Source organism: Lathyrus oleraceus, chromosome 7, assembly GCF_024323335.1.
Source record: "Lathyrus oleraceus cultivar Zhongwan6 chromosome 7, CAAS_Psat_ZW6_1.0, whole genome shotgun sequence".
In the NCBI taxonomy this organism is placed as follows: Eukaryota; Viridiplantae; Streptophyta; class Magnoliopsida; order Fabales; family Fabaceae; genus Lathyrus; species Lathyrus oleraceus.
In genome coordinates, this window is record NC_066585.1 from 520,265,827 (window position 1) to 520,337,915 (window position 72,089).

General features: G+C 34.0%; 1 protein-coding gene across 1 annotated transcript; it reads right to left on the minus strand.

Annotated features, from left to right (window-relative positions):
- Positions 1-2,457: 2,457 nt before the first annotated feature.
- On the minus strand, positions 2,458-10,958 carry LOC127101209 (Golgi SNAP receptor complex member 1-2). The gene is made up of 6 exons (XM_051038559.1): positions 10,636-10,958; positions 8,453-8,649; positions 3,607-3,696; positions 3,457-3,528; positions 2,859-2,988; positions 2,458-2,768 (listed from the first exon to the last, which is right to left on the minus strand). The coding sequence occupies exons 1-6, from the start codon at positions 10,766-10,768 to the stop codon at positions 2,671-2,673; spliced, it is 720 nt and encodes a 239-aa protein (XP_050894516.1). The 5' UTR covers positions 10,769-10,958; the 3' UTR covers positions 2,458-2,670.
- Positions 10,959-72,089: the final 61,131 nt, after the last annotated feature.

The window sequence follows — 72,089 nt, forward strand, 5'->3', positions numbered from 1 at the left end:
GACAACCTATGTTTGAAATTGTTGGCATGACGTCAGCTGAGTTGACATTTATGGTTACATTTGCCTATATGGAATCTGAGCAGGCAAAGAATTTTTGTTGGGTGTTGGATAAGTTGAAACAATTGTTTATTAAGGAAGAGTTGTATCCACATGTGATATTTATTGATAGAGATCTTACTTTGATGAAAGCAATTGAAGTTGTGTTTCCACGGACAATTAATTTGCTTGGTCAATTTTACATCAACAAAAATGTTGGTTCAAAATGTAAGTAATATGTTGTGAATGAAACGCAAACGAAGATAGAGACATTATGGATGAAAGTTGTATGGGCTAGTGATGAGATTGAGTATCATCAATGGTTGCAACAACTCGAGCAAGCATGTGTTAATTGTAGTGGATTTATTGATTATGTGAAAGATATATGGTTGACTCCTCATATGCATAAGTTTATTGGAGCATGGATCAATTGATTGTTACATTTAAGTAACATCAAAATTAATAGGTATTACCATTAGTATCTATAGTTTGTATTCTTTTGATGTGCTTGTACCATTATTATTATTAGTTGTATTTCAATTCTCTCCTCTTTTTCCAATAGTCAGAATATATTCGTGAATCTATCATTGTACAAAATTAATACTATAAATAAAAAAATTAATAAATAAAAATGATTAAACTAAATAAAAATAAATATATGTAACAGAGAAGCATATTTGTCGAGTTGCTTACAAGTAAACATGGAAGCAACTCCTAGATATTTGTAGAGTGTGATCAACGCGCATGCTCCCCACATATATCTCGTACGTCCATCCAAGTCCCTAAATAGTGGCAAATATGATGTATCGACAAGAGTAAAAGTCTTGTCAGCAAAAATATTGCAACTTACCAACATCATCATATAGGTTTTGGTAGCATAGTCCCATCTAGAAACAAATTGATGACTTGCAAATAACTCACATTCATTTCGGCTTATAATAAGCACCCCCTACAAGCACAACTATGTACTATTGCCTCCTCAAATGGCACTCCCAAAAAATCAACAACAAAATCAAATGGCATGTGAAATGATGATGTCTCTAGATGTCATCTCTCTATAAATGTTGATACCAAGTTTTGGTCTATTCTTGACAAACTGGTTCTCTCGAGTGAAGATAAACCAGAGTCACTCAACCACCTCTCAATCGCAGAACGTGGATATCATCCTATAAGTTTACTCTCGTGTCCAGCAACCTTGAGTTTTTTCGTGGACCTCTCTCTTGAAAATAATTTAAAATATATATTATAAAATAAAATTAAAATTAAAAATTATTTAAAATAAAGTGATTGTCATTTACTTATCTCGTTGAAACTTAAATGGCGAGCAACATGATACTCATACTTTATCAAAAAAGATGTATTATATAACACTTCTAGAAACTTTCACTGATTCAAACTTCAGATAACTAGAAATAAAGATTTTTGCTTTTATATCTTTATACGAGAATACTTGGAATGAAGAGTTGTGGAACATTACAATTTTCTTCCTCTTTTTGTTTTAAAAAATAGTATATTATAGAGGGAGGAGGATAAATGTTGGGGCTTGGGAGTAAAATCTTCTAAATTGAAGCTCTTACTCAAACTCTGACTAACAGATGAATAACGGTCATGTAGTTAAAACTGTCTCGCTGCCACTTGGAATTTGTAAAAAGAAAAGACTTCTCTCTTAAGAGAAAATGTTTGCTATGAAGAGTGTTGTGACTTTATATGGAAACGAATTAAAGATTACGTTGTAAACTAACTTCCAATTAAAATTCACTACTTTGGTGCGTTAAGGTTATCTTAAAATAAATATGCATAAAAAATGGTGGTCTTGTAAAATGTAAAATGTATGTAGACAATTATTTTGCATCGATAATGTTAGGTTGTTAAACTCATAAAAATGAGTCATGTTAGCCAAAGGTATATTTTCACTCTGAAGCCATATTGCCTCTTATTTATCTCGATGAAACACCAACTTGAACATCAAAATACATATAAGTTAACTGATATCACTACCCATCTTTGTTGCCATTTTATATCTTTTTTAACCATCAAACCTTAAAAACTTAACTTCATCAAAGGATATCTGCTATGAAGTTTTGCTTGCCATTAGAACACTAATTGCGGAGAAAAACTAAAATACCAGCAATGAAAAGCCTCTAACTTCTCGAGTATTTATTTATGTCATTTAATATTAACATTAACAAGGTCATATCAAATTAATTATATATGCTTCAACATGCTCTAAACATTTTTTCCAACTTCAAGAGGCAGCTCAGAAAGTATATTGAATAGAAACAAATAAGCTCAAATTCCAGCAGGTTTCAGAATTCTAGCCATGAACATCAGTTTGATTTAGGAATGTGCTTTACATTTTTACATGCTATGGAAACACTTCAAATAAAATCAGAAAAGTAGCATCGACTTGACAAAAACAGGAGAACCAAAGACTATCGATTTTTTATAAATTCAAGAGTCAAATAAATTATTTTACACAATCAACTAAACACAAATATGAAGCTCCTAGACAAATTTAAATTGTAAAAAAAATATCTTAATCTTCTCATCCCTAAATTATATAAAGACAAAGAGAGAAGCAGAAAAATTCAATGAATTAAAGTACCATAATTCATTATTTGCGGTACAATCTTGTTACTTAGAGAGCCAGTAAATGATGATAAACAACGTACAAGCAGCAATGACTGCTGAAAGAATAAGAGTATCCCTTGACTTACGCCTTTTTATCGAACCTGCAAGAACAATGTTAACATTGAGCCTACACATTTAAATTTGAAAATCAATGGCATATTAGAAAAGATAAAAACTACTGTCCAACATACCGAGTAAGCTCCGAATAATGGGGAATTTGTCTCCAAGAAGCCTTACTTTTCCTTGAACATCACCAAACAGGGCCCTCTGAGAACCCAAAACAGCTCTTGTGGCTTGAGCTTGACTAATCACATCATCTATCTGGAAAAATACAGGAAATGTGAATAGTAAATCCTCAAAAATCATGATATTAGAATAACAATTTAAAACAGCCGAAAAGAAGACTTTCTATAGGACCCATTTTTATGGCTTCATGTAAGCACTAACTGATAAATACTTAAAAGAACATGGCCATCGACATACAAGGAAAATAGATTCTCAACTATTTTCATTAGAGAGAATAAATTTTACTGGAACATATTGTTCTTGCATTTATTTATGCAGTACTGCAACTTTCAAAAAAAAAATTATAAACCCACTAATATGACAAATGTTAGCTACTTCAACATTTCACCTAGCTATATGACATTGATAATGAAAAAATGGTTCCATGAGTTATGAAAAATGGTTCCTCTCTGATGCATAACTTTCATGGGACTGATTATCAATTAGTAGTCACCATGGACCAATAAAGAAACCAATTAAGAATTTAAGCAGAAAAATACTTACATGAGACGTACTTCCATGGATGGCGGCTCTCTCGCGTAACAACTGCATCCTTGGTGACATACTACCAGATGTCTGCTAAAAGAAGTTAGGTCTAGTACACCCATAAGAAAATTTCTATATAATTTAACTCAGATCATGCTCAGGATTCACCTTAAAGTCGGAAATATCATCCCTAACAGAGCCTAGAAGCTCTGCATGTTCTCTCATTGAGTTTATGTTCCCCTTGATACGTCTAAATTCCTAAAGCAAACAACAAACAACAAACAAGGTACATATTTAAAGTAAACTTAATAGAGCAATAAAATAAATAAATAATTACTGTAGAAACCAATTCATTACAGTAACATAAGGAGTTATAAACAAAAATATTGCTAATTCCTACATAAGCTTTCTCAATATATCTAAAAATTGACATAACAGGTATGTAAAGGCTTAGCCACAAAGTATCATGTCAAAGCAGCAAGATAAAAAAATCATGGTACAATGGTAGGATTTGAAGCACGGCTAGTCCAATTTGACTAAGAGTGCTACACCAGGAATGGAATTTTAAAATCCTCCAATGGGATTTTCCCTGGATTTTTCTTCAGTTTTAATCTCCACCGTTAAATCTGCATCTCCACTTTATTTTAAATTTTAAAGTATCTTTCTCCTTTTTTATGGATGGCAGGGACTTCACTGGGTAAAATGTGAAATGAAGGAATACATTTTCATCCTACCCTTATTTGTGGCCAATATTATATGCATAAGATAAGCCTCATACATACCAATGGCTACAAGGAATATGATTAAAACAGAGCACTGAAAAAACAGTGTTAGTGGTGAAAATCCAAGCTTGTACCAATGTGAATATTAAGTTTTTATATTGGGCCTAACTCATCCTTACAAAACCGACGAATAAGATGATGATTGCTTCCACTTATAAATACATGTTCAAGCTTTATCTCATCCAATATGTGACTCTTAACAAACACCTCACATCCAAGAGTAAAAATCTAGAGCATGACCCGATAGCGGTGACATGAGAACATGCAGTACAATGGATCTTGAACCATACTCTAATACCGTATTAATCTTTTATGTAGTACCTAACTCGTCCTTACAAAACCGACTTATAAAATGATGATTTCCCCTATTTATAAACACATATTCAAGCCTTAACAGTGACAACAGATCCTGGGTTCTGAAGCTACAAAGAGAAAATGCAGGGAATAGAATAAACAAAATGACTAGGAAATTGGAGTGACCATCCAAACCCTGCCAAAATTCCAAGTCTAACACACACTTGGTACCTTCTCTACCGGTAACTCCCACACTATATATCCCCTTTTATGAAACACACACTTGGTACCTTCCCTACTTGTAACTCAGAAGTTAGTTACATAAGGAAAACTTTTCCATTTCTCTCTGCTGGTTTTAGAAATTCGGTCAAATCTAACTCAAACACCATAAAATCTAACTCAAACAACAAGTTGTAACCACTAACCAGGTCATATCATTGTCAGATGCGGGACACTCGACACATCTAGAACATGGCCTAGGTGGCATGATAACATGTCTATTATACTGTCATAGAATTTGGATCGTATCGTATCTAACTCAACTCCAAAATGTCGGTTTATAAGGTGAAGCTTTTTTTGGGTGCTCTTATAAGATAAAAACTGACTCCAACTTAAGACCACATCTTGACCATATCACTATCCAATATGGGATTACCAACACTCTTTGCCATAATTCCCTACATCACATGTCTTCTTTCTCCCTACCTACACCTTAGTTATTCTAAGGGCTGAATGTATGAACAAGAGCAAGCAAAATATCTTCCCCCAAAGATCCCACTGCTTGAAGCATATGAAGCAATATGTACATGAAGCATAGTAATTTACACCAGGATCCTAATATTAGGAGTATGTTGGCTGGAGGCCTCATTCCTTGATCCCAAACTTAATTTTAGAGTTATGCCTTTATCAATCTTTCCTCAACAGAACATTTATTCCAACCTTAATTTCATTTCTTAAGATTTTTGTATCACTTAGTTTTTGAAACATAGGAGCAACTTCATGATCCTACGTCTAATGCAAAGGTGCATACAGCCTATTGATGTTGTTTCCCTTCGAGCTTTATTGACTTGTACCTTCAAGCTCTCCAGCAAGGACCCATTGCCCAAGGCAAAATGACTAATGTCCTAATACTTTCAAGACAATGTCACTGCATCCCCCTTTTTGAATAGGAAAATATTGTGACATATATTGCTGCTAATTGACAATTGCAACACCCTTGTTTTCATAGCACCGCTTCTAAGGAAAATAACACAATAAACCAAGCACAATATCCTATGTTGCCAAATTCCACTTGAAACCATGAAAACCTTCAAACAATTCTTGCTATGTTTTGTTCAATTTTACAATATGTCAATGGATTTCTTCTCCCAGTTAGTCTGGGTCAAGAAGCGCTGAGCTCACAGCTATGAGATGTGGCCATAGCTGACCTACAGCCTTTTCTCCCTCTCCAAAACAGTTTAATCTCTTTGGAGGTCGCATCGATCATAACACCCTTCTCCACACTAAATCAATAGCTTTCCCGTCGTTGACCATTCCCATTTATTCTGTAATGAAAGTACCAACCACCATTGTTAGAGCTTGTTAGAATAATGGCCACTTCACCCAAAGCTTCCTTAAGGTCTAAAGTCCAAAATCTAACCCCAAAATCACAATAACTCTGGAGCTGTAGATCCATGAGTAAGCAGCACCTTATTGTGTTGTCCTTGATGTTGCCCAGGACTTTCCTCCCAAAATAGAGCATCTTATTTTATCATCCAATCACGAGTGGGTTCCTATTATTCTAGTTTTGAAAGGGAACATCTCAAATTAGGGTCAACCTCCATGTAATGGCCTCCCTATAGTGGTTGAAGTATTACAGGAGGAATGGCTGGGTTGCAGAAAGTAGAAGCCTCTGTTTTTGGGTATCCGTAACAGGGGGTGGATGCCCAAAGGGAGAGTCCATCCCAAAAGACCATTATGTTAGGTGGGAGAACCTATGGGATTATGATTTATGAGCCTCACTTCTTAGGTGAGACCCACCTATAAGAGATTCATAACAGAATGACTCTGGGTGTTTCCTCCCAATTTGACAAAATTAAAACGAGGGTCGCGAGTCTTGAAAAACTAGGTCTAACAGAATGTCAGCATGCTCACTAAAGTTGAGCAGCCCAACTGTTTAAATTGGTGTCCTGCTTGAACCCACTCATTTGAAGCTATATGAACCCACTCAAACAACCGACATGTCTTTTCTCCTCATGTACACCTTAGTTATAATAGAGATCCTATCAAAGCCTATATATTCAAATAGTCTCATCTGATTTTTATTTTTTTTTATTAGCGAGCAAATTTGATAAGATTTATAATAAAGATACGCATTCATTATCTAGATGTGACGATACCAAATAAAATAGAATAACATGAATTTTTTTAACTAAAACGACTATGTTTAATATCTACAAACTCTTCTTCTACCCTATCTAACAAGCAGCGCCTGCTTCACAGTTCACAACTCTTTCATGACATGTTTAAAGGAAAAGAAATATTCAGGTATGGGCAAGGAAAAGATATTGAACTAACCAAGAACTTATCCTGGTATGGGTGGGAAAAGATGTTGAACTAAGAGCATATTCTGGTATGGACAGGAAAAAGATATTGAACTAAGCTTTTTGTTATAATCACATTCACAAATATATAAACAGCAAAGCCTTTTCGCACTAAGTAGTGTTTTGTGATCATAAATTAGCTGTTGTAAATTGTGGTTAAATGTACAAATATGGTTACAACTTAATGAGAATGGTTACAGCTTAATGAGAATTAATCAATATATTCAATACAATATTACGTATCTGGGGAAAATACAAATTTTATTCATTTAAACATATCTAGGCCACATATATCCTGAATATCAAGAATCCACTATATCCCTAATTCCTATATCCATGTTGTATCATGCTTGTATCACATTTAAGCATCCCAGCTTCATAAATACCTTTAAAACATCTGATGATCAATTTTTTTTCCAATTTTTTACATAAGGAGATATTTTACACTTTACGACTTTATGATTAATTCAGTTATTATGTTGTCTACATAAATAAGAGTTCAAGCCATTCAGAAATTTAATTTAGTATTTGAACCCTATTCAACATAATTTGCTCAAAAAGGCTACAACAGGGAGAGGAAAATAATTACAGTCAAAAAACATATTTGTAATCTTAATTATTGTCAGTCAATTTATTCATTTCTACCACCTTAGGATAAGACAGTTTTCAGTAGTTCTCTCTGTTTTCAATTGTCGCATTTTCTTCATAACTGCATAAATTATGTGTATATGCAGGACAGGTCTTAAGAATCACAGGCCATCTGATTCCCCAGGGAACCAAAAGTTGAGCCTGTACGTTACAGGCTTGGCATAACACAACATGTTATAATTGGCATTTGATACTTCACTGAAATTAAGAGAAGTAATTGAATACTAGTAACAAGCAAACATCATTTTATTGAGAGGAAATGTTGAAGAACACTGCAACAGCTTCAGTAGGTCAAACATCCCCAACCAATGAAGTGAGAGTATGAAACTATTAAAGACAGCAATTTATTAGGCCCTTATAACTCTTTCTTTTTATTGTGGCATAAATTGGCCAAAATCCACATATCTTTCATTTAAAGAACATACATAGGCTCAAAATTACAACCTAGAATGGAAATAACAGGTGTTAGAAGCCTACATCCATACTCACAACTGTCACCGTACCCAAGTTCAAGCATTGCAAGAAGATGGAAAAATCTAAATGCACCGATACTTAGAATCAAACCCAATACAATGTTCATGCATCCACTAGACAAATTATATATCGGTTATGGTATTGGTATCTCATGTTAAAACAAACTAACTGTGCTTCTTAAGCAGTTGAAAATTGAAACTACATATGCAAAATAGAGATGCACTATAAGCATACCTGGGTAAACTCGTGAAGAATATCTCTGTGCCTAGCCAACTTTTGCGTTACAGAAGTAGCTGGTCCAGCAGATGCAGCACATCTACTCATGGAATCATTTATGTCCAATAGTTTCTCGAGCAAAGATTGGATTTCCATTTCCATGGATTTCCAAGACCTACTGGACCCAACAGGTGGTGAGCCAGCATCAACATAACCTAATAACAAGAGGTATGTATATTCTCATGATTCATAAACATAGAGAATTGTACTGCCTAACTAAATGCATTCATCTATAAAGACGCAATGTACTTCTAATAAAAGTGAAAACAAGATAGAATTTTCATCATTATTAGAGACATTTACTCAAACAGAACAGATCCCTAACTTAAAAACCTTTTGAGGTATGAAAAGTAAACATCATAGGCATATTAATAAAACAAAGTTGTAATAGAGAATTGTTATTCCTAACGCAATGACTTAACATTTGATTCTTCAAAAAAGTTCCGATCACTTATTCAATAAGTGAATAGGTAGTTTGGAGGGAGAAGCATAGGGGTTGGAGAGATAACGAGGTCATGGGTTCAACTCCGGACTTAACACTGATACAAACTAACATTTATCATACAAAAATAAATGTTATCGATAACCAAAAAGATTGAATATAGTAAGAAATGATTACTGTCCAAAAACAAAGTTGATGTAAAACTTATACTTATAGTAGTTTTTCATTAAAACACAAAAGTTACTTCATTACTCATTGTCAAACTGGTGTTTGGAGACAAACAATAATAAATCAAGTTTGCCTCATAGTAACCAAACACGTGTATTTTCATTAGAATCGTGTTTGGATGGCAAGAGGAAAAATTTGACAAACATAAAACCAAACACACTAAATGCATGTTTGTTTTACTTCCTATGGCCATTAGCTGTATCCCCAACCACTTCAATTGATGGGAGCCTCCACTTCTACTAATAGGAGCTTCTTAAAATTTACGGTCAGCAGCCACTGTAGCACTAGAAATGTTATCTCAATGCATTCATTACCCACGGATATGCATATGCTAAGTGTATGTTTAGTTATCCAATAGCAGAATATTGATGTGAATGAATTGGTTTCGTAAAATTGATTTTGTTAAAAGTGAGTTGAAGTAAGGGTATTTTTTCATGTTAGGATATATTCACCTAAAAATGAATTGAACACTAAATTTGAATCTAAAAATCAATTCAAGCAAAAGATTCAAATCTTAGTTTCAAAATAATCAATTTGGAGGGAAAAGCAATTCTACTAGAGAACACCCAAACATATTGTTTCGGACTAGCCCAAAGCTCATCTCAACTAGAACTTCACAAGGAAAGCCCAATCCACTCCGGAGTGATCCATAAACTCTTCAAGCCACAACACAATCAATTCAATGGTGATCCACCCTGCGTAGCGCTTTCCTCGCGCTTTGTTACGAGCCCAACAAATGCTCCCGTAAAAAGACCTTGACATCTATGTTAAACGGGTTCGTATCTCATCTCAAAAATTAGCTCATAACAATCCGAAAACATTGGCAGTGTAGAACTCCAATACAACTTCAATCCTCACCCTCACGCCCAGCATAGGTCCTAAGTCCAGTTAGCATCTTGAAATACTTAACCCCGCTTTGATCTCATGTTAAATGGACTTGGATCTCACTCTCAAAAACCAGCTTATAAGATAAGGGTGTTCAACCACATATGTACATCCAACCATTCGAAAACCTTGGTAATGTAGAACTCCAATACTACTTCAATAGCCTCAACTATAAAAGGTACACCATATTTCTCACCTTTCACCTTAACTCAATCAACAACAACAATAAGCCCTATCCCACTAACTGGAGTCAAGTCGACTACATAGATCAACTTTCGCCATAATTTTCAAAGTGAGTGCTTTCAACCACACCATCCTTGGCTGCGGCAAGCTAGCACCACCGACTCGCACCACAGAGCAAACGCTCCAGCCATCTCTCAGTCAACATCAGATCACATACTAAAACCATTCTTATCTCTCTCAAAATTGAATCCAAACAACCACTAATAACAAAAACCATTTAATTCAACACAGACACAATTCTCCTACAAATATTTCTTTGGTTTGACACAATGCATTTACGATTATTCAATGGAAAACGAATTGCGAAAAATGAATGCAACAAAGAAACGAAAAGGAACGGAACCTCCTTGAGTAAATCTAGCACCGAGCTTGGCGTAGGAAGAAAGTTTGACGTCGAGATCGCCTTCGATCTTACGCGCTTCCTTTCGAAGTTCTTCCCAACCCGATTCCTGCAAATCCAGATTCGAATCCCTCATTCGGATCTTTTTACGGGTCGATGTTGAAGTTATTGAAGTTGAGGTTTCTGATTTTGCACAGAAATGGTGGAAGAGAAGATGAGAGGAAGGAAGAAAGAGAGGAGGTAGGATCGTCTGCAGCTGGTGCACCAGAGGAGAAACTACAACCCGTTCGATTGTAAATTTGGGATTTGGATGCTATAGAATAGTAATAGTAAAATGAAAAACTATAGATAATGTAAGCATCAATAACTTGTCATTAGTGTTTATAATACTATTAGAATTTTTATTGTAATAACACGTGTTTTTTTTTTTTGGATTCATTGGAAAATGTGGATTTTAATTTTAGAATTAAAATCAAAATTCAGAGTTTATTTTTAGAAGAAAAAAAAGATAGGGATGAAAATTAAAAACACATCAAAAGATTATTAAAACCTTATCATTTTTAATCTCTATGTTTTTTAAATTCAATTGATTTAATTATTTTTTTATATTTTTACACTTAAAATTAATGATATGTTCATTTTTAAACAGTAAGCAACCTTGAAGTTTTGAAATGGACAACTCTGAGGGGTTGAAACTTCAAGTCTCAACTACTTTCTACCGTTTAGATTCCATAATGATATAGTAACGAATCGTGACTCTTTCGATTATCAAAATGACCTTGAGGTCAGTAGAGACGTAAACCCTGTTCGCCACTACCAAGAAGGCATTCTATGTTGGAGTCGGAATGCGAAGGTAAGTGACCAAGACATTGTGGCCACCATCGACTATGTTCCTTGTGTTCCTTATCCTCCAATGATTTTGAAAAGGATGAAGACATCTCATTCCAACGCGCTTTTTAGCAGGAGAATCAAGGAGTACCTCATAAGGGGGGAACTTCAAAAACCCATGGAAATGGGAACCTATGACAGGATGACCGACCCCGACGAACACGTGGAGCTTGTTGACATCATCTTGACCTTTAGGGGAGCAAGAGACCTCGAGAAGTGTGAATTATTTATCTTCGCTCTAAAGGTAGGGGTCGTGACTTCATGTATGGGGTTAAGGAACAAGTCAATCAATTCTTAGGGAGAACTTCACATGCATTTATCTGCATTTCACGGAGTCTCGACGGCATCCTAAGTCATTAGAAAGCATATGACCCATCCGATATGAGAAGGACGGGCCGATGTGATCGACATTGAAAGGTTTAACGAAGAAGCAATATTGGTTAAAAGTGTCGATGATGGGATGGAAAAATATGTGTTAAGCCTTAAACTCCAATTGAGATTTAAATTTGCCAATATCATCACTATCAGGACCCAAAAAAGTTTATCAACCTACTTGTAAAGGTCAAGAATTATATATAATATAAAGAAAAGTTGGCCCTAAGTATGGCAATATATGGTGGAGGGCTCGAGAAAGTGGAGACAAGCAAAAAAAAGAGCTAAGAAGACTAAAAAAAGAAATGAGAAAAGGGACGAAGCTAAAAGGGATTCTTGAATAGGCTGAAAAAGCAAGAGGCACCATCATCCAAATAGCAAGATTGCACTCTTCTGAATGCATCGAGAGAGTTCATCATGCAAGAATGCATCAAAGCTAAAAAGGATTCCTGACTATGCCGAGAAGGCAATGGACGCCACCATCCAGACAACAGGATTACACCTTTCTGAATGCATCGAGAGGGTGTATCATGCAAGAATGCACCAAAGCAGAATTCCAAGAATAGCAAGTTCAAGCACAAAGCTAAATTGGGAACATCCTGAAGTTGACAAATCATTGTATTGTCATTTCCATCGTTGTAACATTCATAACACAAAGGAGTGTGTACGGTTGAAGGAAGTCATTGAAAACTCAATCAAAGAAGAAATGTTGTCTAGATTCTCCCACCAAGACAAGAGTGTGTCCAAATAAAAGAGACCATGTGAGGAAAGCCCATAATGAAAGAGTAAAGTGACTCAAGTGGATAAAAGGAAAAACAATCTGACAATGAAAAGGATAATGGACTATCGATCACAAACGCCATGGTTGGGGGAACGTTTAGTGAGTGGGAAAGTCTACTCATTCTAGTGAACATGAGAAGGGATCACTCCAACCTTGGGTGACACTCCCTATTAATATCAGAACAAAAACAAATGACACTAAAGATCAATTAGATGAAGTACCACCAAAGCATACCACTATGAGAAATACATGAGTGGTTTCACGAGGATTCGCTCACTCTGAAGAGACCTTATATAACACTATAAAAAGAAAGCCTAGTGAAATGATGATTCAGGAGTAAAGATCAAGAAAATGACATGTTGGCCAAGATGTTAAGGGCTCATGGGACATGCAACTAGGGGACCCACACTTGATCATCACCCTCGAATGATCATTCATCATCAGATACAATTGGGTAGTCCCTGTGTAAGACACAAATTCATAAGGGGGCAGTTTTAGCCGCTCCCATTATATAAAGTTTAACATGTGTCGTTTCAAGTATTCTTTCATTCATACATCCATACTACTTTTTCATTCATTCACTAACTTTGACGTTTGAATGATAGGTTTATTGTGCTCCGCCGTAGCGGAAGCTGACTCCACCGCATCAGAACTCCGTTCTATTCGATCTCTACCAATTTCTAGTTCTAGTTCAAAATAATTGATAATTTTAATTCATATTCTAAACCTAAATTGAGAAATTTCTTTTGTTCTTATCTGCTAATTAAAATTAAAGACTATTAAATTTCATTCTTAATAATAATAAGAAGAAGAAAAAACAAGAAACGTGTTTCAATTTTTCTGTGAAAAATTCGCTTGTTTGGTTAAGTTGTGAAAAACTTCAAATGTGCGTTTTTTAATTTTCATGTATATGACAAAATTTATTCTAATAAAAACAATATCTGATTTATCAATTTTATCCAAAAAAAAATAGTTAGTTGGTGATTTTCCAAGATTTTAAGTTTTCTGTTTATGGTGATTTTACAATATTACTTTGTTAAATCCTTTGTCACTAGGTTAGAGACAACACAAAGCAAGAGTTGGACTTTTTATTCGTCAAAATACAAGGCCAATTTAGATGAAAAAAAATCCTCAAAAAGATTAGTTGAAAAAAGAAAGAAAAATATTTGTTTCTTATTAGATCAATGAAAAATATAATGTTTGAACATAATTAATATAATATTATATCAATGAAAATACATCAAATATTTTGATTAGGTACTCTGTTATTTTGAAGAAAGTTAAAAGAATTGTATTTAGATTGGTGGATGTATTATTTAAAAGAAGCATGGGTGTCATATGGTCAATGTGAAGTCTAAAGCAAATACTAGAATACGATTTTTTTTAACTATTATAATTAAAATATTTAATTTTTAAGAGATGTTGCAAGACATTTTTGAGATTGCTATGAAACTAACTTAATGTTGATAATTAAATATTCACATTTTTTATCAATATTGAAATATTTCTCAAACTAACCATTTTGAAAATAGAGTGAAAATTTATCTTTCTTGTTGAGAAAAAGAAATATAAGTTGGAAGGTTGAAACAAAGCGTGAGAAGTCTCACATTGATTAGAAAAGTCAAGATTTAATATTTTACAAGTGAGAGAACTCATATCTCTTACTGTTACTAAGCATCATTTATCGATCTGTGACTAATTTTGCTATTGTGGTTTCTTTATTATAGTTAGTTTCCATGTTTTACTAAATTCTAATTATATTCGTGTTCATTCAGTGGTCATTGACAATTGATCATCATCTCTCTTCGGCAGAATATGATCACTATATTATTTCTTTAGCCAAACCACTTGAACCAAAGATGACACATATACTTTCGAGGTAAGTTTATATTTTATGATACTTTTAGTAATATTTACATTGACTTTGTAATTATCTTAGCGTGTATGTTTAAGTTGTTTTCAATATATAGAGTTGTGGAGCGACAAAATATGTTGAACGGGGTTAGAAATAAAAGGCTCGAAATTTTTTATACGCCTTTGATAAGCGGGTTACTTATGACACTCATTTATATATAATTACATGTATGTTTATATATTCATGTAATGTTTAAAGTTTTTAGATGAGGAAACAACCATGAGGATACAAGTTTGATTTGTATGTCATAAAGTACATGATAAACATTGTCTCTACCGGCATTGTTGATTCTTGAGAGCAAGTATATATATATATATATATATATATATATATATATATATATATATATATATATATTTACAATAACATATTAGTGATTTATATCGCATGCACAAAAGTTTGTTATTGTTCCAAATCAATTTATCCTCCATTTATTCAATTATATATAATATATATATATATATATATATATATATATAATATATTATATATATATATATATATATATATATATATATATATATATATATATATCATTGGTTTTGCTTTAATGACGTTCATACACGTTGGGCATCTTGCTTTAATGCAATTTATAGGCCAGACTGATCACATTGATTTTGTAATATATGTTTGCAATATTTTTGAGTTTGATGGTTTGATGTAAATAATATTTTGTTTTGTTTAACATTTTGGTACTATATTAAAGTCATATTTTGGTGCTTACATATAATGTATACATATAAGTCATATAAGCCATATTTTGGTTAAAAATTTGTCCATTTGCTAGTTTATATTTTGTCGTGGTAGAAAATATGGTATAAAATACATTTAGTACATCTCTTATAGTATGGTTATATAAGGCTCTATTGATATAGAATGTATGGATATCCTCAACCCTATAGTCAACTAAGACACAATAGAAAAAGAGGCAAGAACATTCAAGCAAGGAAAATGTGGAAAGTCAAAGAAACAACCATAAGTCTCATCACTCATACATCTCTTAGAGTTTCCTTAAGAGAAGATTGGTACTTTGATATTGAATGCTTCAAGCATATGAATGGAGAAAATAACTATCTAGAAGAGTTAAAATCCTACTCCAATAATTATGTTACTTTTGATGATGGAGCTAGAGGAAAAATCAAGGGTATGGGAAAATTGGTATGTCCATGTTTCCCTTGCCTTGATAATGTGTTGATGGTAGAAGGACTAACTACTAACTTGATCAGTATTAGTCAAATCTATGATCATGGTTTAAATGTAAACAACAAATCAGAATATATTGTTACTAGTATTAGTCAACTATGCTCGACATCACCCCCAAAATCTTTATCTCGAGCATCAACTGTGCTGATTGTGCTCAGGTTCGTTGTTACATGCATTTACATCGTGGTGTCCTAAAGAGGGGACAAGATAGAAAGTAGAGCAATAAGAATATAATACTAATACATTTATGTATATAGTTTTCATTTAACAATTATATTAGTAAATGAAGTTACGCAATATATTTATAAATACATTAATTAAATATTATGGTCGGTTGTAAGTGTATACAGATCGCTTGCCCTTGGATGTAATGTTCGGGCATTGTGACCTCTGTTTGATATGAGGACTAGGTCTTCAAATTAGGAGATTGTTAGTTTCTGATGAATGCGCCATGCTCTGTTTCTCGGGGTCGAGGTGGATCTACATCTCTAGACTCAAAGTTCTCTTTGGGATATCTAATTGCTTAGTTGTCTGGGGACCGTCGAGATTCTAGCTTGTTCGTTCCCTTCACAAATAGAACCCATAATATACTATAGTGAATCTGTCAAACTAGAGTGTTGGACAGTGGTCACCCATGGATACCAACTGGTTTCCTTGCGGTTAGGACCTAAAATATCTTTTATGGGGTATTTCTAGTGGAACCTCGTTCCGTTATCCAGTCGATGGAAACTCTGATGCATCCTGTGGAAATCATACGTTATCCATGGGATGCACCCCAACATTTGTTCGGCGCCCGGTGTTAACTACAAACTCGTGATGCCTAAGATCCATTAACTACGAACTTGTGATACCTGCTTGATTTTCTGTTGTGACCATCTAGGTCATTGTGGAAAGCGTGAGACTCCCTGCCTAGTTAGTGGTTCGCGAGTTTTGCACTCAGATCGTTTTTCCTAGTGACTCACGGGATTTTTAGAGGAAATTATAGATCTCGTCGATGAGTATCGTAATTAATTGGAGGATTTGACGTACTGTCTGTCATGGATCTCGGCGTTGGACTCTTTGCGCTATTCGATTTTAAGATCTGAAGGCATAGTGGAAGATGGAACCAAGAAGCAATTGTGACTTGCCGTTAGGATCTGGATCTGAAATTTCTCTGTCCGTTTGACGGTGCTTCCGAAGCAATCATGACTTTTATAAATTGAAGGAATCTAAAGTGGTTCCCACAAACGGCGCCAAATTTTTCGTTGTCGAATCAGAAATGGATGAGAATGCGAAAACCACGGCGGAGTAAAGCTTACTAAGTGACTCCGTGAGACGACACCTTTGCTCGGATGTTGTGATCTCGATGTTTTTGGAATCAATGAGGTTAATCTTGAACTTCTGTTGCTTATCTCTGATATAGTGGACCTAGGGGGTACCTGCATAGTTAACACTTCAATGTCCAAGTCAATAATTAGGATTCAAGATAACTACACTGAAAGTGAATATTAGAAATTATGTACCTGAAAACCATTTCTTCAAAAATTTATACTGAAATGGACAATGTAAATGAACCTTATCTTATTGAACCTTTGGCCGATACAAAAGTTTAGGCATAATTTCTTTATAATATAATATAATAAAAATATTTATGGAGCCATAAAACATATAATATATTATATGTAATATGCGTAAGAGTTAATATTTAAAGTTTTTTTTAATTGTTTTATTTCACATTGTATACATCTAAATAAGGGTTTTTTGAGGATTGAATGATCAAAATATTAATTATTTAAAAATATATTTCTATTTTTTTATTCAAAATTTTATCATATCATACGTTAATGGATCTTTTTAAATAGTATATCTAAATACTTAGAATGTGCATCAACCATTTGAAAAAAATAATTTGTAAGGAATTATTGATATTTTAGTATTGTGTAACAAACTCAATATAAAAATATTCTTCATTCACTTTCAATAATTAGTCCCTCCACAAATTAAATTTAAGATGACAAAACTACTTTAATTTAATTTAATAAACATAAGTCTGCCTAACTTAAAGGATGCATGCAATGAAACTACTTCTTCCAAAAAATAAAAAATAAAAACTAATTTACTGTCATGTGCTTGAAGTAGGAGATTTTTGTCCCTTAATAATTTACAATATTTAATTATATATCTAATATTAAAATTTGAACTTGCATTCTCATCCTTATATGATAAATTTGTCTATGCAACCTAACCCACAATATAAAATGTTAATTTTTTGTATCTTCTTTTTTGGCCTATGTATCCTATTTTGAACTAACATAATGAAAATTAATTAATTACATGTTGCTAATTTTTATCTCAAGAAAATGAAAGTCGTGCATAAGAAACTTTTGTGCACACTTGAAGTACGGATCCGTATAACAACTACAACCACTTGGAAGATAGATACTATAAATAAACATTAATCATTATTATTAAAATAAATAAATTATTATTGTTAAGACTGGATTAACATTGGTCAATATGACTCCATGTGAATAATTTTCTATAAATACTTAAGCAAGTAATTTCAACTAATCTTGCTTTTACGTTTCAGACATCTAAATTTTTTATATTAAAACTTAAGTCACAATTGATGTGGGCAAAAAGTCTAATTATATGTATTAACAACAAATGAATAATTAATATGTTCTTTTACATTAGCTTGAGAACGGTTACACTAGATATTTAGATAAAACAATATACTCATACATCGTCTTTGATTATAAAATTACTCTATTTATAGATCATAAACTATCCGATAAAAAAGTATTTATTTTGTTCAAAAAAATAATTTAATAAATATCATATTTAATTTTGGTTTGGAAAGTTATATATATATATATATATATATATATATATATATATATTAATTATATATATATATATATTATATATATATATATATATATATATATATATATATATAATATATATATATATATATATATATATTCAATCTAGTGAAAGTGTGTCAATCAATAACCTACAATATGAATCTTATTATTGAATACTATACAAAAGTACGACCTCTTGTTCACAAGTCATACTCAAATATTTTTTTCACTCATATTATTGGATACTATTCTAACCATTTTTTTCTTTTTTACAATAAATAATTCCATGTATTATATGAAAAATAGAGAGTACAAATGATAGATATTGTGTTAGGGCATTTCTCATCCATATTCTAAAAACAACATTAATAATTAAGCCAACTAAGTTATGGACATCAATAAACTTTGAGAATTTAAAAATCAATAGAGAATTATCAATCCAATTCCTTAATCTAGGCAGCAAAATAAATTTCTTCCCTAAGGCTATGTTTGGATATCATAAAATGAACGGAGTGGAATAGATTGGAGCAGAGTGAGACGGAGCAGAGCGGAACAAATGCTCCATTCCACTATTTGAAAATTTTAGAACGGAATAAGGCAAGTTGTTCATTCCGCTCAAATTGGAGGGGAAGAAATATGGTGGTAAGTGATGGAATGGAATGGAATCCATACCACTCTATTCTACGTCACTCCGTCAAATTTTAAATGATCCAAACAATGGAATATCATTCCACTCCATCTCATTCCGCTCCGCTCCATCCAATTTCATAAATCCAAACAAAACCTAAGTGATAAGTGAGTTTAAGAACCACAATCTTTAAATCTATCTAGTTACATATCACCTCTTTAGATTTGGGTTGCACAATTCAATTATACAGGTTCTCAAGTTTGATTAAACTCACAATTTATGAAGGAATCATTTGTTGACTAGAAAGGAGAGTTTGATTTGCAACAACCATTGTTAGATTTTTACTCATAAACATATCTTCTTCATCCAAGCTTCTTTGAAGCATTTCATCGAACACCATAAGTACAAAATTAAAACAACCTAAACATAAGAACAACATAAACAACTTAACAAAAAAAAAGCACAAACAAGAACAGCACAAACACAATAACAATAACCATTACAAGTACCCAAACACAAAATCTCAGAAATTTCATATCTTCTAGTGGTGGAGGTTGTTTTTTTTATGTTCGTACCCCTTTAGTCCATTGGTAAGTGATTTTGGAGTTGCAAGCATTTGACGGTTATTGGCGGAGAGGAGGGAAAACTTGATGGAGGTTGGAGGTAGAATAAGGCATGGATCCAACAGAGATGAGTGATGCAAAGGAGTGAGAAGGAAGGAAGAAAAACTTACAATGGAGGAGAGACTTCTATTGAAGAGAAGACAACCTCCATATTGGCGGAGAAGAGTTCCAGTGACGGAGGAGGATCCCCTATAAGAAGGGAGGCGACACTCACCAAACAAGGGAACCACAAGTTTTAGAGAGAATGAAGAGCTTCTCTCTCTAAAACTCTTCATTCGGTTGGATTCATTGACATACCTATCTCACTCAGATTCTAGCTTGAACATTAATGAATTAACTTTTTATAAGTACTCCTCTCTAATCATCAGAGAATCATTACCACCGCACCAAAAACCTCACAATAGTGGTCGTCATCAACCTATAATATGTCCATGCAACCAAAGTACAATATAATTTGTCCATGCAACCTAACCTGCAGTATAAAATGTTAATTTTTGTATCTTCTTTTTTGGCATCTATTCTATCTTGAACTAATATAATATTAATTAATTGACAAGTTGCTAATTTTTATGTCAAGAAAATAAAAGTCGTGCAACAGATACCTTTGTGCACGCCCGGAGTACGGATTCTTATAACAACTACCACCACCCCACTTGGAAGATAGATACTATAAATAAACATTAATCAACATTATTATAAAAATAAATTAACATTAGTCAATATGACTCCATGTGAATCATTTTATGAAAGACAAAACCAAGTAATTTCACCTAATGTTGCGTTTACGTTTCACACGTCTAAATTTTTTATATTAAAACCTAAGTCCCAATTGATGTGTACAAAAAGTCTAATTATATGTATTAACAACAAATAAATAATTTTAAACAAAAAAAAGTAACAACAAATGTATAACTAATATGTTTTTTTACATTAACTTATTTGAGAAAGGTTACAATAGGTATATAGATAAAAACAATATACTCATACATCCTTTTTTATTATAAAATTACTTTATTTGTAAATCACAAATTATTCAATTAAAAATTATTTATTTTGATAAAAAAAGATTAATTTAATGGATATCATATTAATTTTTTTTAGACCGGTAATCGGCCAATTAATATCGATCAAATATATAAACTCAATTTAGGAAGAATGTCAATCAATAATATACATGTGGACTCCCTTTTTGGGCACCACACAAAAGCTTGGCCTCAGCGTTCATGAGTCACACCCAAATACTATTTTCACCCACATTTGTAAAGTTTTGTCTCACTCTGATAGTGATAGTAGAGCATTAGAGAATTAGCTTTTTGCAAGTATTTCTCTCTAATCACCTAAGAACCATTACCACCGCACCAAAACCCTCATTGTAGTGATCATCATCAACCAATAATCGATTCTTTGTTCCAATATGAAATAGTAGTTATTAGTGTGAGAATCGTCTTTTGATTTTTTCGAATTCTTCATTGATTTCCTCAAGCTTCCTCAGTTACACCATCACAACCATGTTCTCGTCTAATGGCAGGTCGAAGCCAGTTCACACTCGCAACGCAACTAACGATGTGTGGTTCAATGTCCAAAATCTTCACGACAATGCATCACTAGTTCTTTCTCGCGTAGATGAAAAGCATCTTCAATAATATAATCTCCAAGCTTTAACATTAATGTCCAAATGCATAAGTAAATAAATAGACACACAATATATCATGGTTCATCTCAACTGAGAGTAATCCAGTCTCATTGCGGCACAATATATTTTAACTATAATCAACAACTTAAAACTTGCTCAGTTAAACTAGAAAGAGACTTCTGCTTAAGCCCTCAAGCAAGAGAGTTTATTTCCTGAACTACCCGTCCAGGACTTCCTACTCAATCCCATGGAAAGAGACTTCTGCTCTGTCCTCAAGCATGAGACTTCAATGTATGAACAACTCATTCAAGACATCTTGCTATGTCCGCAAACATGAGACTTCAATGCTTAATCACACTGATCGAGACTTCCTTGCTTTGCCCTCAAGCATGAGACTTCAATGCTCAATCTATCTAGAAAGAGACTTATTTTCTCAAGCACCCAGTAAGAGACTTCTTTGCTCAAGCACTCAGCAAGAGACTTCTTTATTCAATCTAATCAGAAAGAGACTTACTCTGACCACAACGACTAGAGTTTTCAGATTCTCTTAACAAAAGAGTTTGGTATTAACCTTGTGTTTATATGTGTGCTTCTTAGATAAGAAAATACATAAAAGTTTACACTCTTGAGCAGTATGTGTGTTGTTTGCTCCCGAGTCTAGAGGAATAAAGTTTTCATTCTTTTTTTTCTACTTGCAAAGATTTTCTTCTATTGTGCCTTTCTGCTCTGTTGAACATATTCATATATTCTTTCTTTAGAACATATGTGAATACGTCTCACTCTACTTCCACACACTTAACCCTTCTGGCTATATTTTCTTTTTTAAGTGTGTTTCTATCGTATGTGTTTTTTGTATAAACACAATCTCTCTCTCTCTCTCTCTCTCTCTCTCTCTCTCTCTCAACCCATACTGTAAACTGGTATCACATCTTTGTGAACACAGTCACATATTCTTCAACTCACATTCATTTTCTTTGAGAGATCTACATGAGATCTCTTCGACTTCTTAATGTTTTCAATCTTCTTCTTTAAATAGATGATTAGCATATACTTGTTGAAGATTGAAACTATCCATGGTACAAGTAGCCGTTGAAGTTCTTTAGCTAATGTACAATAGAGTGAGCTAAAAACTCAATTAGGATAAAGACGTTGAGAGGAGCAGAATAGAGTTCAGATTAGTTGGAGAGATAAGATCCTGAAAATATTGCTTTATGTTGATTAAACATAAAATAGTGTATTGTTGTCACATGATCTTCTTTGGATAACTTACGACCGGAGACTTCTTGTAGACATTTGTTGAAGCTTGTTCAGAGTCATTATTATCCTTATACTTAGCTTCCTAAATCATAATTTTTTTATAGAATTAGTTAAAGCATGACCAGAAGCTAAAGTATGTCTTCAAAACCTGGTTGGAATGAGATTTTAAAGTCTAAAGTTCACAGGTTCTGATCTTGCATTCATTAGAGTCTTGATCAGAACTAGTTTGGGTGAACACTTTCAGAGTTGATGACTTGATATAGACAAATTCCTTTGAAGATATATCTTCAGAATTCCTTATGAAGCTTGTTCAGAAGATGCAGAGTCATTCCTTTAAAAAAGAGTTTGCTTACTTCAAACAATTCCAGTCTTTATACCTTTGTTGATCTTTGTATTTCAAGTAAGCTTAGGTTCAACATCTAAAATACTTGAGTAGACTCTTCAGAGTCTGAAAGCTTGGTTCCGATCCTTCAGATTCAGAACAACTTTGCTTCCCTTTAATTGTTCTTCTGATTGATTAACTTGATTTATACAAGGTTAATATCTTTTGATCCTACATACTAGAACAACCATTAGTAAACCCTATTGGTCTTTATATACTTTTTTATCATTAAAACTTTTTAAGGGCATCAACAAATCTTATTCCAACAATCTCCCCCTTATTGATGATGACAAACAAATGTATTTAAGAACAATGGTTGTTGATTTAATTAACACGGTCTAACATCAGAGGCTGAGGTTTGTAAGCTTCCCCAAAAGTTAGACAATCCATTAAGATGAGGTTTGTAAGCTCCCCATAAGTCTGATAGTCCATTAAGACGAGGTTTGTAAGCTCTTCTTAACTCCTTATCTATGTTAATTCAATTCTATAATTTTAATCAACAAATTCTAACATCATGGTCTTAGGTTTGTAAGCTCTCCCTGAGTTTGAAAGGCCTTAGGTTGAGGTTTGTAAGTTATTCCTTTAGTCTGACATTTCATTAAGGTAAGGTTTGTAAGCTTTCCTTAAGTCCTTGTATTTGTTTAATTAAAATTATTCATTTAAGCTAAATAAGATAAATTACTTAAAAATATAAACAACATAAAACTTATAAATCAGAAGCTGTTTTACCAGAAACTGCTTTGCTCAACTTCTGATGCTTTAATCTCTTCTTAAATACTCTATGTGTTTTCTACCTCTTTCTAATTATCAAAAAGATTTAAGAAAGAAAGAGAAGAACAATAAAGCCAGTAAAAAAGATAAAACAGTTTAAATGCACAGAATTTTGAAAGAAGTTGAAAACATTGAAAAATGAATCGGATCCCTAAAAAATGAAATGATTAAAAACTTTTTAGAAGCAGAAGACAATTTAATACAAGTTTAAGAGTCTGAAAGAGAAGACAATTAAAATATTAACACATTTTTCAGAAGAGAAAATTTAAAACAAATTAAAGTTCTTTTGAAGAATTTGAAAGAAATTATTTACATCTTATGGTAAATCACTACCGTTTCAGTTTTCAAGGATCAGAAACTTAAACACACAAAGTGTTTTATCTTTTGAAATTTTGTTACAAGAGCACATGTTCAAGCCAAAAACACAAATCCCCATTCACTCAACATACATCTGTTTCAACATGAAAATAACTTCTGAACAATCTAGTGATCCGATTGCTTTAGAGGCTCATCTAGTCTATTATGTAGCTTCTGATCAAAAGGTCAGACCCTCTGAAGGAATTCCTTCAACTTTTCTTCCTCATGCACTGAAGCCACTTAAGAAGATTAGTAGAAATAAGAAGAAGTCCAAGAGGAAATACTAAGAAGTGTTTCATTCAATTCAGATGAAGAAGATGAATTTGATTTAGATTGGGGAAACCTTTTCTACAATTGCAGACCTAGGGATGATTAGGATTAATATTATAAACATATTTTTAGAATCATTCATTTTCGTTCAATGAAGTCATTTTCCCTTTTTAATTAGCATACCGTCCTTTTAATTATTAGTTAATTTCTTTATTGCAAACTAATTTAAGAAGTCCAAAATTCAGAAATAAAACAAAATACTCTTAACTTGATTTTTTTTTCATTTGATACATCCAATTAACCACAGAAATTGCTTTGGTTATACAATCAGCGGCTAAGAAAGAATACATCAAATTTACCTAAGAATCAGTTTAAATAGAGAATTAAAAGGCAAAACCCGAGAAAAAAAAGGTTTTAACATAGCTAGATTTTGAAAAGACAATACATATAAAATCTTTTGAAAAACCAACAAGTAAGATAAATAAGAACAAAGAAAAAGTAAGACATGACAAGAGAGAGGTCACAGAGAATCCAAGGAGTAAAGCATTATTGTTATACATATTCTGTCTAAATTGCTTCACAACTTAGCATATCAATTTTTCAGACACATGGATTTTTATAAAAAGTTATAAATAATCCTTATTCTTTTATGAGTCTCAGAGCCTCATACTTTTTAGAGGCTACATGTGATCAGAGTCCATTCAAGACTTTGATGAAGCTACTTCTGATTAGCATTAGTCTTTGATACTCCATATTCAGAATCAAGCTTTTAAGAATAAGATCAGAAACTCTTTCTTGTATACTCCTTCCATCTCATAATAAACGTCTTATTTGAGTTATGTGCGATTCTTAATAAAATGATTAGATGCGTTGATTATAATGATAAAATTAATATCATTTACTAAAATATCCTTATTTATTATAGTTACTGGAGTTGTTGAAAATAGTAAAAGTTAATAAATAGGGGTATAGTAGTGGAAAAATAATAAATGTTGTATTAATATGCTAAAAAGACATTTATTTTAAGACATAAAAAAGTGTAAATGTGACACTTTTTATGAGACGGAGGGAGTAAGAATTAAGTCTTTAAAAGATAAATGATAAAACAAGCAAAGCAACTCATTAAAGAGCTTACTTGAAAAATAACACTTTTGTGATCAAAACTTTTGAGCCCACAATTCTTGGTTCTGAAAAAAGAATATGAACAAGGATACAAAAAAATATTTTCCACTTGTTCTGAAAATTCTTATGCAGACATATTATCTAAGATAGTTATGTATCAAGGAGATAGATACATAGACTACAATAAATAGTATCTATTTCATAAAAGTTGTCTAAATAAAAAGAATGAGTTTAGACATATGTCATTCTTCAATTTTGTCAGGGTATTTTAAATTCATCTGATACATGTCCATTTATAAGTTTTATATTTTTAACCATATGAATTTTTATCATCAAATAAAATCACCATAATCATGCATATATGCATTATAGTAAAAAAGTCAACATAAAGTCAACATTTTACATATTGAAGAAATTTACTAAAATTGTATTTTTTTATTATGCATTTTGAAAAATAAATTCACAATCATTTAATTTATCATCAAAATATCAATTTGAATTTTATTAATCATTTTCATGCATCATAAAACAAAAACCAATATTTCTAGAAGGTCTGAAATATCTCTCATTTATTACATCATTATTCCATGCATATATTACATCACTATTTAATTAAATAAACTTTTAGAAGACACTCACACTCTTCGCATAATTCTTAAACTGTCATTTCTAGAGCCTATAAATAAACATCATTTTATTCACAAATGACACCATCAATCATTCACAAAAACTAAACAAAATCTCTCTTCATTTTTCTTCAAATCATTCTTTCTTTCTTTATTGAATTTTATTTTATGTAGTTTCTTATGCTTGTCATTTATTTAAATCTATTACATTTTTATTCTTTATTTATTTATTTAGTACCTTAATCATCATCATTTTACATGGAAACTCAACTGATTTTAAATCAAGAGTTGAAAGTGTTCTTGAACCTCGTTAAACAAAAGTCATTAATATAAATTAATTTTTGTTTATTTAATTTTATTTGCATTTTTTCTTGCTGCACTTAATGAGTTTATTAATCACCACTATTTTGTATAGAAACTTCGTTGATTCAAAATCAAAAGTTTAAAGTGTTCTTGAACCTCCATGAGCAAAAGTGATTAAATGTTGATTTTCGTTTTCTTTTTGTTGCTTATTTTTTTATTCTGAGAATTCCATGTTGTTTGTGAAATCGAATTGATAATTTTTCATTATTCATTTGCTTAATTTCATGAAACATTGAGCAAATTATGATCAATTTAAGATGAACATATGTTTGAACATTCATACTCATCCAAATTTAATTTTGGTCATGCATCATATCTGATCTTCCTGCAAAATCCCATGTGGCACAACCCCTCCCACATGGATCTCATGTGCTCCAACCCACGTGAGCTCTACCATACTTGTATGTTCCTGATCGCTTTATCTGATCCATCTTGATCCAATGACCTAACTTGTTTTTCCTTTATTTTTTTATTCTTCAGGTTTCTAATTCATTTTTTATCCGATTTTAATTCTGATTTCGATTTTATTTTGGGTGAACCAAATATAATTTAATCTTTTAACCTATTAAAAAACTTTATTTTTTATTTCAAGTAATTAATTATTTAGTATTTCCGTTGTTTTTACTATTTGTTCTATTTTTGCATTTGTATATTATTAATGACATCAATCTCATTTTATTATTTCTTTCATATCATTTTCTCCATCATATCTCTCATGCCTCATGGACTTCCACATATCGTTTTTTCCTCACTTAGAATTATACTTCTATTATTATTATTTGTTTAATTAAGTAATTAAATTTAATGAATGTTTATAGTGATGATAAATATATTTTCTAATTTAAAAACTCTTAATACAACACCAAGTGAATTTTGAAAACCCCTTATATATATATATATTTATATATATATATATATATATATATATATATATATATATATATATATATATATATATATATATATATATATATATATATATATATATATATATATATATATATATATATATATATATATATATATATATATATATAGTTAAGAGAGTATTTTCAAACATTTCTAAATCCTATTTTGTTTCGAGCGCAAATTAAAACCTCGATCAACATCGAGTATTTTATTCAAATCAAATTAAAACACTTAGTTATAATTAAATACCATTTTATTTGAAGATGAAAAGAGGGATGATCTCGAGTCTTCGATTTCTCTTCTCGATTGTTTGGGTACAAGTTCTCTTACTCGACTACTTAAACAATTGTCATCTCTTAAAAAATTCTAATCCGATTAAATCAAATCGAAATCATTTTCATAACTACTTAGGCAAAAAAGGAAGTGGTTTATAGCCTTTTATTCTCTTCCCTGAATACTTGGATACAAGTTGCCTTACTCGTCAATTCAAGTATTCTTCGTTTATCTAAAATACATTAACATTATCAAACATAATTTCATTTAAATATGAAAAGGGGGATGGTCTCGGGCCTTCGATTCCTCTCATCGATTGTTCGGATATGAGTTCTCTTACTCGACCATTCGAGAAATCGTGCCCGTGCAATTGAAACCTTTTCAAAAGAACATTGTTTAGTCATTTCTAATGTGTATACAAACTAGTGATTAAGCCTCCACCGAGAGTAGACAAGCCAATGTTTGACCCTTAGAACGCGACCTAAACACTCGTTCATTAAAAACCACAAACCAACAAACTGTAGCCTTCCCACAAACTACGAAGCTTAGAGTTCTTCATTGTACTCGAGGATATGCATGAGCGAGACCCATTGTAACACCCTACTTCCTAATTCAAATAAATAAATAAAATATAAATAATTGAATCAAGTAAGATGTCACATCCATATAATTTTAAGTTTAAAAGTTTACTTAAACTCATATAAATCACATTGTTACAGCGGAATTAAAAACAATTTTTGTACGACATTCAAAGCCTTACCTAAACATCCAAATAATAGTAGTTTAAAACAACAATCCTTATCATTTAAAGATACGTAATATGAAAAACACATAGGTAAAACAACCCCTAAGACAAAATAGCCCCGATGTTACGTATCAGAGCGACTCCACTAGAAGACCCGACCGATAGCAACATATCATGCACCGCATACTACTCACATACCTAATTTTCTGTACTCCAAAGGAGTACATACACAACAAACAAAAAGGGGGTGAGAAATACATTAATATAATTAATCGGTGCATAACATGCTAAGGATAGTATTCATGCGTAATGCACCACAATCATTCACAATCCACATTCTCACCACAATTAAACACCACACGATATAATGAAAATGTAATGAGACTCTATAACTCAATCCAATGCATACCAATTTTTTATCAATAGTTCATCATACGAACCTGATTCCCCCTTCAGAATCCCAAACTTCCCCTTTGAAGTTTCAGATAAGTTTAACGTTCCCCTTCGAACTTAAACTTATCTCCACTAACTCAACAATTTATGAATGCATGGCATGACAAAAAATGCAACTAACACACTTGTCATTATTCATGTCGTGATCCACAATCAACCACACAAATACAACCATATACAACATAATCCATCCTTCTGGATTATCACAATCACAAGCAAACAAACAATTCAAATGATTCACCATGTCACAACAATTTACTGATACGAACTTCGTTATGATTCATTCTAACGCACACAAATATTATAATACATCGTGGTCCACCATTGATCACTCAATACACTTATCTAATATATAGTCCATCCTTCTGTACTACCACTAACGTCATTAACACACACACCAATCATTTGTGACACAACGATTAAATTACCGATACATACTTCATTCATATTCATCATATTTTTACACTTTCTTCCACCTACTGTAACCCTCTGATAAATCCTTTAAAATGATTTTTCCCCTGAATCAAAATTTTAGTACTCCCTCTCAACTAACCAACACATTAAACCCCACCTTAAAACGTGACACGAGTCAAAAGTTATGACTAAAACCGTACAAAGTATTTTTAAAAATGTTATTGTTTGGAAGGACTAAAACAGTATGAACCCAACACATCCCAAACCCCAATTTCCATGCTATAAACATCCCTCATAATATTTTCAAGGATTTTGATCATCAACCATGTACATATGTCAATAATTCATTCACCAAACACCAACACATCATCACTTTATAATTTCCCATAATTTGTTCATCATGTTCATATCCCCAAAACCCTTATTCCATGATCATGATAGAAAAATTCGGCAAGCATCGTCACATCAAATTCATACAACAATCAAGGATTTATATATAACAATCACAATCTAATCATATCATCATACAAACATTGAAAACCACCAAGAGTTTTAATCAAAAACATGGTAAAGAGTAAACCTATGAGGGAAGGACCACTTATTACCCTCTCATAGATATACACCCTTATAAGAATGGTTTTTCTCGCCCTTACCTTAGATTATTAAGCTCCAATTCTTGACAATGGTGACTTTCTTGATCCTCCTAGTTTTTTCTCTTCTCTTCTTAGCTCTCTTTTCCCCAAGTTTTCAAGTATTTTGTAACTTCCCATCTTCTCACTTCCAATTCCCTTATAACAACCAATTTTCTATTTTTATTTAAAATCTGATATTATTATTTTATTAAATCTAAACTAAATATTTATTTTAATAAATCGAATCAAACATTTATTTTAATATATCATTATAATAATAATAATTAAAATAAATATTTAAATATTAACTATTACTATTATTTATATAAATCATCCTAGTTAAATAATAATAATAATAATAACAACAACCACTTCTTCCACCACCCCCATGTCTCTACCTTTTTACTCACACACCCCTAACACCTTAAATTCTAATTTCTAAGATTGGTGTACTACACTCAAGGGTTTCCCTTAATACAACATAACATCACAACACACACAAATTCCATAATTTATATTAAGAAAATAAATAATAAAATTTTGGGGTGTTACAACTCTCCCCCACTTAGAATATTTCTGTCCTCGAAAATTTACTTGACAAGAACAATTCGAGGTATGTTTCCCGCATCCGTCTCTCCAACTCCCAAGTCATATTTCCTCCAGTTACTCCTCCCCAAACAACTTTCACTAGAGAAATCTCTTTTCCTCCCAGCTTCTTCAATTTTCGATCCTCAATTCTCAGGGCAATGCTTCTATTGTAAGGTTATCCCTCACTTGCACATCATCCATCCTAATAACATGAGATGGATCACGAATATACTTCCAAAGTTATGATATATGTGTCATACCCTAAATTTTACCCTGAGTTTTCACTTGCATCCTTATAGTAAAATTGATCCATTTTGTCGTGCATTTCATAAGTTAAAAGCATTTATCAGAGTTTAGATGAAAAGTTATGAATTCTGGTATTTTATTTGGTCTTGATGACACTCATTCAGTCATCTGTTGATTAAGAAATCAAAAAACTTGATTTCTCAAATCTCCATGCATCATTCATTATGTTGCATCTTGTTTCAGAGGTTCAGAAGATGATAATCAAGAGTGTTGTCATCGTCTGAATCTTTATATGTTTTGTTTGTGTTTGAGAATCAGCAGCAAATGGTCCAAGAGCGATTCATTTGCATTTGATTGTCTGTTTACGTTTATTCAGTCAACATTTCGGTGCATTTACAAGATGTTTGCATTTGTATACTCATCACAACATGAATTTTTGTTTTGCATAACACTTAAAATGTCGCTTGGAATAATTTTTCGGATCTACAAATAGACCGGTCGAATCGTTTCTCAATTGTATGTCGAATTAGCGGATGAAAAATTTAAATATTGGGATTTCAGACGTCAGTTTTATTGATCTACAGTTCACATAGTTCAACCTGGGGTGCTCACTTTATTTTTTCGACTACCTTTTCGACCGCGTTCTGATCAGTTTGAGTGTTTTGACCAATCAATTTTTATTTCAAAATTTGACCAAAACGTGTATGTTTCCGAGAAGTTTGTTTCACACTGATAATTTCAACGCATTCAGTTTATTTTTTGAGACACTTTTGGGTCCGAGTTTTATTTACTTTTTATCTAATTATTTTTATTTTATTAGCCATTTTAATTAGTCTAATTAGTTAGAATCAATTATATTCATAAATGTAATTTTATTTTTGTTTTATTAATTTTTATTTATTTTAGACTTTGATTTTATTTTATTTAGAAATTAAGTTTTTTTAAAATAAAAAAATTAAGAAAACAAAATATCTCCTCCTCATTAGTAACGATCAGATGAGCTGGCAAAGGAAAATTAATTTTGTCTTTTTGGTTGATAAGATAACACAACTTTGCTTATATGAAATTTCCTTCATATATTCGATTCCCATCAGCAAGCAAAGGACACTGTTTTTTCTCTCTCTTAAATCTAATCACATAGATCTCTCTCTTCAAACTGATACCTTCAACTCATCATAAAAAATCCAAAATCTCATTGCATCTTTATTCTTTCACATAAACAACCGTGCCACACTCCATCTTCCTCTTCTCCTTTGCTCTGCCACGCCACCATCATCATCATGACATCCTTTTCTGCCTTCTCAACCACCCACCCGTAACCTCTCCATTCTTCAATCACAGTGAAATCCACCCTGATCCGTCATACATGAACCAACACCATGTCCGACCGACCTTAGACACGCATAACACAACGACCATGCTTCATATGACCGCACATGTTGAAGCAACACGATTTCACTGCCACGGTTAGTAACATAGAGGCATCAAGTATCATTTGAATCAACTCAGTCAAGTTTTATCAAGAAGAGATTCAGGGTTAACAATGAAGGAGATTTCAAAACAACAGCAATAACTTGCAACTTTCATTGACGGTTTCACTCGCATAATGTTCGGTATTTTTCTGTTCGAATTTCATTCTGTTTGAGTTGTGTATCATTTCAATTTGGTTATGTTCTTCGTTTGTTTGCTAGCTTGATTTAGTTTCCGATTATGTTGTGATTCAATTCCGAGTTTTAGATCCATAGGTGGTCAGTTTTTACATTTTGGATTGTGCTTTCTGTGTTGATGTTAGAATCTAAGTTTGTTTGTCGCATTTAGTTTTCGATTTTATTTCGGATTGTTTCATTTTTGTCATTTAATTTTTGATATTGTTTGTGCATATTAAGTTGTGAGTTGCTGTTATATTGAGATCTTGAAATTATAACTCATTTGCTTTTTATTATCAACTGATATTGTTAGGATTAATTACTTAGTGGTATGTGTTCTACTATTATAGAGACTTGTTTTGTTTTAGTAAGATAGTTGCTACTGTATTGAGATATTGAAATTACAACTCATTTACTTTTTATTATCAACTTATATTGTTAGCATTGATTAGTTAGTAGTATGTGTTCTATTATTTATTTAGATTTGTTTTTGTTATAATAATATAATTGTTGTTGTATTGAGATCTTAAAATTACAATTTATTATCCACTAATATTGTTAGCATTGATTAGTTTATAGAATATTTTCTACTATTATTTAGATTTTTTGTTTTGTTATAGTAATGTAATTGTTGGTTGACTTTTGTGGTTAAATATTATATATATCATATTTATTTATTTATTTTGAAAATACAGGTTTGAAGTATTGATCAAATAGAACTCTAAGTTTTTTTTAGCATTGATTCATATTTTGGTGCAACCTACTGTAGCAATTAATCTTATTTTTTCCAATTTCACTGAACTTTTGGGTGGAGACTCGTAACATAGCATAATTGGTGATATAATAAACAATGATATGGTTCTATTATGTTATTTCATTGCGATAAGTCAAGTTTGTCATCTGTGGATTCGAAAATTTTATGTCGTTTAAATTAAGTAATCAATTTTAATTAACTTGATTATTTGACTTAGTCAAATAATTTTGATAATTAATCTTAATTAACTTAATTAATCTATTTAACCGAATTTTAGTCAATTAATGTTGTTAACAAAAAATTGATCGACTAATTTCACTATCATTTCACAATCTTTTTCAAACCAAGTCAATTCCATCTCATTCCTAATCAAAACCATTTCAAAACCACTTTCATAATTCATGTCTTTCGTTTCAAACGCAAATGATATGAACCTCGATCAAACATCGAGTGCATTTTCCCTAATCAAATCCAAAATACATAATCATATTTAAAAACTGTTTTAAAATGGGTGAAAAAGGAGATGACCTTGAGCCTTCGATTCCTCTCCTCAATTACTTGGATACGTGTAGCCTTGCTCGGCCATTCGAGCAATTGTCATATGTTAAAAAAACTTTTAACCCCCGCCACATCCAAATTCTTTTCACAAGTAAATTTCAGACTCTTGATCCAACGTCAAGTGGTCCTCCTATTTTCAAAAGCTTTTCACAATAAAAATGGAAGAAATTGATTAAGTTTAGACTTTCTCTGTTTCGGATGTTAGGATACTGCTGTAGAGCTCAGTGCTCAAACATTCGTCTTCCATATTAAAATACAATAATTACTAGAATTAGGTCATTTCTCTTATAGAAGAAAAAGATTGATTGGGTATCGACCTTCTCTTTCTCGATTATTTGGACACTGCTGTAGAGCTCTATGTCTGATTAATCATCTTCCGTTAATGAACTTTGACCTAATTTGCCGCACATTTTCATAATAAACTATTGGATAAAAAGAGAGTGATTAGGCTTAGGCCTCTTCCTTTTCGAGCATCTGAGTACTGCAGTAGAGCTCACTGCTTGGATGTTTGTCTCCGCTTAAAATCAACTCAAACTCATCAAACTTGTTTTCCACCCTTGTGCGACTCCGAAAACATTTTCAGAAAAGAGTATGCGACATCTATTTTGAAGCGAAACAAACAAAGACTTCAGCCTCCAAGAGTGAGCAGCAAGTAAAGGTTTAATCACTTAAATGTAATCCAAGCATCACTTTATTTAAAAGCAATCCATCAAGTAGTTCTCTTTGGGTAGAACTACGTATGCCTTGAGTTCTTCATAGCACCTGGAGATACGTAGGAGCAGGATTGTGAAATCTTGTCAGGCACATTAATATTAAAAACCCTAAGTCTTTCCTTTCTTTCTCTTTCCTCACCCGATAAGTAGAAGATCGTAAATGATATCACGCTAAAACTCTAACACGAAATTAACTAAATGGGTCTCATCGAGTACGATGGATGTGAGGGGTGCTAATACCTTCCCCTTGCATAACCGACTCCCGAACCCGATTTGGTTGCGACGACCATTTCTTTTTGTTTTTCATGGGTTTTATTGATATTTTCCCTTTCCCTCTTTGGGAATAAATAAAGTTCGATGGCGACTCTGTTTTGTTTATATTTCGAGCGTTCCTTATGCTCGGGTATTTTTCGCACCGCGACAATATGGAACACGTCATATAAATTCGAAAGATCGATTGGTCAGGCCACTCTATAAGCAACAATCCCAATTCTCTAAGAAATTTGATATGGGCCAATAGATTTAGGAGTCAACTTCTTCAATTTCAGCGTCTGTCCAACGCCTATCACAAGATTAACTCTAAGGAACACATGATCACCTTCCTGAAATTCCAAATCTCTTCTTCTCGCATCATGATAACTCTTTTGCCTACTCTGTGCTATTTTCATTTTATCTCAGATCATGTTCACTTTTTTAGTAGTCTGTTTGACAATCTCCGGTCCAAGTACAACACTCTCGTCTGATTCATACCAACACAGAGGTGTCCTACACCTCTGACCATATAATACTTCAAATGACGCTATTCCGATACTAGAATGAAAACTATTATTATAAATAAACTCAATCAAAGACAAATGACCATCCCAAGTACTTCCTTGCTCGAGTATACAAGCCCTTAATAAGTCCTAAATAACTGAATAGTTCTCTCAATTTGCTTGTCAGTCTACGGATGGTAAGTAAAACTAAACTTCAATTTAGTACCCAAAGCATCTTGCAAACTTTTCCAAAATCTGGATGTAAACTGAGGGTCTCTGTCAGAAACTATACTCAAAGGAACTCCATGCAACTTCACTATCTCACAGATATAAATCTCAGCTCACTTCTATAAAGAGAAATTGATGTTAATTGGAATGATGTGTGCTAATTTCGTCAATATATCGACAATCACACATGTAGTATCATGCCCTCTAGGAGTATTCGGTAATCCTGTCACGAATTCCATGGAAATGCTATCCCATTTCCACTTTAGAATGTCCAAAGGCTGCATCAAACCCGAAGGTTTCTAGTGTTCTACTTTTGACTTCTGGCAAGTCAAACACATGTACAGAAACTGTGCTACATCTCGCTTCATTCTTGGCCATCAAAATATTTTCTTGAGATCCTGATACATCTTTGTATCCCTAGGATGAATACTCAAACTACTCCTATGACTTTCCTCAAGAATCAATCTCTTCAATGCAGGATTGTCAGGTACACATACTCTACCTCGAAACCTCAGTACTCCATATTCATCTACCTTAAAATCACCATTTGCACTTGCGTTATCTGATATCAATAGATCCACCAGCTTAACATCCAATTTTTTATTCTCCCTGGTCTCATTAAGGAATTCATTGTTTACTTTTAACATACTCAACATCACACTTTCCGGTGTCATTTCATAAACCATACTCATATCTCTAAACTGTTAAATTAACTCCAATTCCCTAACCATCAATGCCGACATATGAATAGACTTTCGACTTAAAGCATCAACCACGATGTTAGCTTTACCTGGATGATAATTTAAACCAAAGTCATAATCCTTTAGAAATTTCGACCACCTCCCATGCCCCATGTTCAACTCATTTTGATCAAATAAGTATTTTAAACTCCTATGGTCACTATATACCTCGAACCTTGAACCATAAAGATAGTGTTTTCAGATTTTTAACACAAATACCACTGCTTCTAGTTCAAGATCGTGAGTGGGATAATTCCTCTCGTGTACTTTCAGTTGTCGTGAAGCATACGCCACCACCTTACCATCTTACATCAACACACCGCCTAAACCCATTTTAGATGTATCATAGTATACCATAAACGGTTCAAAAGGATTTAGTAAAATTAAAGCTGGAGTTGTAGTCAACTTATTTTTGAGTTCTCTAAAGCTTTCTTCACAATGGATGTCCCAAACATAGGCCTGACCCTTTCGAGTCAATTGAGTCAACGGAATGGCTAAATTTGAAAACCCTTAAATAAACCTACGATAGTAACCAACCAATCCTAGAAAGCTTATGATCTCTGTAACTGATCTAGGAGTTTCCCATTGTAGAACTGCATCTACCTTGGACGGATCTACTGATATGCCATCACCATAAATCACATGATCCAGGAAACTCACTTCAGGTAGCCTAAACTCACACTTCGACAATTTCACAAACAACTTATTTTCTTTAAGTACCTATAGTACAACTCTCAAATGTTATGCATGTTCCTCATCTGACTTAGAGTAAATCAGTATGTCATCAATAAAGACTATGATAAATTGATCAAGGTACAAATGAAAAATATGGTCATATATTCCATGAACACCCCTGGTGCATTACACACTCCTAAAGGCATCACCGGATATTCGTGATGGTTGTATCGGGTTCTAAAAGTCATCTTCTGAATACTTGTCTTTAACTCGGATCTGATGGTAACCTGATCTCAAATCAAATTTTCTAAATACACATTCCCCTAGTTGATCCATTAAGTCATCGATTCTCAGAAGTGGATATTTATTTTTGATAATCACTTTATTCAATTGCCGATAATCAACACATAATGCATACTACCATCTTTCTTCTTCACCAATAGCACTGGAGCTCCCCAAGGCGATAGACCTGGTCTAATAAATCTCTTTTCAAGTAAGTGTTCCAACCAATTATTTAATTCTATCGACTTTAATGCAGACATTTCATATGGTTCCATAAAAATCGGCCTAGTACCAGGTATAGGATCAATATTAAACATTGCCTCTCTCTTGGGAGGCAATTCATACATGTCATCTAGAAACACCTCTGGAAATTCACACACCACTGATAACCCTTCAATAGTCGTCAGACTCTCCACAGATAGAGAGGCAAACATTGCAAATGCTTTATCTTCATCTTTCAACAATTCCCTCAATTCTTTAGCACATATAAAATCATCTTCTTGTTTATCTTCAGGAGTAAGAAACCGTAAATTTTTGTTGTAACAATTGTTATATACATGGTTGAACTTCAACTAGTTCATTCCCATAATTCCATTCATATCTTCCAGCGGTAAACAAATTAAATCAATACAAAAGTCCTTACCATAGATGGACAAAGGACATTTTAGGCATACCAAATAAGTAGTCACCAACCCGTTAGCTGGAGTCTCGATAACTAGTCCATTATTCATAGTAGATAAAACAAGACCCACTTTTCATACATAATTAGCATAAACAAATGAGTGTGTTGCACCCATGTCAATAATAGCAATCAAAGGGATGTTATGAATATAACATGTACCTCTAATCAACCTGTTAGAACTGTTAGGCTGAGATCTAGTCAACGTAAACACCTTCCCTCTAGTCTGGGTTTTTTGTGGTTTTTGAAAAGTGGTGCTGATGTGACCAGGTTCCCCATAATTTTAACAAGTAGGCACATTAATTTTGCAATTAGAGATCAAATGTACTGACTTCCCATATTTAAAACATTTATTTTCATCACTTTTACACTCATTGGCATGATGTCCTGCACCACCACACGTGTAGCACTTGATAGGAGCAAGAGCCCCTCCCACACTTGGCCTTCTACCATATGAAATTCGAGGTATGTTTCCCGCATCCGTCTCTCCAGCTCCCAAGTCATATTTCCTCCAGTTACTCCTCCCCAAACAACTTTCACTAGAGAAATCTCTTTTCCTCTCAGCTTCTTCAATTTCCGATCCTCAATTCTTAGGGCAATGCTTCTATTGTAAGGCTATCCCTCACTTGCACATCATCCATCCTAATAACATGAGATGGATCACGAATATACTTCCAAAGTTATGATATATGTGTCATACCCTAAATTTTATCCTGAGTTTTCACTTGCATCCTTATAGTAAAATTGATCCATTTTGTCGTGCATTTCATAAGTTAAAAGCATTTATCAGAGTTTAGATGAAAAGTCATGAATTCTGGCATTTTATCTGGTCTTGATGACACTCATTCAGTCATCTGTTGATTAAGAAATCAAAAAACTTGATTTCTCAAATCTCCATGCATCATTCATTATGTTGCATCTTGTTTCAGAGGTTCAGAAGATGATAATCAAGAGTGTTGTCATCGTCTGAATCTTTATAGGTTTTGTTTGTGTTTGAGAATCAACAGCAAATGGTCCAAGAGCGATTCATTTGCATCTGATTGTCTGTTTATGTTTATTCAGTCAATATTTCGGTGCATTTACAAGATGTTTGCATTTGTATACTCATCACAACATGAATTTTTGTTTTGCATAACACTTAAAATGTCGCTTGGAATAATTTTTCGAATCTACAAATAGACCGGTCGAATCGTTTCTCAATTGTATGTCGAATTAGCGGATGAAAAATTTAAATATTAGGATTTCAGACGTCAGTTTTATTGATCTACAGTTCACATAGTTCAACCTGGGGTGCTCATTTTATTTTTTCAACTACTTTTTCGACCGTGTTCTGATCAGTTTGAGTGTTTTGACCGATCAATTTTTATTTCAAAATTTGACCAAAACCTGTATGTTTCCGAGAAGTTTGTTTCACACTGATAATTTCAACGCATTCAGTTTATTTTTTGAGACACTTTTGGGTCCGAGTTTTATTTACTTTTTATCTAATTATTTTTATTTTTTTATCCATTTTAATTAGTCTAATTAGTTAGAATCAATTATATTCATAAATGTAATTTTATTTTTCTTTTATTAATTTTTATTTATTTTAGACTTTGATTTTATTTTATTTAGAAATTAAGTTTTTTTAAAATAAAAAAATTAAGAAAACAAAATATCTCCTCCTCATTAGTAATGATCAGATGAGCTGGCAAAGGAAAATTAATTGTCTTTTTGGTTGATAAGATAACACAACTTTGCTTATATGAAATTTCCTTCATATATTCGATTCCCATCAGCAAGCAAAGGACACTATTTTTTCTCTCTCTTAAATTTAATCACATAGACCTCTCTCTTCAAACTGATACCTTCGACTCATCATAAAAAATCCAAAATCTCACTGCATCTTTATTCTTTCACATAAACAACCGTGCCACACTCCATCTTCCTCTTCTCCTTTGCTCTGCCACGCCACCATCATCATCATGACATCCTTTTCTGCCTTCTCAACCACCCACCCGTAACCTCTCCATTCTTCAATCACAGTGAAATCCACCCCTGATCCGTCATACATGAACCAACACCATGTCCGACCGACCTTAGACACGCATAACACAACGACCATGCTTCATATGACCGCACATGTTGAAGCAACACGATTTCACTGCCACGGTTAGTAACATAAAGGCATCAAGTATCATTTGAATCAAATCAGTCAAGTTTTATGAAGAAGAGATTCAGGCTTAATAATGAAGGAGATTTCAAAACAACAGCAACAACTTGCAGCTTCCATTGACGGTTTCACTCGCATAATATTCGGTATTTTTCTGTTCGAATTTCATTTTATTTGAGTTGTGTATCATTTCAATTTGGTTATGTTCTTCGTTTGTTTGCTAGCTTGTTTTAGTTTCCGATTATGTTGTGATTCAATTCCGAGTTTTAGATCCATTGGTGGTCAGTTTTTACATTCTAGATTGTGCTTTCTGTGTTGATGTTAGAATCTATGTTTGTTTGTCGCATTTAGTTTTCGATTTGATTTCGGATTGTTTCATTTTTGTCATTTAATTTTTGATATTGTTTGTGCATACTAAGTTGTGAGTTGTTGTTATATTGAGATCTTGAAATTACAACTCATTTGCTTTTTATTATCAACTGATATTGTTAGGATTAATTACTTAGTGGTATGTGTTCTACTATTATAGAGACTTGTTTTGTTTTAGAAAGATAGTTGCTACTCTATTGTTATATAGAGACTTGTTTTGTTTTGTGAAATTTTGGTGGTGGTCCCATATTTTTTGGATTAAAATTGAAATTATAGTGAATTTTAAAAGAAAATGGTATTTAAAAATAAATTTGGAAAATAAAAGAAAATAGAAAAAATAAGAGCCATCAGATCTCCCTCATTAATTGAGGTGGCAAATCTGATGGCCAAGCGCATCACATCCATCATGCATTATAGTCAACACGCGCGTACACTTGGTAATCACAATCAAGGGACCAGATAGAACGTGGCCATGGGTTCAAATGGTTTGAACAGTGTCAACACACAAGTGGAGCCCTAGCCCTGATTATCCTTTCCGACCACTTCACTAGACTGGTCCAAATAAAAATGTCACCAAAATTTATGGATCATATATCAAATTGAAGATAAAATCATGAGGATTCCAAATATGACCTCCAAATATTTCAACTATCACTCTATAATGAGAAATATGGAGTTGAAAGTTGAGGTGTTCAAATTGAATTGCTTCGATTCATCCTCAAAGCAACTCATTATCAATGCCTACATTGGTAGGGCTTTAGTCAACCAAAAAGTAAGCCAAAATATTAAGAAATGAGAGAGAATTGAAGAGTTGAATTTCTAGAAAAATCACCTTTGGATTGCAGTGTTGAAGCTCGATCTTGATGCTATTTCACTTGGTCTTGCTTCGTTTTGCTTACAGGAGATGATTAGAATGAAAATGAATGTGAATCCTTGGACTTCTAGTTCAGAAATAGAAGTTGAACTAGAAGCTCAATTTCAATGAAATCTTCAAGGTATTCTATGCAAAGTGGCTATGGTATTGATGGGAAAAGCTTAGGCAATGGTCCTCCCTCAATCTGAGGCAATGCATCTCAATTTATAGGCAATGGAATTGATCTTTGCACCATTTCAAATTTTGGCCAAAAATAGTAATTCAATGTGTATGGGTGCATGGGTATGTGTTTAAGCCCAAATGATCATTGCAATCAGTCCAAATTCGTGCACAAATGATGCTGAGATCATAACATGAGGCCATGCAAAGATGTGTAATATTTGAGTTCAAAAGTTTCCAAATTGGGCCATGCAAAGAAACCATATGCAAGTCACTCAATTGGTGTCCAGATGGAATTCTCTTGGGCTCTTTGAAAAGCTACCATCATGGGGAACAACTTTGATGTTGGAACCTTTTCCATTTGAAGCATGGAACATGATGAATCATGTCTTTGAAGTTGGAGGAATCAAACATACTTGAAAATTTCTAAGTTAAAAGTCAAATGACCCTTTTTCCCACCTTGAATAAATTTTGCTATGATATTCAAATGACTTTGGTTCCTTCTTTAAAGTTGTATCTATTTTAATAATATTAAATTTGGTCATAAATTTGACACCATTTGGAGCTTGCCTGATGGAGTTATGGATTTTAGAAGTTATGGAAAATTGTTTGTTCAATGATAAAGGACCCAAATGGACCTATAATGTTTCCTCATGGCACATGCCATTGCAAGTGGAATTTGACCTTTCTCAAAGAATAAAAGTTGAAGAATACATATTGAAATTGATCATGAAACTTGTAGAATATTCATATCACAAAAATTTAGGAAGTTATGATTCTTAGAAGTTGACCTTCTATCTAGGGCACAAACAAAATGAGCTATACTATTTCGCCATAAAAATGACTTTCCAAGAAAAATTAGCTCTTGATGACAACATGAAAGTTGTTTGTAATGTCATAAAGAGTAACTTTTCTCTTGGAATAATTTTAATATGACAAAAATTCTAGGAGATAGGGTCTAGGGAACCCTAGATTTGACGAGTTGACTTTTCTGGTCAACCTCCTTGGACCAACTTGCAAACTTGAAGTTCCTTTGCTCTTTGGGGCTCATGGTGGATCATATATGCTTATTATGAAGTAAAATAGAGTATCCCTTAATATATTTGACCAAATTTTGAAGAAAATTGCTGAGGAAGACACACACGATACCTAAATGAATTAGTGCTTCCTTGATAAAGAAGGTTCAAATTCTTGATGAATTCTTTATCAAAATGTAAAATAAAGAACATGGGGATCCATATATGATGATTTGAACCAATGTGGAACTTTTCTAACTTGATATCTTGCATTGAGGGTCTCAAACCCTAGTTGTTAGCTTGATGAGGCACGGGTGGACATACACACTACCTACAAAAGAAATAAAGCTACACATAGACATATTTTTGGTATTTTGGTTAGTAAACAAAGAAAATAAAGTATGATACAATCATAAATGCTTGGTGATCTCTCCCAATGCAAACCCAATGGATGATAGGTGAAGAGGATACCAAGGTATGATCCCAATGCCAATGCCAAGTTATGAGATGGCATGAGGGTTCTTAGAGGTCAAAATGGGGTCTTACAGCTGCCCCTATTTAAGATCATTCTATCAGGGGATGTGAAGGTTAAATATTTGTATCAACACGGTAGAATGAACTTAAATAATAATAACAAGAAACAAATTTTGGTCCCTAAGAGACCTCATGATGCATATGATATGAATGCAAAGTAATCTTTGTGGGGAATATATTGCCATAAAGGAAAAGAATCTGGGAGAGACTGAATGTCCACAGGAGCATAATGCATCCCACAAGGAAAAACTCACTAAGGAGATAGAGACTCTGGGGATAAAAGTTATGCGTAGGCCATGCTGCGACTTAAAAACTGCTGGAGACACGAGGGAATTTCCATGAAAATAAATCCATGGCAAGACTCGGATTGGGAAAGAGAAACTGCATGTATCGGGATAACACCAATACAGCAAGGAACAATCCACTGGGGAAAGATGTAAATCAGAACGAAGCTAAAATACCCAAACAAAAGGAAATTCAAGTTCACAAAGAAATATGAATCTTGACTTAACTGGGGAAGAAAAACTTTAACACATGAGTAAAAGAGATATATTATCCATCACTTGATACAGAGTAGGAAGATAATACACTTGGACAGAGGGACATTTGTTACCAGTTAAGGTAAACATATAAAGGATGTCTCGTTGAGGAAAATGAGGAATATCCATTATCGATAACTGGGTAAGAATAACGTAATGGGGAAACATGAAAAAATAGCATTTATAACTACCTGCTATTAGGCAGAAGACCAAAGGAAGAATATCCATTACCGGTTAAGGTAAACATATCAAGGATAAACTAACGGGAAAAATGGGATTTACAACTACCAGTTATTGGATAGAAGACCTAAGGAAAGAATATCTGCTACCGGTTAAGGTAAACATATCAAGGATAGACTGCCGGGGAGAATCATCAACTACCGGTTATCGGGCAGCTTAACAAAGGTTATCGACCACAAAAACATGGGATTTATATCTACCAGTTACTGGGAAGAAGAACGAAGGAAAGAATATCCGTTACCGGTTAGGGTAAACATATCAAGAATAGACATGCCGTAAAGAATATCCGTTACCGGTTAAGGTAAATATATCAAGGATAAACTTGTTGGGAAAGAAGGATTTACAACTACCTGTTATTAGGCAGAAGGCCGAAGGAAGAATATTTGTTACCGGTTAGGGTAAACATATCAATGATAGACTCAGAAGGAAGAATATCAGTCACCGGTTAAGATGAACATATCAAGGATAAACCACCATAAAGAAATAGGATTTATAACTATCGATTAGTGTGTAGAAGACCAAAGGAAGAATATCTGTTACCGGTTAGGGTAAACATATCAAGGATAGACTCAGAAGGAAGAATATTCGTCATCGATTAAGATGAATATATCAAGGATAAACCATAAAAAATAAATAGGATTTACAACTACCGGTTACTGGGTAGAAGACCAAAGAGAGAATATTTGTCATCGATTAAGATGAACATATCAAGGATAAACTCGATGGGGAAACGAAAGCGAATCCGAAGGGGAAATCAAAGAAGTAAATTACCTTTTACCGGTTACTGTGTATATTCATATAGATAAAGTATTCAACATCAAGAAGGATATTACCAGTTACTGGGTAATAAATTCTTGGGGACCAAAAGATCTATCTACGTAAAAACTAGAAAGAAACAGTCAAACAAGACTCAACCCAATGAGGATATAACTCAAGGGGCGTGGTTCTATCTATATAATAAACTAGGGAGGAAACATAAATAATAATCATCCACGATGAAATGGCTCAGTGGGGAAGAAGAAAGGATAAACTCTTTCTCCTTAAGGGGCTGACACTCTACAATGAAGAAGGACAAACACATCAAATCTGCATGGGGAAATGATATCACAAAAGCAGGGGATCAGAAAAAATTAGGTCAATGTGTAAAAATGCACAATGAAATATCTGGTGTCATGCTTATGCATGTATATGATTATGCTGACAAACGAGCACAAAGGATATAAACATGAAGATCCAATCATCACAACTAGATACTCGTCTAATCTCAACAAGATAAGAAAACCAACTGGAGAATATGCTACGGATGAAAATAAATCATCGAGGATATGAATCCTAACTCAAATATTCATCTACCTGGGAATAACATGCAACCATGCACTCAAGAAAGAATGGGGATATAACAATCCAAATCAAATGCTCAACTCTGGTTGGGGAAGACATGGAGAACGTGCATCCGACCAAAAACTGCTGAAGACTCATCGCTCAGAGAAAAATGAAGAATATATATATAGCAATCACGGGGATCGGAACAAATCCAACTCAAAACTTGACTCTCGGGAGAGGAGGAAATAACTACTATAGAATAAGCTATGATTAACAAAGATCTTGCTTAAAGCTCAAACTCTCTGGGAGATGATAAAATACAGCTTGGCAACTTCACGGGGGACGAAAGCACTGCTGAGAAATATCAACCAATATGCTGAGGATAAGAAATCTTCTAAGGATCCACATCTTCAAGCTGAGCGATATATATATATATATATATATATATATATATATATATATATATATATATATATATATATATATATATATATATATATATATATATATATATATATATATTTCAAAGCCTTAAGTCAACGTTACGGGAAATTTTAGGTCAACACCATATCAAATGAGAGACAACCCTATAGGGGACAGTTTTATCAATATTGCTCAGAGTCAAACACTGCCCGAACTGGGAGATCTTTCATCAGAAGAAGAAACTTCGCGGGGAATCCACGTCATAACAAAAGGCAAAAAACTCTGAATGCGGAACCAAACAACTTACTGGGGATTCTATCAATTAATATAAAATCTGTGAGGACTTCATTAGGGAATAAAAATCTGCCAGGACAAATCAAGCGCCACACGAGGATGCAATCAGCAACAATGCCATCAGTCATAAGACTCTTCTTGGAGATTTAGAAATAAACCAATTCCAAGGTACCAAAATATCAACCAGGCCTGCAGGAACTCATAAAGGGGAAACACTGCCATGTCTATGCAACAAACAAATAGAGGTGTCGGGGATCTGAAAACCAAATAAAGGTTTCACCGGAGATCAAGGGTTCAAATGCAAACTGAGAATGGAAATCCATGAAGAACTCAGCTAGGGATAGAGTGATGAACTACAAGGAGAACAACATATAAGCCACACTGGGGATAAACAGAGAATTATTCAGGGAGCAAACAACTCCGAACACTTCTTGGGGAAGGCAACCATGCTTCACACGTCAAGACTTACCGTTCTTAGGTTGCTGTTGACATTCCTTTTCGAATTCAATGTTCTTAAAGTCAATGTCTTATTATTTCAGAAAAAAGGTTTATCCATTGATTTATTTATTTCAAAATTATCATCATAAAATACAGTTTTATTAAACAAAAACAAATAAGAATAGCAAATAATTCGATAAAGGCTCAATTTTATTTAATAGAATGGTAGTCTGCAAATGGCAAAACTCCATGGATCTTTACAAAGTTTGAAAATGGTAATTTACATGGAAAAGGGCTACATTTAATACAATGACCACTACTCTCCTCTACCAACTTTGAAATCCAATGTGCTATTGTCTTTGGATGAGAATGATGAATCAGAACCAAATGACTGACTATACTGCTTCAACAATCATACTTGGCCGGATGCAGTTGCTTGCCATAATCCCTAATTTTTGCCTAGATTGCCCCAAGGTGGGGTACTCAATCTACCAGGATGATTTTTCTATTTTATGTCTCTAACTTTTGCATAGATCGCCCTTTCGGGTTTTCAATCCACTACGACACTCATTTTTTCCTAAGTCTCCCTTTCGGGTTTTCAACTTAGCGAGTTGTTCTTTTCTTTTTAGGCGAAGTATTTCTTGACTGCATCGGCGTTCACAGGACGAGTGAACTCTTCACCATCCATAATTGTAAGAATCAATGCACCGCCTGAGAAGACTCTCTTAACAACATATGCACCTTCAGAATTAGGAGTTCACTTGTCCCTCGAATCATGTTTGAAAGATAAGATCTTCTTGAGCACGAGGTCACCTTCTCTGAACACATGAGGCTTGACCTTTTTATCAAAAGTTTTCTTCATTATCTGTTGATATAACTAACCATGACATGTGGCAGTCAATCTCTTATCTTCAATCAAATTCAACTGATCATATATGGTTTGACACCATTCAGCTTCGGTCAACTTGGCTTCCATCAGCACACGCAATAATGGGATCTCAACCTCCAAGGGGAGCACAACTTCCATGCCATAAACAAGAGATAAAGGGGTTGTCCCTGTTTAAGTGCGGACAGATGTAAGGTACCCATGCAAAGCAAATGGTAGCATCTCATGCCAATCTTTATACGTCACAACCATCTTTTGGATAATCTTCTTGAGATTCTTGTTTGCAGCTTCAGCAACCCTATTCATCTTGGGTCTGTAGGGAGAAGAATTATGATATGATATCTTCAAATCTTTGCAGAGATCTTCCACCATATTGTTATTCAAGTTCGATCCATTATCAATAATGATCTTGCTTGGCACACCAGATCGACATATAATCTGATTCTTGATAAACCTTACAATAACTTGCTTGGTCACATTTGCATACGATGCCGATTCAACCCACTTTGTAATGTAATAATTAGCCACTAAAATGAAATGATGTCCATTTGATGCTTTGGGCTCAATCATGCCATTCATATCAATTCCCCACATGGATAAGGGCCATGGAGAGGAAATGATATTCAAAAGTGTCTGAGGAACATGAATCTTATCCGTATAAATTTGACACTTGTGGCCTTTATTCACAAACTTGCAATAATCAGATTCCATTGTCAGCCAATAGTAACATGCTCTCAACATCTACTTTGCCATAAGATGTCCAGTGGAATGAGTACCAAAGGAACCTTCATGGACTTCTGTCATCAATAAGTCTGCTTTGTGTCTATCCACACATATGAGCAAAACCATACCAAAATTCCTCTTGTAAAGCATATCACCATTCAGGTAGAAATTGCCAATTAATCTTCTCAAAGTCTTCTTATCTTTCTAAGATGCCCCATACCGGTGCATCTGACTATGGAGGAAACATTTGATATCATGGTACCATGGCTTATCATCCTTGATTTCTTCAATAGCAAACACATGAGCTAGCCTGTCAAGACGCATTACAGTCAGATTAGGAACTTCATTATAATACTTCACCACAACCATGGAAGCCAACATTGCGAGAGCACCTTCCATCCGGTTCTCATCTTGAGGGATATGATGAAACTCAACTTTTGTAAAGAAAGTTGATATCCTCCCCACATAATCTCTATACGGTATCAAACCGAGTTGATTCTTCTCCCATTCACCTTTGATCTGATTAACCACCAAAGCTGAATCTCCATAGACATCAAGATATTTGATTATGAGATCAATGGATTCTTCGAGCCTTATAATGCAAGCTTCATACTCATCCATATTATTTGTACATTTGAAGGTCAATCTAGCTATAAACAGAAAATGAGTGCCTTGAGGAGTAATAATCACTTCCCCAATGCCATTACCATATGAATTAACAGCTCTATCAAATACCATGCCCCAACGGGAACCAGGTTCTACCCTTCTTCAAGCAATGGTTCATCATAATATTTCATCTTCAAATACAATATATCTTTGTTAGGGAAATCATACTGCACTGACTGATAATCATCAATAGGTTGGTGAGCCAAATGGTCAGCCAAGACACTACCTTTAATCGCTTTTTGAGCTTGGTATTCAATATCATACTCAGATAACAACATCTGCCAACGGGAAATCCTCCTAGTTAAAGGAGGATTTTCAAATATATACTTGATTGGATTCATTTTAGATATCAACCAAGTAGTATGATTCAACATATACTCGCGTCGACGCTTAACAACCCAAGCCAAAGCACAACATGTCTTCTCAAGCATAGAATACCGAGACTCACATTCGGTGAACTTCTTATTGAGGTAGTAAATTGCATATTCTTTCTTACCGAACTCATCTTGTTGACCAAGAACACAACCCATACTCTCTTCAAGCACAGTCAAATACATGATCAAAAGTCTTCCTTCAACAGGCGGAGACAGAATTAGCGGCTCAAGCAGATATTCTTTAATCCTGTCAAAAGCTTTATAGCAAGCAGATATTCTTTAATCCAGTCAAAAGCTTTTCCGAAGGAGCTTGAATATAGGTGCACATGTAGCAGTCATATGCGATATAAATCTTGAGATATAGTTCAAGTTGCCGAGAAAACCTCTGATTTGCTTCTCAATTTTGGGCGCAAACATCTCTTGTATTGCTTTGACCTTGGAATGATCAACTTCAATACCCTTCTCACTGACAATAAAGCCCAACAACTTACTAGAGCGAACACCAAATGTACACTTATTGGGATTCAAGTGGAGCTTATACTTCCTCAAACGTTGGAATAACTTCAATAAATGCTCAACATGCTCATCTTCAGTCCTTCATTTGGCAATCATATCATCAACATATACCTCAATCTCTTTATGCATCTTATCATGGAAAAGAGTGGTCATGGCTCTCTGGTACATTGCACCAACATTCTTTAAACCGAAAGGCATCACTCGATAACATAATATTCCCCAAGGTGTAATGAATATGGTCTTATCCATATCTTCGGGTGCCATCTTAATCGGATTATAACCGGAAAATCCGTCCATAAAAGAAAAGACATTGAATTTAGTTGTATTGTCTACCAACATATCAATGTGTGGCAAAGGAAAATCATCTTTCTGACCAGCTTTATTCAAATCTCTATAATCAACACACATGCAGAATTTTCTGTCCTTCTTTGAAACAGACACAATATTGGCCACCCACTGCGGATACTCGGAGGTAACGAGGAAACCGACATCAATCTGCTTTTGCACTTCTTCCTTGATCTTCACTGCCATATCAGGATGAGTTCTTCTCAACTTTTGCTTGACTGGAGGGAATTCTGGCTTCAGCGGCAAGCTATACTCCATAATATCGGTATCAAGACCTGATATATCTTGATAAGACCAAGAAAACACATCAGAGTAATCTCAAAGAAGCTCAACCAACCCCTTATTAATCTCTGGACGAAGCTATGACCCAATCTTGACTTCCTTGACGTTATCTTAGTTGACCAACTCAATCTGCTCTTCAAACGACTGAATGATTCTTTCCTCGTGCTCAAGAAAACAAGATAACTCATTAAGAACGTCTTCATCATCATTCTCTTCCTCAGCTTCAAACACAGGGAAATCAAAGTTTGGAGAGGGAGTAAGATCATTATATTCAATGGGTTTGAGAAGCAATCTGCATAATGATTTGATATTTTGATTTTAGAAATATGAGGTGCAAACAAATATTATGCATATATGGGAAAAATTATTGCTTATTTATGTTTTTTGTGATTACCATTTTCAGAAAAAGCAAAAAGTAAAAACAACATAAATATGGATGAATAAAATTGTATTTTATTGATGATAATATGAAAATTCCAAACAATGTTTCACTTATCCCTTAGGCATATGAGAAGGACTTTTCATAAACAATAAGACATATTACTTTGAACGATGGACTACAATAGAAACGTCAACAGCAACCCAATTGTTGCAAATCTGTCTGCGCATCACAAAGTTGGCGTTGTCTCCTTCATCTTCATCTTTAAGGATAGCAACTGAGTGTTCTTCTTCTTTGTGAATGAACCCTCCACTACAAAAAACTTATTGCATAGTCTTGACATCGTCTCTGAACGGCCATTGCTGAAATCACAGACCAACCCTATTCTTGTTCTCGACGACTTCTACGACACGACCCCACTTGTCTGTGCCACCATCCTGAACAAATTCTTGTGCATATTTCAAGGAAGACATGGATGACCCAGTCTTCTGTACTTCATTAGCTATGGATAAAGCTTGTAATGGAGTTTCAACTTCTTCTTCAACTCCAACATATCTAAAAGATGACAAATGGCTTACCAACAACGCTTTCTCCCCTCCCACAACAACGAGCTTGCCATTCTTAACAAATTTGAGTTTCTGATGTAGCGTCGACGTGACAACACCAGCCTCATGAATCCACGACCTTCCCAATAAACAACTATAGGCCAGGTGAATATACATTACTTGGAAAGTAATTTGGAAATCACTCAGACCAATCTTGATTGGGAGGTCCACTTCTCCAATGACAGTTTTATGAGAATCGTCGAATGCTTTTACAACCACACCACTGTACCTCATGGGTGTGCCCTGATAGGATAACCTTGCCAAAGTAGATTTAGGTAGAACATTAAAAGAGGGACCGGTGTGTTGGTGTAAGCCCTAGAGGCCAATACTTTTGGTACTTGTATCAAATTGTTTATTAATAATAAAAGGCTTTTTCTTTATTATGTTTGTTTAATAAAGTCCCTGGAATAGATAGTCCGTTTAATGTATCAAGTGTGACTTAATCATGAGATCACATTAAACATAAGGACACTATTCTTAAAGTATCCGCAGTCGAGCTTTATTGTGAAGTGGGATAACATTAAAGCATGAAGACTATTATGTTTATAGACTGATGATCACATCTCATGGATCATGGATAAGGAGTTATCAAGTCTCAAACATAGGTATGAATATTAAGAGTAATATTTATACTGGATTGACCCGCTATGAGAATACTATATAGAATGTTATGCAAAGTGTCATAAGTTATTCTCATGGTGATAATGGTGTATACCATCCTTCGACCTGAAACCACTATGGACCCTAGATGTAGAGTCGAGTGCCTTATTGCTGATCAAACATTGTCCGTAACTGGATGACCATAAAGGAAGTTAATGGGTACTCCACAAAGCATGCTAAGGGACATGAGTGACCTAGATAGAATTTGCCCATCCCGCGTAACAGGATAAATGTCTATGGGCCCAATATTGAACTAGACAAGGATGACACGGTCTATGCCTTGTGTTCAATATAGACATAAGGGCAAAAGGGTAATTATACACATAATTATTATCACAGAAGGATTTGTCATATCACATGACATTTTCGTGTCTTGGGTAGCAGTGATGTGTTGCTAGATACTGCTCACTGTTTATTATGTTAAATACGTGATTTAATATAATTGCCAATGCCGCGAAAACCTACAGGGTCACACACAAAGGACAGATTGATGAGAGATAGAGTAACTAAGGAATACAGTAATGTACGATGCCCTTAAATGAATTGTAGAACATCGTAAGGTACAGTGTACTTAAGTAGAATACGAAATATGGTAAGGTACCACGTGCTTAAGTGATTTTGGCATATTATAAGATATGGGCCATATACACTTGAGTGGGCTTTTTAGCTTGCAGCCCACACAAGTGGTTCTATAAATAGAACCCTTGTGTAGAAGCATTAACACTTGCAATTTCGTTTCTCTCTCTCTCTCTCTCTCTCTCTCTCTCTCTCTCACACACACACACACACACACACACACTCAAAGCCTTCATTCGTAACAGCTAGCACTGAGATTGAAGGAATCCGTTCGTGTGGACTGAGTAGAGGCGTTGTTATCGTTCAACGTTCGTGATCGCCACAAGAGGTAACGATTCTATCACTGATCATGCCCATTCATAAGGATCATTAAAGGAGAAATTTTAAATTCCGCTGCGTTTTGGATCGCCATTCTCCTTCACAGTGTCTATCAAAACATTGGACAAAGCATCTTCTTTACAATTCATTGATATATGGAGGGCCAAGTTGTGATTTCTGCCTTCCTCGGGAAGCTCTTCATCGCAGAAACTCAAATTGTTGCATGTAGTGATATTGGCAACGATATGATCAAACTGATCAACTGTAACATCATGCTCTATATATGCCTGCTCAAGCACCTTCTGCAACGCCTCTCGGTGTGCCTTGGAGTTCATCAACAAAGATAAGATAGAGATCTTGGATGGAGTTTGGAGCAACTGTTCCATAATATTAAACTCACTCTTCTTAATCAATCGGAGAACCTCATCATCATCCTTAACCTTCGACCCGCTGAATTCACCATACTGACAAATTGGAGCATTAGCAGGATTAACCAAAGAAACATCCGTCTTCCTACCAACCACAACATCCTCCACAACGTTCAGAGATATTGGGCCAAATACATGACCATTACGGGTCACCTTAACAACATCACCAATGCTCATTATTGAATTTGTTGCGGGAAGAGGAACCTCTTGCCCATTTTCAATCATAGTAGCATTATATTTGTAAGGTAAAATTTTATCGGATGCATACGAGACTAGGCTCGTTAACTGCATTACCAACGATGATACCGATCTATTGTCTCTTTTGCTGCTGTCAAACTGGATCATTACTCGCTCAGGAGTCTTGAGTACTGGCACAATAACATTCACATCATTACCCATATCTATGTCTTAATTGATCTGAATCACACCTTCATCCATCAACTTATGAATGTCCCTCTTGACAATCATACATCCTCGTGGATTAATACTGTAGATAACACAACCATCATGATCATGTTCACAATCACTAATAAAACACAGAGTTCTATGTATCTCCACCAAAGACCTTTGGATACGACTAACATCAAACACTCTGAATTTACTAGGACAACTATCTGCCATATTCACAGAAGAATTGCCATAAGCGAGCAACTGATTAGCTTTGATATTTGGTGCACGGTCCTCAAAGGACATTATCCCACTTTTGATCAATTTATGAACTTCATACTTCACTGGATAATAATTCTCGATGTCATGGCCATACGCCCCTTGATGAAAAGCACAGTGCAGATCGGGCTTGTTCCACCATGGCAGAGGCTCAGGTGTATGCGGAGGATTCCTCGGCTGAGTCAAATTCTTGATGATAAGAGATGGATACAGTTCAGCATAAGTCATCGGAATGGGATCAAAAGTGACCTTTTTCCTCTCAAAATTATTATGCTGATTGTTTTTGTGGTTATGATTGTTATGGGTATGTTGATATTGTTGTTGTTGTTATACTAGTACTGATTGACTAGCAGAATTGTTGGTGAATACTGGAATGATAGAGGATAATTGATTATGATGCTATTGAGATCTGTAACTTTTCCTCACATGAGGCCTCCTTTGCCTCCCTACAGTTACTGAATTGGTTTCCCCCTCCTTTTTCTTAGAGAAATTTCCTCCATACTTCTTGCTCCTAGATGCTTCTTCTTTAGACAAACGACCCTCTTGGACACCCTCTTATAAATGCATCCCCGTGTTCACCATTTCAGTGAAGTCATTGGGAGCACTGACAATCATACGCTCGTAATAGAACGAACTCATAGTCTTAAGGAAGATCTTCGTCATCCCCTTCTCCTCCAATGGGGGACTGATTTGAGCAGCAAACTCTCTCCACCTCTGTGCGTACTATTTGAAAGTCTTTTTATCCTTCTAGGACATGAACCTTAGTTGATCATGATCGGGAACCGTATCTACGTTGTACCTCTACTGCTTGACGAAGGCCTTGCCTAATTCGTCGAAAGTACAGATACCAACACTATCTAAACCCATATACCAACGAAGCGCGACACCAGTCAGGCTGTCTTGAAAATACTGGATGAGCAATTGATCATTATTTGTATGAGTAGATATCTTACGGGCGTACATTACAAGGTGGCTCAAAGAACAAGTATTTCCGTTATACTTCTCAAAGTAGGGGACCTTGAATTTAACAGGGATTTTAACGTTGGGCACTAAGCATAGTTCAACAACACTTTTCCCAAACAGATCTTTACCTCTCAGGGTATTTAATTCTTTTTTCAGCTCTTGAAATTGGTCTTTCATTTCATCCATTTTCTCAAACATACCAGGGCCCTCAGACGGATCAGAATGATAAATTGTCTCTTCTACACACGACATAACATGCATGACAGGAGCAGGAGAAGCATGATCGGGCTAGATGCCGACAAAGGAGCAAAAGTTGGAGCATAACCTTCAGGCATAAAATTCAGAGGCATTCTCCACGGGAATCCGGCAGGCATAACTAGTGCAGATTGGCTGGCAGGAATTATAGACACTGGTGTTGAGACGATCTCTGAGATGACAACCCTTTGAGGAGTTGCAGGAGTTGGAGCTGGTTGATTCTGAGCAGCAATAAATGACTCCATAATAGCGGTGAGTCTGACAACTTCTTCCTTGAGCTCTCGGTTCGCTTGTTCTAAATGATCCATTCTTCGTTAACGATTAACACGAGTATCGTATTGATGAGTCAACTTGTCTGATACAAAGACGAAGAACAATGAGACATTTGGCCGAAGGGCTAGAAGGTAAGAAACCTGCTTATGCAAATGATGCATGAAATGAAATTTTTTGTTATCTTAATTTCAAGGAACATTCAAAGCCTTACTTGCAAATATTTCAATAATAATAATCAATAATAACATTTGGAATTGACCATAAAATCTGTTTTTATTCATAAAGTTTTGGAAGGATTACATTGAGTACAATTTCAAAAACCAAAATTACAAATACAAGAGAAAAGGAAAGTATCATCCTAAGGATCCCTAACAACTGAATAAGCTGAACTGGCTAAAGGCGTGCACTTCCTTCGGATGCGTCTGATCTCTGACTCATAAGCGGTCTTCATCTGAGCTTCTTCAACGATGAGCTGATCGACGATCTTCTTCCAAGCACCAGAAGGCTGAGGAATACTAGAGGAAAATAAATCCTCTCTCTCTCTCTCTCTCTCTCTCTCTTCACTGCACGTTCTTCAAGAATCTCGATGAGTGCATCCTTATCTTTCAACTCAAGCTGCAACTCCACTTGCTTTCGATTCAAAGCATGGGACCGTTCTTCCCAAAGGTCTCTCTCTTACTTCATCTGGGCGAGTGTGTCTTCCAACTCCTCTACATCTTGGTTAGGGAGAATTGATGGCTCAGCCACAACCATAAACATAGGTCTTTAGGCGTACGACATCTTAAGCTTCAAAGCTCTCTTCTTCACCCAACTAGTGTAAGCTTCCAAAGCTGCATAATTGCATGGACCAAGCTTAACTCTTGTTTTCCTATGAACATTGTGCCAAACATACACCATCCTACTCTTCAAATTTTGGGGATCTTTACCCTCTTGATAGAGTAAACCTTCTAATTAAATGTTACTAGGTTTATACTTCAAGGGGAACTCAAGCTGACGATGAGCCAAAGCAGGGTTGTAGTTAATTCCTCCTTGTGTACCAATGAGAGACACATTAGAGAATTTACCACAACTATAAATAATCTCCAAGCCATCAAATGTAGAATCATACCAAGTAATATTATCATTAGTGAGAGACATGAGTCTCTAAGACCGCTGTAGACATTGCTTGTTCTTCAAGAAGACCGGTGTCTGCGGAATGTGCGAAATAAACCACTTGTATAGAAGAGGAATTCAACACACAATAGTTCCTCCACCTTTATAATTCCTTAAATGCAGAGAGAAATACGTGTCACCTAACAAAGTCGGAACATGATTCTCAATCAAGAAGATTCTAATGGCGTTAACATCAACAAAGTTATCGATGTTAGGGAACAATGCTAAACCATAGATGAACAAGACAAAGATGGATTCAAAAGCATCCATACTACCAACTTGAGCAAAAATAGTAGCTCTACTAATGAGAAACTCGGAAGTTAGCCCTTGAATACCTCCTTTCTTGGTCATATTAGCATCAATCTTGGATTTCTTCAAATGAAGAGCATAAACTACAACTTGATACTTAGGAATCTCCTCTAATCCATTAAAAGGCACCTTGTCAGATACCGGTATACCCAAGATATAGGCATACTCTTCCAACGTGGGCATAAGCTGATAATTAGGAAAAGTGAAGCACCGATAAAGAGGATCATATAACTGAACCAAGACAGTCAAGAGTCCTTCAACCACTTCGGTAGACAACACAAATAAAATCTTCCCATGACGTTGCTTGAAATCCAAGGGATCAACTATAAAGTATGCTAGCTTCCTTAACTCTTTCAAGTCTGGACATCCGAAACTGTACTTCTTAGTGTTCCTTCGTCCACCATCCATGGTCTGAAAATATTTGAAAATATGACCTTAGTTCCTTGAAATTTTATTTTCGGTGATGAATTCTATGATATGCATGTATGTATGAATGCAACAGTCACACACAAGGGATCACACACAAGGCAAACACAAACAAAGGTCAAGGAATGGATCAAGTCATCATCAAGATCAATCGTCCATTTTGGTGGATTATGGTTTTCACAATATCAACACCCAAGTTCCATTGATATTGATGATAACTGATCGGATCAACCGAGAATCAAAGGGTTTGTTGTGAGTCACGAGCATGGAGTCAGGTTAAGAACCATCCTAAAGGAGTGTACTAAGGATTGAAACCTATAGATCATGTTCTAAAAAGTTCCTAGAGTCGTGATCCCATCTATCGGATACTATAGGTTAGGATGAATGACTCATCAACCCATAGTATTCTCAAGAGAAACTCGTCTGAGTGTAGTATCATGTAACAACTGTTATCAAGTCTACACTTGAACAGTCTCCGCACTACGTCCTAAATAGGCCAATTTGGGTTAAATGTTCTACGATCCTCAGCTTCTCAGACTCCCAGGTCGGAAAAAGTAATGTTTATCCATGACTTACTCGTGTGACATTAGTAATTCCAAAAGGGTCTCCACTGAGTGGATCAATCTCAAGCCAACTTGTTAATGACTAACCCACACGAGTCAAACATGATTATACCATCCTCCTATCTTAGATTGCACTCAAGTTCGGGTTGGGACTTATATCACCACACAGAGATCACCAAACACAACAGACAAAGAGTATAACACATACAATATATACAAACATGCAAACATCAATAATCAATACATATAATACACACAAAAAGTAGGCTAAACCCACTGAGGACTACTCCACAACAGAATTGCCACTTTCTCTCTGTAGCGGTAAATTCATGACCATTGAGCTATTGGTTAGCTCAACATCAATAAAGCAAGAGTCACCATCGCGCTTTTATTGTTTCCAAAGGAAATGGGAAAAAGTACGAACAAAACCCAAAGATAAGAAGTTTTCAAATCAAAACTAATAACATGTCAGAGATTACAGGTAAGGGGGTTGGTTACACAGAGGGAAGGTATTAGTACCCAAAGCATCCTAGGGAGCCCTTTTGTGTGTAAGTATTTTAGTTGAAAAATATGTTTGCTAAAAAATTAGAATGAGGGGATGAGAAAAGAATTCATTATTTACAATTTTGTGTTTGACAAGACCTTCGGTCTTATGCCTACGTACCAACATAAAAATGAAGGATCAAAACCTCGTAGTTCGTGGTAAAATTTCAAAGATGGGTGGATTGATTTTAACAAAAGCTTAAAGATCTTTTGTTATCAATGGGAGAATACTCAACCAAACATCCACCGATAATGAGGGCTTTACATCATTTAAGAGGGAGGGCTCCAACTTGGATTCAATCAACAAGTATGCCACTAACCCCTAATAAATGGAAAGTCTTACAATAAATATATCATGGAATGAGAGAATTATATCTTAACCAAAGATAACTCAAATCTAAATGCTCTCTTTTGAAAAAGTTAAAAGAAAAAGGCACAAAATGGCCAAAATGATTAGATGAAGTTGTTAGTTCTTTTTGTCTTTTTGAAAATAAGGTCAATATGATTAAGTTCATTTACAAGTTTGATTAAGAAAAGATTTTGAAAATCAATGGAATAAGGCCAAAGTTTCTACTCATTAAAATAAGTCTAAGTTGAAAACAACAAACATAGAAGTTTTGAAAATGAGGGGGATATTTGAAATTAAAGAAGTAGGAGGAGATGAAGGGACTATCCTATACAAGATTTAAAAGTTTATAGTTGAAAAGATCTAACCAATGGGAAGCATCTACAAGACAATAGTGTCAGATAAAAACCCATTTCCTTTGGATTGTTAAGCAAGCAACAAAGCATAATCATCCAAGTAATTAATAAGAAGACCAATGGTATCAAATAAAGATAACCAAACATCCAAGCAAGCACTCCAAAGTAAATAGTCTTCAATGTCTTTTAGATGTATCATATAAAAAGGTCCTTTGAAACATACTCAAAGAGAATCCATCAAATGATATCAACAAGATCAAAATAACAACTTAAACACATAGAGAAATTATAACAAATAAATTAAAGGAGTCTCTCAAGGCTTGTATAAGATGAATGACATTGGCCAAGAAGTGGTCTCAAATTAATGGTATTGGCCAAGTTCTTCCATAGCTCAAGGGTGTTGTATACTCTAAGTCCATAAGGTCAACTCAAGTCATAGACAGAGGTCCAACAGTCCACCAATATATTTTTTAGGGTTTTTTGTTTTTATTAAGTATTTTCAGGTCCTAAGACCACAAACAAAACAAAATCACAAGCACAAAAAGTATATCACAAGCACCAAATAATGGCTCAAGTGAGCAAAGTGAAAATGACTGAAACATAAACAAAGTGCATGAATGTAAATGAAAATGAATGATAAAGTGCAAGAACTTAAATTGCATTAAAATAAATGACACTAAAAAATAAACTCAATTAAAAGATGTTAGTCAATGTTAGTGGAAGAAGAAAATTGTTTAAGTCATTTTTTTGGAGAACACTCAACCATCCACTCACAAGCATGAAGATATGAACCTAAACATCATTCATGAGAAGGGATCCAACTTGGATAAAATCAACAAGTATGCCACTAGCTCTCACAAATGGAATAGAGGTAAAATCTTCACACAATACCATGAGAAATGAGAGACTTACAATCTCACTTACAAAAATGCTATTGCTTTCGGGCAAATTTAGCGCTATGTTAAGCAATCGTAATTGGACTTATATAGAAGTCACAACTATCTGAAGCCGGGAAATAATAATATTGGTGTTAATGCATGCTAGAGACAAGGTATAGAGACCAAGCTCCTAAAGCATACGACACACAAAAATAAGAGGGGATGAACCTATCTCTATCAAGCTCATGTTGATTCATCTGACACAAGGTCATTGATGAATCAACTAGCATTTTGATCTATGAGAAATCATTGGCCATAAATGGATTGGGAAACAAGTGATATGAAGATGAGAAGATGAAGATGAAGAGATCCCAAATTGACCAAGGGATGAACCTCACTTGATCAATACTATCCATTCATCTTGAGGGATGAAATTCAAACTTCATCAACCCCCTAAATCCAATAGTATTGACCAAATTGAAGTCCAATTCAACCAAGACGAAGGCCAAACAGAAGTTGAGTCAACACAAAGTCAATCAAATAGCTCAACAAAATATTAAAGCAATTAAAATAATTTAAATCAATTTTTAAATAAAGAAAAATACATTTTAAAAGGGAAAAAAACTTAAATCCCTTCAAATCACCAAAGAAATGACCAAGGGATTTATCATAGGTCAAACAAGGTCAAAGGACGATTGACTAATTTTTTTGGCATTTTTTGAAAGTCAGAAGTATTTAAAAAAAAGTCAAAAATCACAAAATTCACTAAATATATCAAACTCAATCCAAAAATTAATTTTAATTTATAAATTGGAAGAGGAAATTATTGGTGAAATTTTGATGGTGGTCCCATATTTTTTTGGATTAAAATTGAAATTATAGTGAATTTTATTAGAAAATGGTATTTAAAAATATATTTGGAAAATAAAATAAAATAGAAAAAACAAGGGCCATCAGATCTCCTTCATTAATTTAGGTGGCAGATCTGATGGCCAAGCGCATCACATCCACCATACGCTGCAGTCAACGCGCGCATACACTTGGTAATCACAATCAAGGGACCAGATTAGAATGTGGCCATGGGATCAAATGGTTTGGACAGTGCCAGCACACCACCGGAGCCCTACCTCCGGTCATCTTTTCTGGCCACTTCACCAAACTGGTCAAGATAAAAATGTCACCAAAATTTATGGATTATACATCAAATTGAAGAAAAAATCATGAGAATTCCAAATATGACCTCCAAATCGTTCAACTCTAACTATATAATGAGAAATATGGAGTTGAAAGTTGAGGTGTTCAAACTGAATTGCTTTGATTCATCCTCAAAGCAACTTGTATCAATGCCTACATTGGTAGGGCTTCAGTCAACCAAAAATCATACCAAAATATTAAGAAATGAGAGAGAATCGAAGAGTTGATCTTCTGGAAAAATCACCTTTGGGTTGCAGTGTTGAAGCTCGATCTTGATGCAATTTCACTTGGTCTTGCTTCCTTTTGCTTGCAGGAGATGATTAGAATGAAAATGGATGTGAATCCATAGAGTTCTAGTTCAAAAACAGAAGTTGAACTAGAAGCTCAATTTTAATGAAATCTTCAAGGTATTTTATGCAATGTGGCTATGGGATTGCTAGGCAAATCTTGGGCAAGGCTCTTCCCTCAATCTGAGGCAATGCATCTCAATTTATAGGAAATGGAATTGATCTTTGCACCATTTCAAAATTTGGCCAAAAATAGTAATTCAGTGTGCATGGGTGCATGGGCATGTGTTTAGGCCTAAATGATCATTATAATCAGTCCAAATTCGTGCACAAATATTGCCTATATCATAACATGAGGCCATGCAAAGATGTATAATATTTGAGTTCAAAAGTTGCCAAATTGGGCCATGTAAAGAAACCATGTGCAAGTCCCTCAATTTTTGTCCAAATGGAATGATCTTGTACTCTTTGGAAAGTTACCATAATGGGGAACAAATTTGATATTGGGACTTTTTCCATTTGAAGCTTGGAACATGATGAATTCTGGCCTTGAAGTTGGAGGAATGAAACATACTTGAAAATTTTCTAAGTTAAAAGTCAAATGACCCCTTTTTCCACCTTTAATAACTTTTGCTATGAGCTTCAAATGACTTTGGTTCCTTCTTAAAAGTTGTATCTCTTTCAATCATATTCAATTTCATAACAAATTTGACACCATTTGGAGCTTGCATGATGGAGTTATGGATTTTAGAAGTTGAGAAAAATTGTTTGTTCAATGATAAGGACTCAAATGCACCTATAATGTTTCCTGATGGCACATGCCCTTGCAAGTGGAATTTAACCTTTCTCAAAGAAGAAAACTTGAAGAATACATATTGAAATTGATCATGAAACTTGGAGAATATTCATATCACAAAAATTTAGGAAGTTATGATTCGTAGAAGTTGACCTTCTATCTAGGGCACAAACAAAATGACCAATAATCTTTTACCATAAAAAGTGACTTTCCAAGCAAACTTAGATCTTGATGCCAACATGAAAGTTTTTTGTAATGTAATAAAGAGTAACGTTTATCTTGGAATAATTTTCATATGACAAATATTATAGGAGATAGGGTCTAGGGAACCCTAGATTTGACCAGTTGACTTTTTTGGACAACCTCCTTGAACCAACATGCAAACTTGGAGTTCCTTTTCTCTTTGGGGATCATAGAGGATCATATATTATTATGATAAGGTACAATTAAGTATCCCTTGATATCTTTGATCAAATGTTGAAGAAACTTATTGAGGAAGACACACAAGATACCCGGATAAATTAGGGCTTCCTTCATAAACAAGCTTCAAACTCTTGATGAATTCTTGATTAAAATGTCAAATAAAGAACATGGGGTTTCATATATGATGCTTTTAACCAATGTGGACCTTTTCTAACTTGATCTCTTGCATTGAAGGTCTCAAACTCTAGTTGTGAGCTTGATGAGGTAGAGGTGGACATACACACTATCTACAAAAGAAATGAAGATACACATAGACATATTTTTGGTATTTTGGTTAGTAAACAAAGAAAATAAAGTATGATACAATCACAAATGCTTGGTGATATATCCCAATGTAAACCCAATGAATGATAGGTGAGGAGGATACTAAGGTATGATCTGAATGCCAAGGCCAAGTTATGAGATGGCATGAGGGATCTTATGGGTCAAAATTGGGGGTCTTACAGTCTCCCTCAACACAACATAGCATCACAACACACAAAAATTGCACAATTATATTAAGAAAGCAAATAATAAAACTTTGGGGCGTTACACCCACAATCTCGTTAAGCACCATAATAAAAATATTTTTGCGATCCCTTTTATTTTACTTTTTATCACTCAAAGAAAATAATTGACCTAGACTAACATTCAATCGCAAGTTTAACTAAAAGGTTCTCGTTGAGTACAACGGACATGAGGAGTGCTAATCCCCCCCCCCCCTTACGTAATCTACTCCCGAACCTGAATTTGGTTACGATGACCATCTTCCTTTTCTTTTAATCGTTTTATCGATATTTTCTCTTTCCTTCTTTGGAATAAATAAAGTTCGGTGGTAACTCTATTTGAATCATTTTTTCCGCGACTTCGCGAAGGATCGTATTTTCGAGATGCGACAACATACCTTGGTATTACTTCTGAACATCTTTTGGTTTCAATAATGTTCTTACTGATGTGAATCCGTCTTAAACACTCTTGTTGTTGAACACGGTCCTTGTTCAGCACAGTCTTGGAGTAGTACTAGTGACCATAGTATTCTTATTCTGCCTTTCTCCATACTTCAACTTTACTTCCTCTTTCAGAGTTAGGATTAGAAAATATGCTTTACTCTTGTTGTAGGATGTAGTCATATATTGTCTAGACATTAGGACATATGAACTAACTTTTAAGCATATCAACAAACATAATTTCAGATGGGTCCTTTTGTGTTTGTTACTCTAGGCCTTTTCTTAAAATTTGCCCTTGCCTTAGAGTACTGTGAAACGTTAGTCTAGAATTTATTTTTATATAAATTATGTCATGGATAAGCATTGACATTAGATTCTGAACATTTCAGAAGCTTGGATCCAGAAGTATTAGGTATTGAATTCCCTTGACTTTTTGACTTTTGGATCATAGTGTCTAGGTTCATCAAAACCACTAACTTTGAGATCTCAAGTTCTGACTTATGCAGAACTTTTAACCTTGAGGTCTCTGGTTCTATCAGAACCCTTGACTTCTCTGTTATAGATCTTGAGATCCCTTCAATGTCAGACACTAATAAGTCATAAGCATGACTTGAAGAAGATGGTTCTGAGAGATTTTTCCATGTCAGGGTTCTAAGAACCACACATTTCATGGAAGCCCAGACCATCTCTCTTGCTCTTGCTTACTGCAAGCAAAGTTCTATTAAGATCTATTGTCAAGAAATCTTGAAGAGCCATATCCTGCTCAGGCAATAATCTTTATTGCAGTAATTGTATTTTAGGGTCTTGCACTTAGATTTTTGTTTGGCATTGCATATATTTCTAAATATTTTACTATTGTTCTTAGGTTCATAACCAAGACCATCATTATTATAGGACCCCCTTTGGTTACCTAAAAAAATATTCAAGTTGTCTCTCCCTTTAATGAGTTTATCAAGTATATTTTGAATATCTTCAATTTTATTTTTCAAAATGTCACATTGATCACACTTGATAGATTCATCTAAGACTTTACGAGACGAGGAAGAGTTTTGAATTATATCACATTGTCTTTCTATAAGACTTTCTATTTCTTCCAACATATTTTTATTTTTCAATTCAAGGGATTAGATAGTGTTTTTGGAGGTAGAGACGATTTTTTTCTAATTTACTTGTTTCTTTTGTTAGCTTCTTACAAATGCGAAATAAATCTTGATAAGAAAAGTGAGAGGTCACCTCGTCGTCTTGATGATTTTCAATGAGACAAAGGTTTAATTCTTCCTTATCTGAAGATTCCACATCATCGTTATCCCAGGATATGTATGCTCTCTTTTGGGATTTCTTGAACTTTATTTGATTTGGGTTTCTTCTCAAGTTTTGAGGGCAGTCTAGTCTTTTATGTCATTTCTCTTCGTATTGATGACATGTAGGAATGGACGAGGAACTTTATTAACTTTTCTTATGGAGCCTTGAGATTTCTTTTCATTGCTTTAGGAATTATTTGAATTTATGAAACATGGGCTTCATGAATTTATTAATCTTACTTTGACAGTTTTCATATTCTGATTCCATATCTTCGATGTTGGTAGCTTTAAGTGTAATGCTTTTCCCCTTCTTGTCATCTTCGTCATTATCAATAAGTCTTTTTAGTCCCATCTCATGTTCTTGAAATTTTCTAAAGAGAGATAGATAGATAGAGAGATAGAGAGATAGATAGATAGATAGATAGAGAGAGAGAGTGTGTGTGTGTGTGTGTGTGCGTGCGTGTGTGTGTCTATGCTCGCGCGCGTACGTGTGTGTGTGTCCATAGTTGCTAAATCCTTAGATTCACTAATTTCAGTGACTTTGGGTTGCCATCTACGATTTAGGCATTTAAGAGGTTTTACAACTAGTTCCTTATTTGAAAATGTTTTCCTAGAGTTCTCATATGACGTGGGATATGGGCGAATCGTGTTTGCATTTGATTTACGCTATCTTTAGGTTTCATTCTGAAGAGTTCATACTCATGGGTTAATGTGTCCAACCTTACTATCTTCACCTCAGTAGTACCTTCATGGGTGATTTGTAGGATATCCCATGTTTCTTATGCAGTCTCGGAGTGAGAAACTCGTAAAAACTCATAAAGACCGAACGTGGTAGTGATGTCAACTTTCACTTTCAAATTGTTTTTCACATTTTCTTTATCATCTTTGGTCCAATCCTTTTCAGATTTGTTTTCTACAACACCATTAATTTGATGTGTAAGAACAAACAAACCTTCCTTCACAACATTCCAAATACCACGATTCATCCAGTCTATGAAAAACTTCATTTTCTATTTCAGTAAACTATATCCTTATTCGTTGAAGAATAAGGGTTTATTTGAATAGCTTGAAGTCATTTTTCCCCTGATACTATTAGTCCTTAATAAAAGTTATGATCTTATACCACTTGTTGGACAAGTAATTTTAAGCACAAGAGAGAGGGTGAATTGTGGTATTTGGAATTCGTGATTAATTTTATAGTTTTCTCGATTAAGATCATATTAGTAATTTTAGTTGAGTGAATCTCAGAGGAAAATAATAAAATTAAATTGCATAAATTAAAAGGACATGGTTAGAGAGATTGCACCAAATATATATACATGTTTGACTAAACCTTGATCTAGTCTTGTCCCTAAGAGGTCTTCTTGAGAGTTTGACTATAAACTTTGAGATTTTGAAGGTTATGCACACAAACCTTAATACAATCTGAATTGAGATTTGTATAGGCTTATCCCCAACTAATTACAACTTTTACCCCAGACTAAGCTAACTAAACATTTAGAGAGGCTTATCTTAATAACCAAAACAAAGCTTTTTTTGACAAAACTTAAGAAACAAACCACATAGATTTTTGATAGGTTTATCTCACGAACCAAACTCAGTCTCTTAAGAGTATCACACTCTTAAGAATTTAATCGACCAACACAACCACTTCCAAAAATTTATTCCTCACAAGCAAGGCTTCACTTACAAGCACTAAGGCAATATCAAGTGAAAAATATATCTTCTAGAGAGAGAGAAAGAAATTAGAGAGATAAATTCCAAATAAAATTTTAAACGTTGAAAGTGGTGTATTATGGAGAGGAGGTGTGCCTCCCTTATATAGTATTTGGAAAAACCAAAAATGGAAATGATCAATGGGATGAATTAATGAGGCAATCAATTGATACAAGACTCCAATTGATTGGCCAACTAAATTAGCAAGCCCAAATAAGAAAGTTTGGATATAGAGCTGTTGCAAGTCATTAATTTGTTATATTTATGATTTGTTTAATCGATTAGTACTCTTTCAATCAATTGTATTAATGCTCCAATCGATTGACTGGTTTAGAAAAGTTTTGCTAATCAATTGACACAACTTACGAGTTAAGTGGTTAGTTGAAAAATATTTTGGAAAAAGGTTTGCACAACTTTTGTCAATATAGTACTTTAGAGTTATGTAGAGTTATTTTAGAGTTGTAGAGATTATTTTAGAGTTATTCAGAGTTCGCCTTGAGGACTTTGTTGAGTAACGGATGAAAGTCGTTCCCCTCTTGATGAGTTGCAAGTATAAATAATAAATATTACTCTGTCGCTATGTTTTGAGTAATTTTATGAGTTGATGAGCAAATTGTGTTGATTTATTTCGAGTTGCTGAGTAATAGCAAAATTTGACTCCATCATTTTTTAAAATATAATTATTTGAGATTTAATTGCATTGATGAGTTGTGTAATTCAGGGAGAATTACACTAATTGCCTTATGTTGGTTAATTATGGTTCAGAGAGAACCTTGCCCAAAGAGGACTTTGCTTAGAGAGAACACTATTGCGATTATGAGATGTCTTTTATTGATTGATTGTGAGTTGTAATTAACATTATGCTCATCCATTCATGTATATTGGAGTTAGGTAGGACTATAATCCAATGAGTTCCAATGCTCAAAGAGAGCTAGCGACGAGGTCTAGTGCTCAAAGAGAGCTAGTGACAAGGTCTAGTGCTCAGAGAGAGGAAGTGATGCTCTCCTTGTTCAGAGAGAATATTTTCCAAAGAGGAGTTAGAGACGTGGATAATTCTGTAAAATAACTCCAACATCCAAATTTTTGATACCACATCCATTATTGAAGGAGGAGTATATTGCAGTAGTACATTTGCATTGTGGTTGTCGTTGTTGTTTTGTGAATTATTGTGTGAGAGTGATAATTGATGTTATGTATGACTATCCTAACTTTTTATTACATCATTAACATTATGGACGTATTTCTCATTCCTTTTGCTTACTTGTGTGACTTATTAGGCCGATGATACAAATACTCAAGTAGAGGAGTCTTGGTTGTTGTTGAGTTGGAGGATGGCGTAGTGGTCTTCTTCTTAGTTTATCGATTTGAGTTTATTTTAGATTTCGCATGTCGCTCTGATAGTGTAACACTAAGATGGATTTTGTTTCGATTTTATGTTCTGAGAATTTGAACTATTTGTTTTTATTCAAATGAAGTTGGTTTGAATTATGAGACAATTAAGTTGAAACATATTTTTGAATTCCGCTGCTTTATTCTAAAAATTTGAGAATGATGGTTTTATGAAAGAGTGTGACACCTTTTGTTGAGTAAAAAGTATTTCTTTTATATGATTTTATTTAAATAAGAGTTTTAGGGTTTAGGGTGTTACATAGTTGGTATAAGAGCAAGTCGGTTCATTTGGCCTAGGTTTTGTTAACTTGTTTGTACCCTTGTGTACGACATGTGTGTGAAAAATTATCGACACACATTTTCCTAACCGTTAGCCAACATGAGTGAGTTTTAAACAAGTGAGGGAGGAACCGTTGAGGTTACCGTGACGAGGGGGTTGGAGAACCAGAGGAGAGAGTATTATCGAGAGTTGTTTCCTTTAGGTAATTTTTTTGGGTGAAAATCATTTAAATAGGGTAGAGTTGTAACATCCAAATTTTTAATTTTAATAATATTAATATTATTTTAATATTTTTATTATTAATTTTAAATATTATTTTGGATTGTTGTGTGTTTTATTGAATTAAATAGGAATTATTTAATTATTGAGTAGTTGAGTGCTACGAGAAATTAGTTTAATTTGGATTAATTAAAATAATAGAGAAAAATAAATTTAAAAATAAAATTAAGGAGTGAGGGGTAGGTTTAGTAGGATGTGAGAGTGTGGTGACATTTAAATTAAAAAAATTAGAGATTTGATTTACTTTTATTTTATTATATTAGGATAATATTTGATTTAAAAATAAATAATAATTGAGTTAGTGAGGGTGTTAAGAGAACTGAGGGATGAGAGAAGTAAAAAGATATTTTAAGTTAAATAAATAGGTAGAGTGAGGATTAGAAGTGGAGATCATAAAAATTGAGGAATTGAGAAAAGAGACAGAAAGGGAGATAGACAAATCTAAGAGAATTCAGAGAGCAAGGAAAAATATCAAAAGTCAAGAAAAGTTCATCGATCTTCCAACCTTAAGTTAAATGGGGAGAATTATTCATATATAGATGGTTAAACATAGGGATAGTGAGGGGTCCTTACCCTACTGTCTTCTCCTTTTTACTATAATCTGTAATTGATGTTTTGTTTGTGGCCAAATGGAGTTTGAGAAAAACCTCTTTGAGGCGATTGATTGATCATGTTTTTACTCTCGAATATGATATGTATTCTCATCGATATGTCTTGATGTCTTGTTTAACCTTGTTGATAATCTTCTCGATAACCTTGATGATGCCTTGTTGATATTATTGCCCTGTTGTGTATGAAGGTTTCCTATGAGTTGTAGATATATTCAATAGGGCGAGAGTTAAAATGTTTAATTTTCAATGACTATGTTTATCGATATATTTTCGGAGCGGTGGGAAATCAAATAGGCGAAATGGGCGAGTTTTAAAATATGTTCAATAGAAAAAAAATGCAAAAAATCGCAGGTAGACATATGAGGGGATTGATCGTCTTATTTCATAAATAACTCGAGTTTCATAAGTCTGTTTGAGGTGTCGTTAGTTGCGTTAGAAAACTAACACAATAATCTTTCTTTTGAAGTAGGAAAATTGGGTCTAGGAGCACTACAATAGTAGCAGGTGACTGATTTTTATACTAGAGGCATAGTCAGTTTCAATCATACGTTGGCTATCATGCTTCACACGTAACTTGAGTTTCGTAAGTCCATTTGGGATGTCGTCAGTTGGATTAGAAAAAAAATTTAATGATCTTTCAAACGATAGAGTTTCATAATTTTATCAGAGTATATAACTTTTTATGCTATTTTGAAGTCAGACATTCTGTTTTAGAGTTTATGCATAAATTATTGCAATATGGTTGAACTAAAACAATTAGAATCGGAGTTTCATAACTCTGTTTAAGGGGAGGTCGAGTGCATTTAAAATAAGGTTTAAAGAACTTTTAGATTAGAGAGTTTCATAATTTTATCATAAGTTTATAATATTTGATTTTATTTTGAAGTGAGACAATTTTAAAGTTAGGTCCATAGTTTCCAACAACTTTGAGTTTGGTGACCTTTCATTGTCTCGTAGATAAGTTTAAAAGTTAGATTTGTTATGTGAAAACTTTTTAGAGTTTTTATAGAGTTGTCAGAGTAAGTTTTGAGTTGTTTAGATTTAAATTTGATGAACATTATAGTTGAAGTGAAAGCATTTGACTCTTTAGAGTTGTTTTGAGTTAAATTATTATTTAAGTCAGGTCCCCATCCAATAGAGTTCATGAGAGTTATCTTTATATGCAAGAATTGTCAATAAAGTATTTTAGAGTACTTTGTAGTACTTTAGAGTCATTTATAGTCATTTTAGAGTTATAGATATTATTTTAGAGTTATTTAGAATTCTACTTGAGGACTTTGTTGAGTAACAGATGAGAATTATTACCCTCTTGATGATTTGCGAGTATAGATAATAAAAATTACTCTGTCGTTATGTTTTGAGTAATTTTATGAGTTGATGAGCAAATTGAATTGATTTATTTTGAGTTCATGAGTAATAACATGATTTTACTCCATTATTTTTTTAAATATAGTTATTTGAGATTTAATTACATTGCTGAGTTTTGTAATTCATAGAGAATTACAATAATTGCCTTATATTGGTTAATTATGGTTTTGAGAGAACCTTGTCTAGAGAGGAATTTGTTCAGAGAGAACACTATTGCGATTATGAGATTCCTTTTTTTGATTGATTATGATATTTGATAACATTATGTTCATGCATTAATGTATATCAGAGTTAGGTAAGATTTTGGTCCAATGAGTTCCAATGCTCAGAGAGAGTCAATGACGAGGTCAAGTGCTCATAGAGAGTCGGTGACGAGGTCCAATAGTGTCTTGTATAGGATTTTTATATGTTCAGGGTGACAAATAGTTTTTCCTATGAATTTTAGTCTTCTCTTTGTGATTTTACTTGTTTTAGGTGGTAGGTCAAAGTTTAGGGGGCCTTTCTATGATTTGACATTATGTGATTTGGACTATTTAGAGTGATCGTAATAAAACTATCTTTTCTTGTACTTTATCAAGCGTGAAAGAAAGGGAGGGAAACAATATGTTTTGGCTTGGAAATAGTTATTGGATAGATCAAATGAGAACTCTTGCACCTTTATAAAATGACTTTAAAACCTTATCCTTCGAATTAATCAATAATGGATTGAGATTTACAGTTAGGTTGAGAGTGCATATGTTTTTATTTTTTCTTTCTTGATTGCTTTCGATTCAGAGGTGGTAGCCTAGCTGACTTGAGCTCTAACTTAGTCTTTATTGTGGTGTAGTTCTTGGAGGATGGTTGTTCTAGAGTCTGGCTTGTGGTATTTGTTTGTATGTTTTTTCTTTGGTTTTATAACTCTTCCCTCTATTTATTTTTTTGGTTTTATAGCTTTCGCTACATCTTGTGCCACTCGTTCTATCACTTATATATTATTTGTACTCTTCATCCCTTTATTAATATTAATATTATTTTGCCTTTCAAAATACTTTGTAGAAATATTCAGAGTTCTAACATATTAAAAAATTTGATGGGTGAAAACAAATAATATGACAACTAAAAGAGCCGGGCTCAGGCAACACATTAACTTGCTAAGACTGAATACAAATACATAATAATACAAAAGAAGATAAAAGACAAAAAAACATAATAATTTTTTTATTCAGTTTAATCAAATGATTTTTTCGGAAGGATAGATCAAGTCTTTGTTTCACTATACTTTTAAAAGTTATTGTACGAGATTACAAAAGTGTTACAAGAAAAAAATCATTTAAGTTTCCATGAAACACTATTTTCACCCAGGTGTTTCTCAATTTCCTCACTTTTATATTTGAAGCACACAAGCCCAATGTGCTTAAAAGTGTTTCTCAATTCCCTAAGATACCTTTAAAGGATTCTCAAATTCCAAGAACACAATCATAAATATTTTTAACCCTTGTCTCTCTAAGTTTCCCTAAGATTGTCACATCTTCCCTCTTTCTTACATACTACATTTTGATGGTTATAAATACAAGAATGCGAAAGATACATATTTAAAACAGCTGAAACTCAATAGATTCTTAATGAGTTCAAAACACAACTCATTAATTGTTAAAATAAAATAAATTAT

What these genes read in the sequence shown, in the direction of transcription:
- LOC127101209 (XM_051038559.1), bottom strand. Translation starts at nt 10,768, where the DNA reads ATGAGGGATTCGAATCTGGATTTGCAGGAATCGGGTTGGGAAGAACTT. An exon ending in TTCTTCACGAGTTTACCCAG is followed by an intron (nt 3,697 to 8,452) that starts GTATGCTTATAG and finishes TGTTTGCTTTAG; the next exon opens with GAATTTAGACGTATCAAGGG. An exon ending in CATTATTCGGAGCTTACTCG is followed by an intron (nt 2,769 to 2,858) that starts GTATGTTGGACA and finishes TTGTTCTTGCAG; the next exon opens with GTTCGATAAAAAGGCGTAAG.